General features: G+C 50.9%; 2 protein-coding genes and 1 long non-coding RNA gene across 4 annotated transcripts; 1 reads left to right on the top strand and 2 right to left on the bottom strand.

The window, feature by feature from the left end:
- Positions 1–6594: 6594 nt before the first annotated feature.
- SRXN1 (sulfiredoxin 1) lies at positions 6595–13536 on the bottom strand. The gene is made up of 2 exons (XM_004014459.6): positions 13295–13536; positions 6595–8894 (listed from the first exon to the last, which is right to left on the bottom strand). The coding sequence occupies exons 1-2, from the start codon at positions 13505–13507 to the stop codon at positions 8691–8693; spliced, it is 417 nt and encodes a 138-aa protein (XP_004014508.1). The 5' UTR covers positions 13508–13536; the 3' UTR covers positions 6595–8690.
- Positions 13537–21202: 7666 nt separating this feature from the next.
- Positions 21203–69562, top strand: LOC114117514 (uncharacterized). Of its 2 annotated transcripts, XR_009595959.1 has the most exons (4): positions 21203–21869; positions 48556–48745; positions 55477–57965; positions 69068–69562. It is a non-coding gene; the product is annotated as an uncharacterized LOC114117514 (long non-coding RNA). The 2 variants fall into 2 exon arrangements; XR_003591146.3 differs by lacking the exon at positions 69068–69562 and having other exon boundaries at positions 21345–21869; positions 55477–58247.
- On the bottom strand, positions 23908–38523 carry SCRT2 (scratch family transcriptional repressor 2). Its single transcript, XM_015099486.3, has 2 exons — positions 37456–38523; positions 23908–26584 (listed from the first exon to the last, which is right to left on the bottom strand). Exons 1-2 carry the CDS (start codon positions 37586–37588, stop codon positions 25800–25802), a joined length of 918 nt encoding a protein of 305 aa, XP_014954972.2. The 5' UTR covers positions 37589–38523; the 3' UTR covers positions 23908–25799.
- Positions 69563–70229: the final 667 nt, after the last annotated feature.

The raw sequence follows: 70229 nt of genomic DNA, 5'->3' as shown, positions 1-70229 counted from the left end.
CATAGTGATAATAATATGCCTTCACGGGAGAAGGAGTGGCCTTCAGAATGGGCCTGACTAGGTTTGCCTCTTGGGTCTACCTCAGCCCTGCTGTGTGACTGTGGGCAAGGGGCCTCATGCCTCTGAGCCTCAGCTTCCTCATCTGCAAAGCGGGGATCATAAGTGTGTCCGCTGCACGTGGGTGTTGTGAGGATTAAATGCCTTTAGACTCGGGAAGCTTTTAAATAACCTAAGAAGTGCTTTCGTCTGTTAAATAAAACAACAAGGGTGAGGACACAGAGAGCAAGATGACTCATCTTTTTACAGTCTCTTGAGTCCAGGAGAAACTCCTGAACTGGTGGGGGTGGGAGAGAGAGGGAAGGAAAGAGAGGAAGGGGGTGGAGTGGAAGGGGGGAGGGGGAGAGAGAAGTTGGACAAAGTAACAGTGTTACGTTTACACTGTTTACATTGATCATCACATAGTTTTATGTCACCTGCTACTAATTTTCCATTTAGTCCAACTATCTCGTTTCTTAAAAAAAATTTTTTGTTGTTTAAGTAAAACAAAAGCAAATAGATTTAACAATTCAAAAACAGTGGTTCCTATAGGTGATACTGAGCCCTCCTGTCCCAAGTGGCCCAAATTGTGAAGGAGGGAGGCTCTTGACGGGATTTTAGGAAACATGTTTCTAACTTCACCTCCTCTTTGCACTCTTGAGGAACTGGAAGCCCTAATGTGTGGCTCATGCTTGGCTGAGTCCTCCAGGGCACTGGGGACAGAGTGGTTTCACCCTGGGGACTCTGCCTACATTCTGGCCTGCAGTGAAGTTTCTGAAAAGGGCTGGTGGTCTCTTAAATCTGGGGGTCAGAAGAGTCCTTTCTCCTACCCTCATCCCTCAGATCCAGTTCCATCCATTGGAAAATTATTGGGCTCTATCTTCAAATTACATCCGGATTCTGGTCACTTCTCTCCACGCTGATCCAACCCACTGACCAGAACCTGGGGCCCTGGTGACAGCAACAGGCTCCCCTTTACCCCCTTTCCAACCCTGCTTCACTCAGCAGCCAGAGACACTAGGTCCTTCCTCTGCTCCAAGCCTCACATGGCTCCCAGTCAAAGTGCCAGGCTGACGGTGACCACCTCTCCCACCACATCAGCTGCCCGGCCCAGCCTTGTCCCATCCAGGCTGCCCCTCCCACACCGGCCGCCCTGCTGTTTCCTGGACATTCCAAGGGGCTCTCACCTCAGGGCTTTTGCAGTGCTGTTCCTTCTGACAGCCATAGGGCTTCTCTCCTCTCTGTTCAGGTTGATGCCCCCTCCTTGGAGAAGCCTAACACCTTAATGAAACTGATATTTCCCATCTCCTTCTTTCTTCTTCCCCTGCTTTTCCCTCGCAGCGCTCAACACTATCAGATACTGCAGTTTACATTTCATACATGTTCCACGTGTGTTTCTTGCTCATCTCCCGCAAGTGGACTTCAAGAGGATGAGAGTTTCCATCTGTTTTGTACTCTGATATTCTCAGCACCTGGAGCAGTGTCTGGTGCCCCATAGGTCCCCAGGAGAAGGAACATCCAGGGAGTACGTGAGGGTTGGGGCAGCCACTCCCAGCCCCCTCCTGGCTCCTTGGTCCCCTCTCTGCACATGGCATCCCCACCTCCCTGCCCTCACCTCCTCAGCCCTCAAGGGCAGCATAAGATGTGGAAGCTTATCTCTCAGGGGAAAGGTTCCCAGCTGCAGGCAGCCACTCCTCCAACTCCTCCCTCCCCCACGAGCCCAAAAGAAACCAGCAAGAGCATCACCCTCTAGGGAGAGTCCTCAAAAGACAGGGTTTGGGGGCAGACCCATGTGGGGTGCTCCTGAGCAAGCCAGGGAGCAAGCATTCCCAGCCCTGCGTCCTCAACTGGAAGGAGGTAAGACCAATAAGAGTGAATAGCCCTTGGGGAGCTGTTTTGCAGACAAAGAAACTGAGGCACAGGAGTTGAATGTGTCTTCAGGAAAGCTGGGGCCAGGGTTCCTTTCTCTGTGAAAGAGGAATGATAACCATCCCTCCTAAATTTGTGGTGAGGATTAAATGAGTTCATTGGCTCAGACAGTGAAGAATCCGCTTGCAATGTGGTAGACCTGGGTTCCATCCCCTCAAGAAGGAAATGACAACCCACTTCAGTATTCTTGCCTGGACAATCCCAAGGACAGAGGAGTCTCGAGGGTTACAGTCCATGAGGTGGCACAGAGTCGGACACGACTGAGTGACTAAGCACAGCACAAAGCCTTTGCACTTAGGGTCTGGCACAAAGTATGTGCTCAAGAAATGCTGGCTACTATCGCTGCTGTTCTGAGAGGTGGACGCGCTCACGAAGGTTCCATGGCCAGCAGGTGGCAAAGCCAAGATGCAAACCTATGTCTGTGAAAGCGACTCCCCTCACAATCACAAAATACTTAACAATAGTAATGGCAACAATAACAATAATAGTAACGCAGTCTCCTACACTTTCCACCCAGTGTGGCAGCACTCAGCTTGTCAGCGGGCAGCACCTGCCTGGCGTCCACAGCCGGGACCGCTGGGGCTGATGCCTCGCGCCCTCCCGCTCCCTCCCCGGGGACAGGTGGGCGGCCCTCGCGACCTCCCGCTGGGGGCGCCCCCCGCCCATCCCGCCGCCCGGGGAGCCCCATCGGGCGGGCGGGGGAGGCGAGCGCGGCTCCGGGGGCTCTGCAAGGAGCCGCGCGGGCCTGGAAGACATTACACGGCTGTCGGCCGGGGGGCGTCGCGCGGAGTTCCGGAGGGGGTCCCGGCGGCGGCGCGCCGGGGGAGGGGACGGCCCCACCACAAAGCGCGCTTTGTTCTGCGCTCCCCCCGGGAGCTGGAACCAATGGATTGGCGGCAGCTGAGGTCATCTGTCAGGCAGCGCCGGGGGTCAGGCCCGGGGAAGGGGCCGGCGGGGAGGGCGGGGCGGATGGGCCGGCGGGGACAGGGCGGGGGTCCCTGTGTGCGGTCGACTAACCCGGCTCCCCCGCTTCGGGCCTCAGTTTACCCCTCTGTCCAACAAGGAAGATCATTTCCTCTCTGTCCAGCTCTTGGGACGGCTGCATCAAGTATGGAGGTGCTGACGGTGGAGCCTTTCTGTAATGAGCACCCGCTACGTTCCTGCTCTGAGGAAGAGCTAGAGGTGGGATTCGAACTCCAAAGGCTGCCTGCGAACACTGGAGCAAATATGGTTTGGGTAGGAGGCAGCGGGGAACGCCTTGCGGTGTCCTTATCTGGCCCAAGGAACTCAAGGCCTCTCTCTGGTTCCCAGCTTTGACCCTGGATGCCAGATTTGGCCTACCTCTTGCTGGGGCTGACAAGTGGGGCCACCCAGACCTAGTCTAGAGAGCCTTTGGATCTGGTTCTCAGCGTCCAAGATAGAGCAGGCCTGGACCCCCCCACGCCTCCCACATAGCTGTTTTTTTCTGACCGGAGACAGATCAGAGTCTGAGCACTTTTATCTACCCTCACAAAACTAGAGCCCATTTATTCATTTGTTCACACCCCTGTCTGTGTGTGCCTCATTCATTCCTGGCCATGCAATGAAACAACACTGGATCCAGAGCCTGGGGGATAAGACCTTTAAATCCAGGCATCCTCAGAAATCCTCAGATTTGTGTGTGTTTCTGGAGAAGGAGCTTATGGCTGTCTTTCAGATTCTCAACTGTGTTCACCATCCAAAACAGGTTAAGAAATACCGGCTGGAGTGCAGGGACAGAAAGCTCACCCCCCTCCCCCCCACCCCTGCCACCCCTACCCCAAACTCAGGGAAAGGCACTTGGAACAGCCACTCTGGAGAGCAATTAGCCAACACTCATGCACAGGCCAGGCTGTGCCACTCCTGTGTACAAAGCTGATTGAGCGCAGAGCATGATGGCAGAAAGCGTTTATAGCAGCAAATAACAGTAACCCCTCAAAGTCATTAACAGAATGACTAATACATGGTTATATGCAGACCCTGGAACACCATGCAGCAATGAAAACAATGAGCTAGCCTATATGGACTTTACTCATTTAGCATTTTTATTGAACATTTATGTGTCAGGCAGCTTTAAAAAAATATTTATTTTTGGCTCTGTCAGTTCTTGGTTGTGGCATCTCTAGTCGTGGTGAGGGGGCTTAGTTGCCCTGTGGCATAGGGATTATAGTTCCATGACCAGGAATTGAACTTGAGTCCTCCACTTTGGACTCCCAGCCAGTGGACCACCAGGGAAGCCTCTGTCGGGCAGTTCTTGGCACTGGGCCTACAGTCAAAGGACAGATCGAGTCCTGCCTCGAGAACTTACATTCTAGTGGATGAGACAGTCTTAAACAGATACAAAAGATAATTTCGGGAAGTGTGATAAATGCCGTGAAGAAAATAAAACCTAGTGCGGTGATAGAATGATGGGAGAGGGGACACCTTAAACAGTGATAAGAAAGGCCCCTCTGAGAATCAATCAGGGGGTTTCCCTGGTGGCTCAGATGGTAAAGAATCTGCCCTCAATATGAGAGACCCAGGTTCGAACCCTGGATGGGGAAGATCCCTCTTAGAAGGGAATAGCTACCCACTCCAGTATTCTTGCCTGGAGAATTCCATGGACAGAGAAGCCTGGTGGGCTTCAGTCCATGAGGTTGCAAAGAGTCAGACAAGACTGAGCAACTAACATTTTCACTTTGCTTTTTTCACTTTCAAGAAGCAACTAGAATGAGGGAGACTCTGGGAGAAGAACAAAGGCACTCATGGGGTGGAGGACTAAGGCACATCACTAGCAAAGAAATATGACCTGCAAAATTAAGTAAAAAAGAAAAATGTTGTATACTCACACACACACACACTGACTAAATTAGAAAAAGGTCTGGAAGGGAATATGCCAAATTCATGAAGGTGTTTAACTCTACAAACAGAGAGGGCAAAGAGATAACCAGGACTAGGAGTCATGGTGGATATCAGCTTGCCTCTCATATTTTACTCTGTTAATATTAATTATTTAGCATTTTGCTATCTTCATGTTTAAAAGGTAAATATACACACATTTATCTTGTGAAAATAAAACATTTAAAAAGTCTACCATGGTGAAAGGGGTTTGTTCCAGGGCAGTACAGGAAATAAGAGGTCCCTACATGTTTGCTGACTACCCTGGTAGCTCAGACGATAAAGCATCTACCTATAATGTGGGAGACTCAGGTTCGATTCTTGAGTCAGGAAAATCCTCTGGAGAAGGAAATGACAACCTACTCCAGTACTCTTGTCTGAAAAAGCCCATGGACAGAGGAGAGTGGTAAGCTACAGTCCATGGGGTCATAAAGAGTCAGACACAACTGAGCGACTTCACTTTATACACTGCCTTTCACTGGACCCAAGTTCCCTGGTGGAGAAGGAAATGGCAACCCACTCCAGTGTTCTTGCCTACAGAATCCCAGGGACGGCGGAGCCTGGTGGGCTTCCGTCTATGGGGTCGCACAGAGTCGGACACAACTGAAGTGACTTAGTAGCAGTAGTAGTAAGTTCCCTGGGGCAGTAGTTTGTTTGGGGAGGGGACACATTTTTGGATCAGGGGGAGCCCAGAAGAGGCATGGAGCTCAGCCTGGAGGATCTGGAAGCTTCTTGCAGTAGGTGAGTTTGAGAGAAGTTGGCCCAGCACACCCCGTGTAGAGACCCTAATCTCCTATGACAGGCCTGGAGACGCCATGATGTGTTCAGGGCCAGAGAGCAAAATCCGACAAGGGTAAGTAAACCTGAAACTCCAAACTCCCAGCCAGGCCTCCTTCTCCTGCCTGAAGCCCTGGCTTCTCTGGGCAATCTATGGGCATCCCTCACAGTCAGACCCCTCCATCTTTCCCTCTTCTCACAGCAGTTATTCTGTAGAGAAGGCCCCGCGCCGCTCGGGCAGCCAGAAAGCAGCGCCATCTGCTGGTCAAAGCGGGAAATGCAGCTCTTAGTCTCCACTGAGAGCGACCAGGTTTCAGTCTTCGAAACCCAGCACCTCTTCTTAAGAACCAGAAGTCCCTCCCGCTCCAAGTCTGCTCTGCAGCTTCCTTTCAGTGCCCAGTAGTACCCCTAGCGCTGCCTGCTTGGGCCTTATCTGTAGGAAGGGAAATCGTTCCAAGAAGGGGTAACCACCCTGCTACTCAGTGGATTCAGGTGGGTGTCTCACATGAGAAGCAGCAAGTCCTGACTGCAGCCTATAAATATGTCCTTAGCTACCCTCCGCCCCGCCCCCAACCGCCACTACAAATCTCAGGGTAGACAGTCCATTATACAACTTGGAACAAGCCCCAGGAACGGGCTTGTCCAATGTCATATGGAGTGGGTACACAAGCTAGTTCCAAAACATGGATCTCCTGGGACCCAATTCCTTCTTCTCCATTGGAGGTGAAGGGCTGTCACCATACTTGAAAAAAAGCAACACAGTTTAGATCAGTGGTTCTCAGTTTGTGGTCCCTGATCAGCAGCATCAACATCACCTGGGAACTTGTTGGAAAAGCATCTTAGGCTCCACCCTAGACCATCTGAATCAGCAACTCTGGGGGTGCAGTCTGATCATCTGTGATTCAGCAAACCTATTTTGTGAACCAGAACCATTGGTTTAAGGTAATTACCCCTCTCTTTTTATTAAATAAACTTTTATTGGGAAGTGATTTTTGATTAAGAGAAAAGCTGTAAATACAGTACAGAGTTCCCATATACTCCGCACCCAGCCTATCCCAATATCAACATTTGTGTAAATTAACTAAAATCCAGACCCTTCTTCAGATTCCCAGTTTTTCCATCAATGTCCTTTTGTTGCTGTTGTTCCAAGTTCCAATCCAGGATATCACACTGCATTTAAGACTACATCCCTTTTAAATTCCATTGGTCACCTCAGTCATCAATCCCTGGGACAGAGAATGGGTGGGAAAGCTGTTGTCTTCCTTACTGAGCTGGAGAAAATGAAGTTTGAAAATGCCACGTGATGGAGTTACCTCAGCAGTGCAGTAAGAGTAAGGTCCACCTCACTCTGCACCCTTCCTCTGCCTCTTCCCTTCCCCGCAGGACTATAGGATTTCAGAAGCTCCTTTGGAGTTTCCTACCTGGCCTACCCGCCCTAACCTACCAGAGTACAGATGTTGAGGGCCCTCCCAGAGTGGGCCCAGCCCTAGGAGAGACCCATCCACCGCCCCTCACTTCTTTCCCTCTGCAGGGCCAGGACAATGTCTTAGTGACTTCAGCCTGGACAGAGCCAGGCCCCATGCAAGAAAGAAACAAAGAAACACTGTTATTTGCTATCCAAAGTCATTTATGATAGATAGAAAAAATGCCACAAATCATTTGTAGTTTCTCCATGAGGTATAGTCTGTTTCCCCAGCCCTTGAATATGAGCCAAACTTTTGATGTGCTGTGACCAAAAGGACTTAGCAGAAGTGATGTTACACCAGTTCTGGCCTAGAACTCAAAAAACCCTTGCAGCTTCTCCTCTCTCTCCATCTTTCTCACTCTTCCTCCCCCCCATGCATGTCCCACTTCTCTCTCTCTCTCTCTTCCTCTCAGCCCTGATGCCATCGTGAGAGTAAGCCTGAACTAACTGGTGGAGTGGCCACCTGGAGGAGAACCACGTCACTCAGCCAACAGCCCATCTATGGCCCAGACAAGGGAGTCAGGCTATTTGAGATCATGCAGGCCATTTTGGGTGACAGTTGATTTGCATACAACCCCATGAGTGACCTCAGGCAAGATCAGTAGAACTGCCCAGATGAGTCCAGCCCAAATTGCTAACCCACAGAATTGTAGACAAATAAACAACTTGTTTTTAGCTGCCAAGTTTGGGAATTGTTTGTTTCTCAGCAAAGGCTGATACACAATTTCTCATTTCTCTCTTGGCAATGGGATTCCAATATTTTTTAGGAGGCTGTGTGAGTTCTAGGAGATGGGATATGATTGATCTACTCAACTGTGATAACTGTGTTCCTGCTGTCTTAGCTTTCTTTGAGTTGGGGTGGCTACTGTACCTGGTTTGCGCCAAGGAGATCTATAGAAATATACAGGGGAAGAGAGCAGGAAACAGGCCTCTGGAAAAGTCCTGAATTTTTGATAGAAGCTGATGGATCCAGCTGGCTGGGCCCTTTCTCCTCCCTGACTCCCTTCTTCCTTGGACATAGCCATGATTGCTGGAGGTACAGCAGCCATCTTGTGACTGTGAAGTGACAAGCAATGAGGGAAAGGCTGAAAGGACCAGAGACGTGTGCCCTAACATTGCTGAGTGGTTTAACCAGTACCATTAGCCAGCTGTCTTCAGAATTCACGCTATGTGGAAAAGCAAACTTCACTTTGTTTAAGTCACTGTAACCTAGGTTTTCCTTCACTTGCAGATGAATGAATTCACATGATATAATACAAGGACTGAAATGCAGAAGGATCTTTGTCCTTGGGAATCTGGAGCCAGTAGCAAATGACTCTCCAAATCCATCTCCTTTCTTATTTCAGCTCTCTATAATCCCTCAAGAGCAAACACAGGACCCCATTTTCCCCAAGGTGGGAAGTGGAGCTCCCACACTGTTCAGTCATGAGTCCAAGGTCTTGCAGCTAGCTAAGAGGGTGTTTCAAGCCAGACCCACCTGCCACGCACAAACAGAATGCACTCCTGCTACACCTTTGTGTGGGCTAGTCCACTGGAGGCCAGGCGTCTTCCAGGTTCCTGCTAGTGGTGGCAAGTGTCAAAGAGGCTGCTACTGCAAGTCTGGTGTGGAAGCGCCCAGGTACACCCTTAGGTCTGAGAGGGTGGACTGGACAAGCTTGGCGGGGATGGTCTCTCGCTGCAGCTGCTGGTAGGCTGCATACCGGTGGCAGCCCCCAAAGGAGTAGAAGTAGTCACCGCCCTGGGCCCCTTTGATCCAGAGGACGTCGATCGGGGGAACGCTGTCTGGATTCTCCTGGAGACAAGAGGACACAGGGTGAATGAGCGTGGCACCGTGTTGGACAGTTTGCAAAGCAGACTTTGTTAACCTGGGCTGAACTCCTCCGGGTGCTCACGCTGGTTTGTGAAAGGCAACAGTTATAGGGTCAGTTTTGTGAGCTCGTTGACCTTGGTAGCATGAAAATCAGTCATGGTAAGAGTATTTACACCAATTGGCAGATACTACAAATCAGGGCTTCTTCCCACCCCCAGGTTGTTAACCGTTTATCACACCACGTATATATTACCTGGCACTGTTCTAGACTCTGGGAATAAGGTACAGACACAGCCCCTGCCATCATGGGGCACATGGCTGCTAGAGTGATAAATGCTATGAAGACAATAACACAGGTTGTCATGACAACGATGGGGGTGACAATGAAGCAGAGACCTGAACACAGAGAACTTCCCTGGGGAAGACAGAGAGGTGGAATCTTTAGAGAAAGAGCCTGACTGCCAAGTTCAAATCTCAGCTCCACTACTTAATTGCTCTGTGACCTTTGGCAATTCATATTTGTGCCTCAGTTGCCCCAGATGGGGATGAAGATGACACAACCACCTCATAGAACTGTTGGGTTTAATAAGTTAACAGATATACAGTGCTTCAAACAACACTTAGCACATGGAATCAGCTCAGTAATACACAGTGTGTATTACCCGTGGGAAGGGCGTTCCAGGCAGAGGGAATAGCAAATGCAAAATGCCTGAGGCCAGAACAAGCTCACTATATTGCAGGCATGGCAAAGAGGCCAGCATAACCAGAAGAGACAGGGCTCTGTGGAACAGAAGAGGCCAGAAAGGTTTTATTGAGATACAATTGATGTACAGCACTGTATAAGCTAAATGTATAAATAAAATGATTTGACTTAAAGCGTCATGAAATGATGACTATAATAAGTTCAGTGAACATCCATCATCTCATATACGTACAAAATTAAGGAAATAAACTTTTTTCCCTTGTGACTAAAGTGTTAGTCTCTCAGTTGTATTAGTCTCTCTCTTTGCAACTCCATGGACTGCAGCCCGCCAGGCTCCTCTGTCCATGGAATTCTCCAGGCAAGAATACTGGGTTACCATTCCCTTCTCCAGGGGATCTTCCCAACCAAGGGATTGAACTCAGGCCTCCTGCATTGCAGGCAGATTCTTTACCATCTGAGCCACCAGGGAAGCCTCCTTGTGATGAAAGCTCTTAGGACTTACTCTCTAAACAACTTTCATATATAATGCACAACAGTGTTTATTATATTTATCACATTGTACTTTACATCCCTGGTACTTACTTATCTTATAATAGAAGTTAGTGCCTTATGACCAACTGCATACAATTTTCCTTCTCTTTACCCTCCCCCTCCCACCCCTACCTCTGCTAATCACAAATCTGGCCTCTTTTTCTATGAGTTTGTTTGTTTTTGAAGTATGATTGATGTACACCACTATGTTAGTTTCTGGTTGGAAGGAATGATGCTAAAGCTGAAACTCTAGTACTTTGGCCACCTCATGCGAAGAGCTGGCTCATTGGAAAAGACTCTGATGCTGGGAGGGATTGGGGGCAGGAGGAGAAGAGGATGACAGAGGATGAGATGGCTGGATGGCATGACTAACTCGATGGAAATGAGTCTGAGTGAACTCCGGGAGTTGGTGATGGACAGGGAGGCCTGGCGTGCTGCGATTCATGGGGTCGCAAAGAGTTGGACACGACTGAGCAACTGAACTGAACTGATACATTTCAAAATGATCACCATGACTGAGTCCAGTTACCATTCGTCAACATACAAAGATATTACGTAGTTTTTGACTATCTTCCCCACACTGCACATATCATACACGACTCATTTATTTTATAAATGGAAGTTTATACCTCTTAGGTCCTAGAGTGTTTGTTATAAACAGGAGAGGGTGACATGATATGAGGGACACTCTAGAAAGGTGTGATGAGAAAGCAGCCTTGGTGAGGTGGACAAAGACAAAAGCAGGGAGGACAGAGGCGAGGCCCCAGCAGGCATGCAGCAGAAGAGGCTTTCCTAGGTGAGGGCGTTGAGAGGACAGGGAGAGGTGGTCAGGTCTGCGACATGTTCAGGGGGCAGATCCCAGGGGAGGGGTGAATGTGAGAAGAGGAAGAAGAGAATCTAAGCTAACTTCCTGTTCAGGGCCTGAGTAGCCAGATGGACAGTGGGTGGACCTCTACAGACGGAAAGGCAAACCTGAATTTAAATCCCAGCTCCTCCACAGAGCAGCTGGAGGGCAGAGGGAGGTGATTGGGTAGGGAGGGAGGTGTAAGCAAGGGGCCTTGCCAGTGGGCATTGCTCCTTATCTGTAAGATGGGAATAGATACCCTATAGGCTGTTGATGAAGTTGGGAAGCTGATATAAGTTAGGTGTGGAGCACAGCCTGCCTGACAGTTCAGCAGCAAAAAGAGGCAGTTGTGCCAGGCAAGCCTTGTGCTGGGTGTCAGGGCTCTGATGATGGGTGGGCAGGATAACAGCCCCCAAAGATGTCCACATCCTAATCTCCGGAACCTGTGAATATGTTACTCCCAAGGGATAGGAACTTTCCAGATGGAATCAAGTTAAAGATCTTGAGATGGGGATATTATCCTGGGTTGTTCAGATGGGCCAAAAGTAATCACCAGAGACCTTAAATGTGGAACAGAGAGGAGCAAGAGGAGATCTAATGTTGCTGGCTTCCGAGGTGGAGGAAAGAGGTCATGAGCCTAAAATGTGGGTGGCCTCTAGAAGCTGGGAAAGACAAGGATATGAATTCTCCCCCAGAGACCCCAGAAAAGAATGCAGCCCTGCTGATACCTTGATTTTAGCCCATGAGACCCATGCTGGACTTCTGAACTATAGAACTATAAAGTAATAAAATGTTGGTTTTAAGTCACTAAGTTTCTGGAATTTGTTACAGTAGCCCTAGAAAACTAATACATGCCATAAACAAAGCCAGGCCTGGTTTTTGCTTCCCAGAATGTATGGTGCTGGTGCGGAAGACAGGTGTCTGAGGCCATTACACCCTGGTTATACGGGATCAGAGATGTGCTGACAGGTATGGAGGTGGCTGGGGGCCCACAGGAGGCCCCTAACCCTACAAGGGCTGTCAAGGAAGACACTAACACTGACAGAAGACCAAGAAGGAGTTAGAAACAGTAAAGAAGAGATGAAAGAGTGTCTCTGGCAGCGGGGAAAAGCTTGTGCAAAGGCCCAGGGGTAGGAGAGAGTATCCCTGGACAGATCTATCACAAACAGCCAGGCACCGTGCTCGTGCTATGACCAGACAAAATCCCAGCTCCTTGGAGTTCAAATGAGATGGGGAGGGGAGACAATAAAACACAAACAAACACACGGATAACATAACTCAGGCATTATCCTGAATTATGCTTCCAAGGCGAACTACTCAGGTTAATGGGAGACCTAGAGAAGCCAGGGCTGCCAGGAGGCAGGCACCTGACCCAAGTGAGGGACCAGTCCCTGCAGCTCTCTGGGAAGCAGTTCCAGACAGTGGAAGCAGCAGTGTAAACTCTAGGACTGAAAGACAACAGGCAAGCAGTAGAGAGGTTTGGTGGGGCCTCGGGGTCTCCTGGGGCCATTTCTGAGGGTCTGGGGGCTGCGGACACGATGCTGCGCAGGCCTAACCTGACACTCATGTCCCCTCCCTCCAGGATCACCCCGACCTTCCTGAGCTCTCTCTCTGAGATGTGGCTGACCCCATTCTCTCCCATTTCCAGTTCAAACAAGGTCCTCCCAGCAGACAGGACACCCCCAGTCCCACTGCCACAGGCAGAAGTGACCACACAGGTTATGTGCTGGCCATGCAGCTGGGCACTGGGGCCAGGCTGTGCCACTTTCTAAAATGCCTGACCTTGGACAAGCTGCTTGGATCCTCTTGGGCCTCATTTCCTTGTCTGTAAGAGGAACAATAGTAGTATCTACCTTACAGGGTTGGTATGAAAAAGCTGCTGCTGCTTAGTTGCTTCAGTCATGTCGGACTCTGAGTGACCCTATGGGGTGCAGCCTGCCAGGCTCCCCTGTCCATGAGATTCTCCAGGCAAGAATACTGGAATGGGTTGCCATGCTCCAGGGGGTCTTCCCGGCCCAGGGATGGAACCCAGGTCTCCTGCACTGAAGGTAGATTCTTTACCAGGAGCCACCAGGGAAGCCCATATCAAGTGCTGCCTTTATAGGAGTCAGAGACAGTTATTTTAAGGACCTTCTCCAGTCTCCTTGCTCCATGACGAAATAGAGGCCCAGAGAGGCCCAAATTTGCTCAAGGTCACAGAGCAAAGGCTGAATTCCGATTGAAACTGAACTAGTCCCTTCTCGCGTCCAGCACGACCTCCCTCCTCCGAAGCCTTCCCAGCAGCCGGCTTCCCCGGGGCCTCACCCGGATCGTGTCCACGAGGCTTTGCACCTTGGCCTGGTCCAGCACAGACGGCAGAGGCCGGATGAGCACGCTCAGCGGCACGTTGTGCACGGCGGTGATGCAGCCCGAGTGGATGCTGCCGCCCTGCGCGCCGCCGCTCGGCCCAGGTCCCTCGGGCGCCCCCCGGCCCGCCCCGGCTCTTCCCAGCGCTCCTCCCGCTCGGAGACCCATCATTCCGCCGTCGCCGCTGCCTGGGCCGTCGCGGGACGCGCCACCTCCACCCCCACGCTTTAACCTCGGGCGGGCCGTACCATTCCGCGCGGGCGGAGGGGGGCGCAGGCGGGCAGCGCGGAAAGTCTCCCTCCCCTGGCCCCAGGGTGGTCCCGCCCACCAGCGGGCGCCCCTACGGGAGCTCTGCTCCTGCCGCCCCCGGCTGCCCGACGCGCGCGGGGCTTCGGCCCTCCGCTGGGGGGCGCCTCGCCGCCTGCCCTCCGCCGCGCGGCGTCCCGGGAGTGGAAGTGGCCGGGCAGGCTGAGTCAGGGTGAGTCTGCAGGTCGTGGAGTGGGAGGGGCGCGGGTGACGCACATTCCGGGGTGACTCAGGCCCATGGCGGGGGCACAGGGTAGAGGGGGCCGGACGTGCCCAGCGAGGGTGAGTCGGCAAAACTCGGAGCTTGGCCGCCCAGCCCTTGGAGCGCTCGTGGTGATAGCCGCGGAGGTGATTAGTACTAGGAATCTGCTGAATGTGGTGCTGTGTCAGGCACTGTTCTAAACACTTTGCATGTACATTACCTTATTTAAACCTCAAACAACCCTACCAGCTAGGTATGATTATTATTCCCATTTTACAGATGAGGAAACTGAGGCACATCGAGGTTTAAGTGGTTTTCCCCCAAGGTCATGGGCCTAGTAAGTGGCTGAACCAGGGTTCCAGGGAACATTTTGTATACATTTATTTGACTGCTTTGGGTGTTAGTTGCAGCATGCGGAATTTAGTTCCTCAACCAGAGATGGGCCAACCAGGCCCCTTGCATTGTGCCCGTGGAGTCCTAGCCACTGAACCACCAGGGAAGTCCCAGGGAGCCTTTTGGAAGGGTGCTGACAGTGTGTGGGCACTGCCCTGAACCTCCACAGTAACTGTCTGCTTTCATCCCCACAGTGCCTTGAGAAAGTTGACATGGTTGTTGAAGCACTTGTCCAAGGTAGGGCCCTGGAAATGAAATGCTGAGCTCAGAGTGTCAGGCCACTGAACACCTGCTTACAGATCACGACACCCGGGCTGCAAGGGGCGGTGGTGATGTGAAGTGAAGTGAAAGTCGCCCAGTCATGTCCGACTCTTTGCGAACCCCTGGACTATAGAGTCCATGGAATTCTCCAGGCCAGAATACTAGAGTGGGTAGCTGTTCCCTTCTCCAGGGGATCTTCCCAACCCAGGGATAGAACCCAAGTCTCCTGCATTGCAGGTGGATTTTTTACCAGCTGAGCTATCAGAGAAGCCCATGACTTAGGTCCAAATATGCCGACTGCTATCCCCGCTCTCTTCTGTTTAAAGCTCTCTATTCCCTTGATCCCAGGTTCAGCACCCAGTGTGCTCTGGAGCCAGAGGGAGGCAGGCAGAGGCTCCTGGTTTTAATCTCTGGTGTTTTAGCATCTGTGGCAACATTAAGACTTTGGCACAGACTGGCCTGGGTTAAGATCCCAAATGGCCACTCTCTGGCTGTGTGGTCTCAAGCAAGAGGCAAAAGCATCAGCCTTCTCTTTTGTAAAATGATAGTGAGGGAATTGTGAAAACATTTGGAGATAATGGCTGTTAGAGGGCAATGTGTGTGCTAAGTCGCTACAGTCGTGGTCGACTCTTTGTGACCCTGTGGACTGTAGCCTGCCAGGCTCTCTGTCCATGAGATTCTCCAGGCAAGAATAATGGAGTGGGTTGCCATCTCCTCCTCCAGGGGATCTTCCTGACCCAGGGTTCGAACCCGCATCTCCTGCATTACAAGGAGATTCTTTACCACTGAGCCACTGCTGCTGCTGCTGCTGCTGCTAAGTCACTTCAGTCGTGTCCGACTCTGTGCGACCCCATAGACGGCCTCCTACCAGGCTCCTCTGTCCCTGGGATTCTCCAGGCAAGAACACTGGAGTGGGTTGCCATTTCCTTCTCCAATTCATGAAAGTGAAAAGTGAAAGTGAAGTCTCTAGGGAAGCCCAAATCAGTGCTTACATAGTGATAATCAAGGAAGATGACAGGTTTCATCCCGACACCCAGAGTGCTGAAGGAGAACCAGGAAAGACTTCCTGGAGGAGGGGTTATTCATACTGGAAAGTGGCTTGGTTCTGGAGAGGGGAAACAGGGAAGAAGCAGGTGATGGTTTAAGGTATAGGATCTGGAGTCACTTGAATGGGATGGATTTAAGTCCTGGCTCCACCACCGACTAGCCAGTGTGATGTGTGTGTGTGTGTGTGTCTGTGGTGGGATACTCAACTTCTCTGTGTCTTGGTTTCCTTACTCACTTGCCAGGGAGAGTAAATGAAAATAACACACAGTGTTTAGGAAGGAATCCGGCACATGTGCGTGTGTTCAGTCACTCAGTCATGTCTGACTCTGTGTGACCCCCATGGACTGTAGCCCATTGCCATTTCCTTCTCCAGGGTGTCTTCCCAACCCAGGGATCAAACCCGAGTCTCTTGTGTCTCCTACACTGGCAAGTGGATTCTTTGCTGCTGAGCCACCTGGGCTTTCCCTCAGCCCCCAAATTACTGGTAATTAGAGAATTTCATCAAGAGGGAAGTTGTTCCCTTAGAACCACTTCCTCCTTTCAGAAAGTAAGAAGAAAGAGGGAACAGCTCCTGGGATGGAAAAATGGAGAGTTGTCCTGAATCTTTCATCATAGTTTGCCCAGTGAGAACCCCCCACTCCTGGCAACAAATTCTGTATGTTGTGATACCTATGGTTCAACTCAAAATTGAATTTTAAGCCTTAAGAAGACTTGTATTTCCACATAATTAAGATTTCTAGAGGCAGGTATATCCATGATTGGTGAAGAGGTAATTGAACAATGTCAGGTTCTTTCCAGCTTTTTGTACCATCCTCCTCCTTCTTGTTTTTATCCTCATGCTTGCCCCTCATGGTCCCAAGATGTTTTGCTGTAGCTTCAAGCATCGTATACAACGGCTTTCAAAGGTGGAAGTTAGGACATTGACATCCCTTTGCCCCTCTTTTTAAGACTGAAGAAGCCTTTGGTAACCATCCTTTGCCTCCCCACCCTTCCGCCCAGGAGTGTTTGCCTCATGTCTCATCATATTTCCATGCCTAAACCAGTCCCTGGAAAGGAGAGTGGAATTACCCTGATTGTGTGCATGCATGCTCAGTTGCTCAGTTGTGTCCAACCCTTTGCAGTCCTGTGGATTGTAGCCCACCAGGCTCCTCTGTCCATGGGATTTCCCAAGCAAGAATACTGGAGTGGGTTGCCATTTCCTCCTACAGGGGATGGCAGAAGGTATCTTCCTGACCCAGGGATTGAACTTGAGTCTCCTGCATTGGATTCTTTACACCTTGGAAGCCTTACACTGATTGGTTTAGCTTAATTGGTGTTCACCTCTGGGCTCAAGAAGGTTTACCCTCCTCTGAAATTCATGGCCTCTGATCCCTGAACAGAACTGGCAAGGCCTGGTACTTCAACCTTGTTTTCCTGTGTGGTTTTGGGGAAGATTCCATGAGAAAGGAGGACTGATGGGGGAAGAGGACCTGGCCAATCAGCAGTTCCATTATTTTGGCCCATCTGTCCCTAAACTATCCATGGCATCACCAATGCAACGGACATGAACTTGGGCAAACTTTGGGAGATGGTGAGGGACAGGGAAGCCTGGCGTGCTGCAGTCCTTGGGGTCGCAAAGAGTCAGACACGACTGAGTGACTGAACACCACCACCCATAAATGAATGACATGAAGACCTGACCCTTGTGTTGGGATTAAGATGTGGTACCTTCCACTGTGGCCAAGGTAAGCGTGCAACTGGAAGCTGGAGAAATTCTGGGATCTAACGATATTCTTCTGTTTTAGCTTGGGTTCTCCCAAAAGTAGACACTGAGACTGGGACTTGTGTGCAGGTACTTTCTTGGGGAGCTGCTCTAGTTATTGTATCACTGTAACACAAACCACTGCAAAATGCAGTGGCATAAAAACGACCATTTTTATTATCCTCACAGATTCTGTGAGTCAAGAATTCAGGCAGGGCACCGTGGGCACTGGTTGTCTTTTCTCTGCAATGTCTGGGCCATCAGCTGAGAGGTGATTCAGTGGCTGGGGGTGACTCGATGGCTGAGGCTAGAATCATCTCGAGGTGTCTTCACTCACACATGCACTGGCCCATCCTGCTTGTCAGCCGGAACACCTCCACGGGGCCTTTCCATGTGGCCTGGGCTTCCTCATAGCATGGCAGCTAGCTTTCAAGAATGAGTGTCCCAAGAGAACTTGGCAGAAGCTTCATGGCCTTTCCAGTCTAGTCCTGGAAGTCCCGTGGCATCATTTCTGTGGTGTTCTATTTGTAAGAGCTCTCACACTACCACCCTGACCCCAACCAGGCTCAAGGGAAGGTACAGAGATTCCATGTCTTGATGGAAAGAGAAGCAAGGTCCTAAAAGAGCTTGTTCCCGCAAACGAGATATTGTTGGGACCATCTTTGGAAGACAGTCTGCTGTAGGAAGTGAGCCCAGGATGGACTGGGGAAGGGAGAAATGCCAGTATAGAGGACACTGATGAGCAGTTTCCATGAGGGTTAACTGGGGTCCCTTCTGCTGGAGACCCTGTGAAGAAACATCGTGCATCAGAATCATCCCACCCTCAGGACCAAGTCACCTCCCCAAAGTCCTACCATCAGCTACCAGCACACTAGGGATCAGGCTTCAACATATGGACTTTGGGGCAATATAAACATTCAGTCAGGAAGCAACAGTTAGAACTGGACATAGAACGACAGAATGGTTCCTAATTGGGAAAGGCTTATGTCAAGGCTGAATATTGTCACCCTGCTTATCTAACTTATATGCAGAGTACATCATGAGAAATGCTGGGCTGGATGAAGCACAAGCTGATATCAAGATTGCCGGGAGAAATATCAATAACTTCAGCTATGCAGATGACACCACCCTAATGGTAGGAAGCGAAGAGGAACTAAAGAGCCTCTTGATGAAAGTGAAAGAGGAGAGTGAAAAAAAAAAAAAAAAAAACGGGCTTAAAACTCAACGTTCAAAAAACTAAGATTTTGGCATCCGGTCACATCACTTCATGGCAAATAGATGGGGAAACAATGGAAACAGTGAGAGATTTTATTTTGCGGGGGGCTCCAAAATCTCTGCAGATGGTGACTGCAGCCATGAAATTAAAAGACACTCCTTGGAAGAAAAGCTAATGCCAACCTAGACAGAATATTAAAAAGCAGAGACATTACTTTACCAACAAAGGTCCATCTAGTCAAAGCTATGGTTTTTCCAGTAGTCATGTATGGATGTGAGAGTTGAGCTATAAAGAAAGCTGAGCGCCCCAAGAATTGATGCTTTTGAACTGTAGTGTTGGAGAAGACTCTTGAGAGTCCCTTGGACAGTAAGGAGATCAAAGCAGTCAATCCTAAAGGAAATCAACCCTGAATATTCATTGGAAGGACTGATGCTGAAGCTCTAGTACTTTGGCCATCTGATGCAAAGAGCTGACTGATTGGAAAACACCCTGATGCTGGGAAAGACTGAGGGCAAAAGGAGAAGAGGATGAGATGGTTGGATGGCATCACCGACTCAGTGGGCATGAGTTTGAGCAAACTCTAGGAGATAGTGAAGGACGAGAAAGCCTGGCATGGTGTAGCCCATGGGGTCACAAAGAGTCAGACACAACTGAACAACTGAACAACCACCACCAGGGACGTTACCATGTGCTGAGTTGCTTAAGTATGGGTGCTGGAACCTGTCACCCACTGGGATGACTCTGATTGGATTGGAGGAGACCAATCAGCCACACCCCTGGGGTCAGCCCCCTTTGAGCCCCCTGGATGGGTGGAGTAATGAATACATGTCTGAACAAATGTGAGCTTTGTGGACCAAAGACCTGGATATCAGTGGCACGTCCCCTTGGCCTACCTTTGATCTCAGCTAAAATTGTGGTGGGAAGTATTGTGCAAATCCAGACTCACCTAGCACGGCTGGCTTCCCAGCCAAGGCTTCCAATGTCTTCCATATTTTCCATCCCTGCGGGAGTCTCCTAGTGATGTTGAGGTGTTCACCAGTGGCAACCAGAGCTGGTGAGTAAAAGTGCCTTACGTTGTCACAGGTGGAGAATTGTGAGAAACATTCCAGACCGTTTGGACCTTTTTTGGATCCTTCTCAGAAAATAGCAGTACCAGACCCATTGCTACAGCAACAGCCCCACTAACACACCCTCTGTCTTATTCTTCTTGCCCCTGCACTCCTGCTTCCTGAAATCACCTCCCAAATAAACTACCTGCACTCAAGACTTTGCTACTGGGAAGTCAAAACTAAGGCAAAGGGGGAATTTCATGGATCATCCTCAATAGTTCTGAACCTTGCCTGTGTTAAAATTATACTTGTCTTGTTAGACGACCGTGGACCAGGCACCTCTCTGTGCCTTAGTTTCCTAACTTTCAAAATGGCCTTCATAATGGTGCCTAACCTGTAGAGTTGTTGAGAGAATAAAGAGATGATATAAGTAAGGTCCTTAGAACAGTGCCCAACGCACTGTAAGTGCTCAATAAATATGATAATATGTCAGTATCATATTGTCAAATATCAAATCAAATATGTTTGATAACATTTTAAATTTATAATAGATCTCAAAGGTCTCTCTGTGTTGGCACTTCTAGACTAGTCCCAACGTATTAGCCCAGGCTCTTGTTTGCAGGTATAGAAAGCCAGTGTGAATCAGCTTAATGAACTGGAACACTTGGCTACTCCCTTGACTGTAAGGTGAAACTAGGCCTCAGAGAAAAGTGGGTTCAGAGACTTTTTTCTGTCTCTCCCTTGGCAGAGGGATTACCTCCATGTGATAGGAACGCGGCTACCAGCAGGGGTTATCTTTGGCTTTTAGTAATAGAAGCTTGACAAGAGAGGCTTAAAATGCCCCAACATGTTTCCTCTCAGGAAAGAATCTGGAAGCAGGAAGCCCAGGACTGGGGTGGCTCCACTGTCACTAGGGGCACAGGCCCTTCTGTCAACTCCATGATTTTAGAGTAGGGTCACCTCCTAGTCCAAGGGTGTTCCTGAAGTGCCAGCCTGGAAGAAGGTGGATAAATGGAAAGGCAAAGGATATGACCCCCTCCTTTTTCGGGTGTTGTGTGAGAAGTTCCATAAAACGCTCTCCCTTGTGTGTCATTGACCAGAATTTGATCACATGGCCACTGCTGGTGGCAAGGGCAGCTGGGATATGTAATCTTCATTCAGTGTGGCAATGTGCTCAGCTAACAGTGGAGTTCTCTTACTAAGGAAGGAGAGGATGGATATTGATAAGTAGTTAGCAATCTGAGCCACAGCTCTCAAGTTACAGGTCTTATGATTTGGAGAGAAGGAGAGAGGAAATTTCCAAGTTCTAGTCAGATGCCCAAATCTGAACCAATCATCTATGGCCATGAGGGAACAAGACTCTTGTTTTTAAAAAAAGCATGCTGCTGCTGCTGCCAAGTCGCTTCAGTCGTGTCTGACTCTGTGCGACCCCATAGATGGCAGCCCACCAGGCTCCCCCGTCCCTGGGATTCTCCAGGCAAGAACACTGGAGTGGGTTGCCATTTCCTTCTCCAATGCATGAAAGTGAAAAGTCAAAGTGAAGTTGCTCCGTTGTGTCCGACTCTTAGAGACCCCATGGATTGCAGCCTACCAGGCTCCTCCATCCATGAGATTTTCCAGGCAAGAGTAGTGGAGTGGGGTGCCATTTATTGATTATGACTTAAATGTGTGTAGTTCATTTAAAAAAATTACTGGTTATGTGCTATTGGCTAGGTACTGTGGTAGACCCAGGAAATTTAATGACAAGCAAAAAGACCGTCAGTCCCTTTCCCATGAAGCTTCTAATCTAATGGGGGATACAGAGAATAACCAGACACCACAGTAATTAATGGAAAAGTGTACATTATTGGTACGTGCTGTGAACCAAGATGATGTGGTTCTTGAGGAAGAAGAAATCCCATCAAGCTGGGAGATGAAGACTGAAAAGAAATAACTAGTCAACAGTGGTGGTATTGGCATTGCAAATGAAGTATGTTACTGGTGGTCAGAACAGCTTATGCAAAGGCCCTGTGGCAGTGGGGAAAGCAAAACTGCTAAACAGAGGTGGCTGTAACTCAGACAGCAAAGGGGCTTATGTCTGGAGATTCAGGCTAGAGTGATGGAAAGAGTCAGACTGGGTAGGTCTTTGAAAACAGGTTCTTCTCACCACCCCCCACAGTGAGAAATCACTGCAGCATTCAAACATAAAAGAGGAACAGGAGTGACATAATCGATCTGCATTTAAAAAAAGATCCCCGTGGTCACTATGGAGAGAGGAAGAGAGGTACAGAGAGGAAGAGAGTTGGAGGCAGAATGGATCCAGGGTCACCAGTAAGAAGGTAAGAGATGATGGTAGCTATGGCCTAGGGCGGAGACTGAAAAGACAAAGAGGAAAAAATAAACAGAACCTGATGGATTAGAGGGAAGGGAAAAGGAGACAGATGCAGGAGAGAACCACCTCATGGCTTCAGACTTGGGCTGGTCTGTGGTACTTTTGGGATATCCATGTGGAGGTGGTTTGCAGGGAGATGTGGATTTGCAGCTCAGAGAGGAGGTCAGAATTGAAAATGCAAATTTGCAAGTCATCTGCATGTGGGTGAAAATTGAAGCCGTGGGTGTGATGAGATTGCTTCATGAGAATACACACTGAGAAGAGGAGTCTAGGAGAGACCTTGAGGAGCACAGACGAGGACAGAAGAGGGAACAGGAAGTGGGTTCCTTACTTAGGCACGGGAAGATGAGTCTGCAGTGTCACTAAGTGGAGCAGCCAGACAGGGCAGAGGAGAGCCAGAGCTGCATTCCAGAGGCCTTCTTTTGAGAGGACTGTGAAAAGCAGACTGGACATATGTTAATTGAGGTGCTCTGGGCTGCAGGTGGAGTAGGCAATGGCACCCCACTCTAGTACTCTTGCCTGGAAAATCCCATGGGTGGAGGAGCCTGGCAGGCTGCAGTCCATGGGGTCACGAAGAGTTGGATACGACTGAGCGACTTCACTTTCACTTTTCACTTTCATGCATTGGAGAAGGAAATGGCAACCCACTCCAGTGTTCTTGCCTGGAAAATCCCAGAGACGGGGAGTCTGGTGGGCTACCGTCTATGGGATCGCACAGAGTTGGACACGACTGAAGCGACTTAGCAGCAGCAGCAGGGCTGCAGGTAATAGGGACATGGGCTTTCCCATGTCTGTTCTGCTATCCAGGCTGTGGGCTTCATGTAAGGCTGGTTCCCTTTAAGGTCCCTTAAAGGTTCCCTTTAAGATGATACATTAGATGTTTATTAATATAAGATGATATCTAGAGTGGGTTCTGGTCCCTGGACCTGAAACAAATGTAACGAATGCAGTGACCAGTCAGGAGCAGTGTGGATGGCCAGGGAAGGCGGCAGGGGCCTGGGCCAGTCAGACTCCCTTTGGAAACTTTGTGGGGGATTTCCACACTGCTGTCATTGCTGAAGACACCTAGCACATAGCTCAGGATGCAGTCAGCCTGTCCAGAGGTGTTTGAAAGGAAAGGTGGACAGGCACCAGGTTAAGGGTATAAAATTTGAGCGCCCTGTCTATATAAGGAAGAAAACTGAAAGGTGACTCAAAGGGAGATGTAGTTCCAGCCTACACTCCCAAGCCCCCAGCCTGGCATTGGGCCCTCAGAGCACACCCCCACCCTGTGAGTCTGTGCTGGGGGTTGGAGTTAAATGGCACGATGCTAGTGGTCCCCAGTGAAGTTGTTGAGTAAAGTGAGGAGAGGTTTGCATTTTGAAAACTCACCAATCCAGCTGGCAAGTGGAATGGACTGGTGTTCCACTGGCTTACTCAACACTTTTGGTGACACGTAGCCCACAGGCTCTAGGGGCAGCTCCTAGCTTTGGGACAACATTGCTGAGCCAAAATCAACCTTTTTGCATGCCTGCATTTGCCACTTGTATGACCAATAGGACTGGCCAGAACCCCTCCTCCCCACCCTCCCAGAGAGAAGGGTGAAAGTGGGGAAGAGTATAGGGGTTGTAAACTGGCTGTCAAGGGACAAATCTGGCCCACAGTTGTATTTGTTTGAATTGCAGTGCTTTAAGGTGAAACATGCTGTTTTCAGGTGCTAGCATCCCCCAATGTCTTAGGGCAGCCTGCCTCATTCACTTATGTTATTAATCTGGGTCTTGAACCCTTTCAGTTTGCAACCCCAGTAGATGAGGACCATTTAGGACTGAGGATGCCTGGAACCTTGTGGATGTCAAGAGAATCCTTGAGCTGTGTGACTGCTGGGGACAGCTACAGGCTGGTCAGGCTGGTGGGGCCGGGGAGGGATTGAGTGGGACAAAAATCTGGCTGCTTCTTAGATGTCCCTCCACCCCACCTGTTCCCATCACAAGGTCTAGAGGCACTGATGAGTGGCCAAAGTCCCTTTAATATCCCTGAATTGCCTTACAAGTAATACTGCTGAAGGTGAGGAAGGGATGGGAGTCTGGGGTGGGAGATGGGGGAGGAGAAGGGAGGGAGAGCGCCAAGCGCTCATACAAAATATGGCCAAAAGGCTTAGCATGCATGGAAAATTATTGCTGTTGGAAGTTCCTATTTACAGGATCAACACCCTCCGTAGTTGCTTCTGCACCCCCTCTCCCTCCCCTCATCCCTGCCGCCTCCCTTCCCAGGTGGGCCTGGAGCTGGGAAGCCCTAGAGATGTGCACCTGCTCCCGGTTGGGGGGCCCCCTCCAGGCTCCACCCTCATTTGCGGCGTAGGGAAGAGGGCGGAGGGTCAGAGATTCTGTGACTCCTGCCCCCGAGCTGGGCGCCTAGAGATGGGGCAGAGGCGTGTGCTTAAAGCAGACCGGGCCAGGGCCCGTGAGCATGGAGGTGTGTGCTTCGGTCCTCGCCCGGGCATGCAAAAGCGCGGCGGGGGAGGTAGTGGCGGCCAATGGGGGCGCTGCTGGGAGCCCCGGCCCCTCTGCCCGGGAGAGTTGCATAGACATGGCGGGAGGGAGCGCTCCTCCCGGGGAGCAGAGCGGAGCGGGCCGGAAGCCCCAGCGGGTCCGGGGCTCAGTCGGTCCCTGGAACTTGGGGTTCCTCAAGAAGAGGAATGAATAGGAAACATATCGGGGAGGCTCCTCTCTCTGGTCTCCCTGCAGTGGGAATAGAAGGCTCAGGAGGGCGGGGACCTGCCCCAAGAGTGACCTCCTGATGTCCCCCCCTCCCCAGTTGAGGGTCAGCAGGCTATCCCTCCCATTCTCACGCCCCCTTCCCCAGCAAGTTCAGGCTCTGATGAGGGTAGGGCTTCTTCCCATGCCCCGAAATGGGGTGTGTTGGGGTGGGGGCAGCCCTCTATGGCCTTTGCTGTCCCTTTCCTTGCCTGGCTCCCTGACCTCCCAGTCCAGCTGGGGAAGCCAGACCATTACTGGGTGAGGGCAAGAGATTAATTAGAATAATAAATAGATAAATAAATACACAAATAAATACACTGGAGAGGCCCAGCCGGATGGGGAGAAGGGCATTCGTGAGGTGCCCCAGACCTTCCCCCAATAAAGAGGGTACCTGTAGTCCTGTGGGTAGGGAAAGTGCTCAGAGAATCTGCGGGAGAGGCTGGAAGCCCAAGGAGGGGCTGTCCCAGGGTGAGAGAGGGGCTACATTAGGTGGCCGAGCCCTGAACTGGCCCTCATGTCTGCCCCAGGTCAGGTGAACTCAGAGGGTTGAGAGCTGCTAGTGGGATGAGGGGTCTCGAGAGAGTAGGGGTTGGGAATGAATGAGGTCCCCCAGAGGATGAGGAAGGTGGTGGGTAAATGGCTAGACTAAGGCCAAGGTATGGGCAGGGGGATCTGGGACAGGCTGGGATCTCCGAGAGTGAAGATTAGATTCCTAAGGCCTGCGTCCTGGTGTGGATGGGGAATCCATGGCAGGCGTGAGAGTCAAGGGGAGGTTTAAGCCTTAAGAGTTGGGGGCTCCAGTAGAGAACCGGCCTGAAACGCAGTTGGGAAGTGAGAGGAAAGGTCTGCAAGTTAGGGAGACTGCAGGGTATGGATGGGAGAAAATTCCGGCCAGGGGGCCCGGCAAACGTGCGGACCTGGTGCCTGAGTTGGGAGCCTTGAGGGCGCGGACAGCGGGTCAAGGTCCGAATCTTGGTAGCCGGTAAGGACGAGGAGGGTCGGATGTACTTGGGGAAGACAGTGGCGAAAGCGAGTTCTGGGTTTGGGGGTCGGAGAGAAAAGTTCCGGTCTGGGAGCAGGGTCCCCAGGAGGGCCGTGGGCAGGGGGACGCAGCTGGGGGACCCGGGAGCGCGATGGGAGGCTCAGCTGGTGGGGCCGGCGGGCGGCGGCGGCGGGGGTGGCTCGGCCCCCTTGACGCAGGCGGCCTCGCAGTGCTTGTGGAGGTAGGACTTGAGCGCGAAGCTCTTGTCGCACTGGCGGCAGCGGTAGTGCTTGAAGGCCGAGTGCGTCTGCATGTGCGCGCGCAGGTTGGAGCGGTCGGCGAAGGCCTTGCCGCAGTGCGCGCAGCCGAACGGCTTCTCGCCGGTGTGCGAGCGCATGTGGCCCTGCAGCAGCCAGGGCCGCGAGAAGGCCTTGCCGCACACGCCGCACTTGTGGCGCAGGTTGTGCGTGAGCACATGCATGGCCAGCGCGGGCATGGACACGTACGCCTTGCCGCACGTCGGGCACTTGCGCGCCAGCTGGCTGTCCAGGCTACGGTGCGTCTGCTTGTGGCGGCTCAGGTTCGACGACGTGGCGTACGTCTTGCCGCACTCGGCGCACGCGTGCCGGTGCCCGCCGCCCGCCGGCGTCCCCGCGCGCCCCGCGCGCCCCCCGCCGCTCCCGGCGTCCCCCGCGCCGCCCGCGTCCCCGCCGCGCCGCCGCCGCGAGCGCCCGTCCGAGATGAAGAAGGCGTCCATGGAATAGCTGTCGGTCACGGCCGCCTCCCCGCGGAAGTAGCGCGCCGACAGGCTGGACTGAGGGCTCTCGGGGTCGCTGTACTCTTCCGGGGCCGCCGGCGGGTACGCGGGCTCGGCCGGCGCCAGCTCCAGGCCTGGCTTCTGGTCCGCATCGTAGCTGCTGGGGGGCAGGCAGTGCGGCGCGTAACCTGGAGGGGATGAGACAAGGGCGGGGAAGGTGAGGCGCCCAGGAGGCGTCCCCGTGGCCTCTCTTGGGGAACTGAAGTCTGCTTGTATAGCAGCAGTCGCTGTCCTGCTTCTGTGCTTCTGAGGTCAGGATGCCCGGGTTCAGATCCTAACTCCGTGGGCCGCAATAAAAACCACCCAACTCCATCCTTGTGGAGCACGGTGAGGTCAAATTCTACTGATTTGGTGTTGGCTATCTTCTTAAGTGCGCAAGGCCACGCAGGGAAGGTATTGTTGTATGATCTGTACAGAGAGAGAAACTGAGGTATATAGTCCAAGCCCACAAGTATTTGGTGGAGCCGGGATCCAAACCTTGGCAGCCTGATGCCAAAACCCAGACTTCCTTTCTTCCAGCAGCATTCTGCCATTCCAGTCCTTTGACTCATCTGAATCTCAGCTTCCTCATTTGCAAAATGGAACTTATGATCGGACACTCCTTCCCAGGGTCTTTGGAAGGACTAAGTGATGAAAAGAGCCATGCATTAATTGCTCCTGTGCACCAGGTTCCGCCTCCGTGCTTTACTCTTGTTAACTCATTTAGTCATCACTGACCCTATGAAGTAGATCCTGTTTTAATTCCCATTTTACATATAAGGAAGTAAAAAAAGAGCACACAGCAATTGCTATAGAAATGTTAGCTGTTACAATTATGCTTTTTACTTGCTTGAAAAAGCGACTTCGCTGAAGATTGTTCAATTGCCCCCACCCCCCAGGGTGAGATCTGTGTGCCCAGCACGTGCCTGGTTCAAAGGAGGTGTACAAAGAATAGACATTGCATGAACGAATCACAGTCGTGTTAAATCCACTTCCCAGGGTTGCTGGGGGATTTAAAAGAGGTCAAGTATGTGGCATGTAATAAATGCTCTAAGAAGGGCATGTCCTTGTATCTTGCTCCCAAGCCCATTTTGCTCCCTGCTCCACTGGAAGACTTCTGGAATCCCCTTGTGAGATTCATCCCCGCTCTGAGCCCCTCCTTCCTCTCTAGAGTTGGACCAGAAATCCTGTCCATTTCGGGATCTAGTGACTGTTGGGTGGGTGGACTGGCACCCTCCCAGGACATTCCACAAGGGCTTTCCAAGGGCAGGCACCACTCTGATTTGATTCTGCCTCCCTGGGCCTTGCCTGGTCCCAGCACCTTCCCTGAGGGCCCTGGGGCCTGGGCTCCCAGAAGAGTTTCTGGCAGATACTGTACAAACTTACCAACCTGGCTCTGAAATACCAGGTATTTCCCTTGTCCTTTGATTGCAAAAAACAGTGGGGGTTAGGCTTCTTTACCCAGAGTGGCAAAGCTGGAAATATGACCCTCCACCACCCCCAGCATCCTTGATTCAAATGAGCAGGTGGAAGAGGGCTTTGTAAGCAGGGAACTGGATTCAGAGCTTTCATCCCCTGAAACAACCTGACTGATTCAGCCTTTGTGCTTTTGCCTCTCATCTGGCCTTTGGGATGGTCACAGGGTGAAGTCTGTGCAGAAGGCACCCTGGCCCAGAAGGTGTACCTTTATTTTTTAACCCTGTCCCTTCAGCTGCCCAACAGGGACCTCTACACACAATGACTCGGGGTTGTGGAGGTGGAAGACTCGGTAGAGAGGGCACTGGTCAGATGCAGAGAGGGCAGTGGTGGTGGCAGTTTTATAATGGGACAGGTGTGCAGCCTCTCAGCACCCCATTTTCCCCTCTTGTCTGCCTTTGATCAGGAGGTTCCCCTTCCTCCCACTCCAGGAATCAGGCCTGGTACTAAAGCCCCGAAAACTTTCAAGGAGTGTTGTTTCAGACTGAGTTAAATACCCGTTAGGCATGCCTAGACTCCCTCTTTCTTCTGTGTTTCTTCCTATTGTGATTATTGATGATAATGATAATACTAGCCGATATTTACTGAGCACTTACTAAGTACCAAGCTCTGTGCTGAGTGCTTCACTCCCATCACCTTGCTGAATCACCACAAAAATACCTGTGTTACAGATAAAGAAACTGAGGTGCAGAGTGGCGGTGGTGCTTGCTCAAGGGTGGGACAAGAGTTGAACCCACTGCACTGCTCCTCTTCCACACACTGGGAGGAAGGGGCATGGCTGGGTTGTTCATGTACTGGCGGAGCCCCAGCTAGTGAGCACTGGATAAGTATTTGTGAAATGGGTGGTGAATGGGTGATAAAGATTTGCTAGGCCAGCCTCAATCCCTAGTGCAGCAGGGTCTGCCAGGACCATTCTGTCTACCAGATCTTGGGACAGCTTGATTTCCTGACACTGATTCTAGCTGGGTGACCTAGAGCAAGTTGTATGTCTTCTTGCATCTCTGCTCTGTTCTCTGGGTATGGGGATAGTATAGAATCCGTTTGGACGGGGTCACTGATCATGTGACCTTGGATGTGCTATTATTAAGGAATGATGGCATATTGGTTAAGAGCACAATTTTGGTACCAGACTACCAGGATTGAGTTCCAGCTTTACTATTCCTGGCTATGTGATCTTAGACAAAGTGTTTGACCTCTCTATGCCTCTGTTTCCCCAGCTGTGAAATAGGGGAAAATAAAAGCACCTAACTTACACAGTTTGTAGTACAGAGTCCATGAATAAGCAAACAATAAGTGAAAAGTGAACAAATAATAACCAACATTCCCAGAGGACTTTTGTGTCTGATACAGTTTAAAGGTTTTAAACACAAATGCATCCCACCTTCATGGCTCTGAGGTTGGTACCATCTTACAGATGAGGAAACTGAGGCATAAAGTAGTTGTTAAGCAACATGCCCAGGGTTGTGCAGCTAATAACTTACAGCAAGAATTCCAACCCAGTGCCTGGCATGATACATGTTGGCCGTTACTCTGAACAATAACAATCTCCCCAAGTGGGTTTCTGTGCTGGAAACCCACAGTTTTCTTGGCATCCGCACAGACACATCTTGCACCTCCAGCCTGGGCCACTGTTTCCTCACCCAAGATGTGTAGGTTCTGGCTCACACTCTGGTGAGAAAACTGGTGATACAGAAGATTGGTAGCAGCTCAATGGTCTGGGCAGTCCTCGCCCTGGTGGGCCTCTCTTTCTGTGGTGCCCTCTGGTGGTGACTTGCAGTACTGCAGCACTCCGGTTGCTGGGTGTCTCTATATAGAAATATTGGCACCTCAAAGGCTGAGCCTCTGCTTAGGGACAGATGTGGAATTGCCTTCTGGTCAGGAATTGTGGGGCCAGACATGGTGGCCAGCAGCTGCAGAGTTTTGCATGAGTTGTGGGGTGAGGGTGGAGGGTTGTATGAGAGTTTATGTGATCATCTTGGTGGAGGTGGTTCTAACTTGCTTTGTGATCGTGATCAGGTTGCCTAACCTCTCTGGACTCTGTCTCTACCTGTAGAAGGTTGACTGAGATGCTCGAAAGACCCTTGTTGCATCATGGCTGAACCAACCCCTCAATGATGCCCATTGTCCTGCCCCCTACCCCCCAGTCCTTATCAGTTCTATCTCATTCTCCTCAGACTCACAGACCTCTCCCTAGCTATGGGACTTTGAAAGTGAAAGTTGCTCAGTCATGTCCGACTCTTTGTGACCCCATGGACTATACAGTCCATGGAATTCTCCAGGCCAGAATACTGGAGTGGGTAGCTATTCCTTCTCCAGGGGATCTTCCCAACCCAGGGATCCAACCCAGGTCTCCCGCATTGCAGGCAGATTCTTTACCAGCTGAGCCACCAGGGAAGCCCATCTGACCTTGGGCAAGTTACTAAACCTTTTTGTGCTGTATCTGGATAAAGGAACTTATGAAAGGACTGACTGAATTAATGGTGTATAATGCTTAGTACAATGCCTGGCACACAGTAGCCTCTCAAGCTGTTATTTAATTGTCATTATTATTGTTCCTACATTTTCTAGTGATACCCTCTAATCTGCTAAAGAGTGAAGGGGACACACGTGGGTCATCTCAGGCTGCTGTGTTACCTTGGGCAAACCACCTCACTTCTCTGGACCTCAAGCCTGGAGAATCCTTTAGGACACTGTAGGCAGCGCTTTTCTGATTCTGTGCATGGAACTCACACAGGTTTTAGATGCCTTCCTCTGTCCTACAGGTGGCTATAGAAGGATGAGTTACCTGTCTCCCTGCTGACAGGGTGAGATAGGCCTCTCTTGTTTGGAAACAGAGGCAGGGAGGGCCAGGGACCCAGGGAGAAAAGACTGACTCTTTTACTCATTCCAGCTGTGTGACCATGGGTAAGGCACAAAGCCTCTCTGGGCTCCAGTGCCCCGTTTGAGGGATAGAACAGAGCCCCTCCAGTCGCATGGGGGTATAAGGAAGGCTCAGAAACACTTAGGAGAAGTGGAGATGTTATGTACATCACCCAAGAATGACTTGATTTTCCCTGCTCAAGAGTTTTGATATTTTAGACTGAAGGTCCAGAATACATTTTTAAAAATTTTGCAAGGGAATTTTATGAGAAATCAGGTGCTGGGCATTTCACAAACATTGTCTCTTCCAATTGTCTGACCCCCTGGGATGAGGGTGGGGGATTCTCTGAGAAGCACTACTGCTTCCAGCTGCTGTTGTGCCCACTCCCTGTGCCAGGCACTGCACTAAGTCCAGAGGCCTGGAGAGGGCAGAGGACTTGTTCAAGGTCACTGGAGGAGGAGTAAGGCTTGAACGCCTCCAGAATCTGTGTTTTTTTCCCCCAAACCCCTGAGCAGGCATGGAGACCTGTTGAGGGAGGGAAGCTTTTCAACTGGTGGGAGGCAGGGGCAGTGAGTTTCTTCAAATACCACCACCTAGTTGGCCTGTGTCTGATGTAATGATGGGGTATTGGGGGTGGGGAGAAGCTATTCTTCTAGAAAATGCACCAGCCCTTTGTAAACCTTTGTAAATAATTAATAAAAGTAATGACTAACCCTGCTTGAGCACTTACTGTGTACAAGACACCCTGCTCAGTATTTTATGTCTGTTAGCTCGCGTCTAAGGGAACGTAGTGGTCACTTGCTCCAGTGCCGTACTTCTGAGGAAGCTGAAGCCCAGAGAGGGGCCTTTACCAGGCCACAAAGCAAGTTCCCACCAGAGCTAGGCTGGCCTTCTGCCTCCTAGGCCAGTGCTCTTTTTCCCAGTCTCCCTCAGGTTCCCAGTGTCCCAGACTTCCTCCAGGGAATCTCCAATCCAAATCCCACTTCCCTGTCTCTAGTTGGGTAGAAGAGAGAGGCCTAGTGATGGGCCAGTTTCCCAGGTAGCCCACTTTGCCGAGGAGGGCTGGGCCCTGCAAGGTGGGGGGCTGGAGGGGCTGCTGCATGAATATATTTAGAGCTGCGTCTTGCTGTGCCAGGGCCTCGGGCCTTGAGAATCAGCTCCAGCCAGCTGAGCAGAAAGCCAGGTCTGTCAGCAGCAAAGCGGGATAAAAATAGTTTCTCCTGTCTGCTCACAGAGCTGGGCAAAGGGGCTGGTGCCTCCCCCTCCCCTTATTATAGCATCTTTGTTCGCAGTTCCCCGGGCACTGGACCAGAAATGACACCCACCTCCTCCAAGGGCCTGGCAGCTGGTACACCTGCCCACTGGGGAGGGAGCCCCTGAGTCCAGATGAGTGGGAGACAGAGTGGGGTCTGGCCCAACATGACCAGGGCTGTAGGGTGTGGGGCTCGTGCCCACTGACTCAAACCCAGGGAATGTTGACAGCACTCCAGAGCCTCTCCCCACTGTCCCTGCCTCCTGGAACCCCCCATATTCTGGTTTCTCCTGACTGTGACCCAATTCCTGTGGCCCACAGGGAGGTCCACAGCTCTGCAGGAATCAATAGGAAAGATTTTTCAAGGGGTTGTGGAAATAGGCCTGGTGGCTGAGGGTCTGGAGTTACCCAGCACTGGTTGTTGGAGCAGCCTCCCGCCCCCTCCTGGGCATCTCTGGGGCCCTTCCTGGGCCTCCTTCTGGAGACCTGGTGTCTTGTATAATGTACGTTGTCTCTCTGGGCCCCCTGTTTCCTGCCCTACCCTCTCTGTGCCCCAGAAGAGGCAGAGGGCCCATTCCAACCTCCCTTCTTAGCCAAAGGCTGGCGGCGGCTACTCCATCCCAGAGGAGACCACAGCTGGAAGGAAGCCAAGAGTTCCGGGGCCTCATCTCTCCCAGCAGCATCTCACAGCGACCCCCCCACCCCCACCGCCCTGGCCCGAGAGCGCCTCTAGGCTGAGGGGGTCCCGGGAACGTGTATGAAGCACCCACCTGGGAGGGGTGATGCAGTGCACCACTTATGCCCTTGTCATCGCAGGCAAGTCACCTCTCCAGTCTCAGCTGTGCCTCTGGAGGTTGAAGCTAACCTTCGCCTGCACTCTGCGCTTGCTGCCCTGCGCCCACTCTGTGTGTGTATGTGTGTGTGTTTGGGATGTATAAATTGCTATGCTGCCGTAGGGACTTGATATACTCTCCTGACCCCTATCAGGAGCCAAAAACAGGCTGTCTGAAGAGTGGACATTCAGCCTGGGTCCTTCATGTCCCCCTTGTGACTCCAGGCTTAAGGCGGGGCATGGACCCTAGATTCAGTATCCCATATTCAGTATCCCATCCCTTTTATTGCACATTCCCGCTGACAGGTTTTGGGTCCCTGAAAGGCCAGAGCTGAAAGAGATCAAGTTTGGCTGCTTATTCTTGTAAGAGGGAAACTGAGGTTCAGGTAGGGGAAGATTAGTTCAGAGCTTCAGAGGAAGCTGGCTTTAAGACTTGAACTGGCCAGCCTTGAGAATGGACCTGGACATGACCTTGGACTAGAAATTGGATCTGGATCTGGATCCAGTTCCTGGAGCATGAATGTCGACTTGGACATGGATTTGTTCTGAATTTTGAAGTGAGCCTGTAACCTGGGACACTGACCTTGGAACTAGACTTGTCCTAGAATGAAGGTTGGACATGGACTTTGAACCTGAACCTCTGCCATGTCTCTAATCTTGACCTTGGACCTGGACCAAGACCAAGATGCCAGGGGCAGAGGTAGTTAAAACACTCAGGTGGGTCTGCCCTGTGTCCTTTGACCCCTCCACAGCCCTCTCTGAGCTCCCTCTGCCAAGGGACCGGGGCTACCCTTTTGCATCCCTGCACCCCAAATAGTCTTTCTAAAGTGTGGGGTAGACGTGTGCCAATTGGGGACTTTGAGCAGATTCCCAGGCCTGGCCTGGGGCGACTCCTCGGCGCCATCAGAGGGAGTGAGCGGAAGCGGGTGTTGGTATAATGTGGTCAACTAGAGAAGCCCATGGGCAGAAGTAGGAGCACTTCCTCAGCTGCTGGGGAGGCTTAATGTAGCTGTGGAGGGCAGACAACTGCGTTATTGGATTGGCATTGATCCCTCATCTGCCTGGGTCAGATGCACTCTGAAGGAGTATGAGGGCAGGACGTGGTGGGGGTTAAGAGGATGGAGGACCTGGCATCCAGCTGGAGTTCAGAGTTAGGGTGTGTGGAGAGGTCGATACTCCAGGGCCAGTGAGGATGTCCACAGGTCCATGGAGACCACTGGTGTGCAGCTGGGTAGGCAGCTTCCTTCTCTGAGATGAATGAGTCCCTAGCATTCCCCAGGATGGGGCCCAGGCCTGGGAAGGGGTTTGATGGAGTTGGAGGATGAGGTTCTGAGAGGGTTGTGAGGATGTGAATTGCCATCTCACTGAGGGACTGAATCTGTGCTCAGAATCACCCAGGGGAAAGGAGGGGAAGGGAGGGCTGCACGGAGGCAGAAAGCAGTGGAGAAGCAAGAGGGGGAGAAAAGAGGCATTACATTGGAGAGGATGGTGAAATTAGATCTGCTCTCCCTTCTTTGGAGAGCGCTGCAGAGAAGCCTGGAACTTGCCCTGTTGTGGGGCTTCTTCCCTATTTAGGTGCATTCAGGGGGAGCCTGGAGCCCAGATGTACCTGCCACACCCTCTGCCGGGCCCACGGAGGCTGCTGTTGTGTGTGTGTGTGTGTGGAGGGAGGAGGAGTCCTCCAGGAATTCTCCAGCACTCCCAAGCTTTCCCTGGGCTGGGGGTACTCTTTAATTTGGAGTCTTGCATCTTCATCAATCAGGAGCCTGTGGTTCCCCTGACCTCCACATTCACAGGCTCCCCTCCTACCCGCCGCCGCCACCCCAGATTCCCCTCCCATTGGTCTCACCCTGACCCTGCAGCCGTTGTTGCTGCAGGAATGGCTTGTAAGAGGATCTTTCCAATAACTGGAACTATCTCCAGCCCCAGGCTCTCCCCCTTTCCCTCCCTCCTTTCTCCTCCCCCCTCCTCCTCTCCCTCACTCTCCTCACCTCCCCCCCTCCTCTCTTTCTCCTTGTTTACCCAGCACACTTACACACGCTGGGAGAGAAAAACGTCGGCTCAGCAATTTTTCACACTTGCCTCAAATGCTCAGCAAGGTTATTTCCGGCAGAGCGGAGACAACGGACCACTAGATGCCGGCAGGCTCTCTGAGGACCCCCAGCACCCCTCCCCACCCGTGGGATGAGGGAGCCTTCATTTCCCAGTCTGGCCACACCCCAGGGATGGAAGAGCCCCTCTGCCCCATGACAGAATAAGGCAGACTCTGTGTTTCCCAGCCGTACTCAGCCTTGAAGGGTCACCCCTTGGTCTCTGGCACTAACCACTTACTGCAGACACTGCCAGGGCAGCCAGGGTAGAGTACCTGTCCTCAGCCCGGGGCTGCCTGCAGAGACTGAAGCCAAGAGAAGTGCTTGGCCTCAGAAACTCTGCCACCCTCAGCCAGACGTCGAATGGTAAACGGAGCCCTACAGAAGAAACCCTGACAATGGCCCCACGCATTCTGTTAGACCCTCATCCAGTCGTCTCCAGTGCCTCCCACCCCACACTTGACCTTCACAGAAACTGAGCTTATAAAGTTGGAAGGATGCTTAGATCATGCCATCCAAATTCTTTCACTGTTGAGATGGAGGATCAGAGAAGGAAAGGCACTTGCCCAAGGTCACATAGTAAGTCAGAGACCTAGAGCCCAGGCCTCCCAGAGTTCCAGGCCAGATATCAAACTGTCAGGACAGCCTCACGATTCCCCAAAAGGAGCTGGTCTGGAGCCCTTTAGGGAAAGGGCCAAGGACAGGGTGGTTCTAGGGGGTTAAAGCTGGTAGAACATCCCTGCTGATGGCTTGGCCCATACCTTGCTTCCCACTATTTGCTCAGAGGCTCCTTTCAAAGCTTTTCTGGACTGAATTCAAGGCAAGGCATTCCTGCCTCCCTCCCGAGGAACAGTCTGCAGTTTTGGCTGTGCATGAGAAATTCTCTGGGCTTCTCTGGGTTTCCTCAGCTGGCCTGGGACAGGACCAAGGGGCCCTCAGTGGGCAGGAACCCAGGGCTTTGTGTCCATCCTCCAAGGGATCCCCATTTCAGGCTTGCAGGCGTTTCCATTTCTACTGAGGTCCCTAGCCCTGGCATGGACCCAGGTCCACCCTCTGTCCTGCCTGCACTCAGATAAGCCCAGCCATATCCCTAGGATTCAGTCCTCAACCCCAAGAGGCCCTGGGGTCAAGAAAGAGGACAGTAGAATAAGGAACGTGGGGCAAAGAAAAGGGGGTTGGTTCTCTTGGGGATCTGGGGGAGGTCAGGGGGTGAGGGGCTGGAGCTGTATCCCTGTTCGCTCCCTAATTTCTTTGACCTTGATGAGGTCACAGAGCATTTTACCCAGCACCCTCTTGCTACCTGGCTTAGTGGAGTGATGGAATGTAGGTGAAGTGCTTGGAAATCCCTGAGGCAGAAGCTCCCACCCTCCTGCCTTTGCCATCTCAGCTACCCCCTCATCTTCAATCCTTTCTTTTCTCCTTTTTCTCTCCTCTCCTCTTTCCTTCCCACTTACACACACACACACAACACACACACACACACACACACACACCACACACACATGCACACCCCAAAGGTGATGCCACATGTAATGTCAGATTTCTTACTGCCAAAGGGATGCCTCCTCTTCAGACACCTGTCCTGGTGGGGACCATCAGAGGAGAACCCTTTTGTGATCCCCTTGATGGGGGATGGGGTCCACAGAACCAGTCTCTAATTTTCCCCCACAACCTCCAGAGATCACCCCTTTTGGGGCCTGACTGACCTCTCTTGTCCCCCAAACACTTGTCACTATAGGAACTTGCTCTGAAAAGAAACAGAGTGCGTTGGGGGTGGGGGACTGACAAGAAACAGCAGGGTTGTCTCTAGAGGAGTGTGAGAAGCTGGAGGGGGGAAGAGGGTGCGACCTAGGAGACCAAGAGCCACCTTGGGGGAACCCCTCCTAGAAATTCCCTCTTCCTCTCAGTCTCCAGGACAGGCCCAGCCTTTGGCAGGCATGTGGCTGAGGGTAACAAAAGAGTTGCTGAGAGAGGGGGCTGAGAAGACTTGTCTGGCATCACCAGGGGGAGCAGACTCGAAGGGAAAGAGGGTGCCCCCAGCTACCCCTGGGGAGCCAACCCTCTCTCCCCAGGGATTGGTGGTCCAGGCCAGTTTACCTTCCTCATCAAGGGAGTACTCTCGGACAACCAACCTCCTTCCTGCAACCAGGAAGAGGGGACCCTTAGAACGCCTTGTGCGTTAGCCCCCCAACACTAACCCTTAATGGACACCACTCTCTCTCTCTCCATTCTCTCACCATCCCTCACTCCAGTTCCAATCTAGGGCCACAACTTTCAAAGTCCAGGCTGACGCTCGCTCAGCGGCGGGATGGGCCGACCCTGCGACTTTCCCTTTGTACAGACCTGGCCCATGCCCCGCCTGCCTGGCCCTCAGGAAGCCCGGGAGGCGCACACAGCCAAGGAAATCTCCTCCCGGGGTTCCCTGCCGCGCGCACCCCTCCTCGGGGCCCGAGTTGGGGAGGGCCCGAACTCCCCTCCCCTTTTCTTCCCCCCCGCCGGGTCCCACTCACCGTTGTCCCCGGAAGGCCCCCGGGCTCCAGGCAGCACGTAGGCGGTCTCCAAGGGGTGATAGGTGGGGGCCGGCACCCCGCTGCACTGGAAGCCGTCGCCTTTGATCTTCTTTACCAGGAAGGAGCGGGGCATGGTGCGACTGGCGTGGGACTCGGCGGGGGCACTTGCGAGGGGCCCTGGTCGGGGGGAGGAGGCCAGCCGGGCGCGATTGGCTGTCTGCGCGGGGTTTCAGCACTGGACAGCTCCCAGCGGGCGACGGGCGGGCGGCAGCGCGGAGCCGGCACCGGTGGCGGCGGCCCCGGCTGTAGCTCTGGCTCCCGCTCGGGCTTGGCGGCGGCGGTGGCGGCGGCGGCTCTCAGACAGGCGATCGCTGGAGCTGTGCTCAGCACTCCGGCTGCCGGCTTTATATGGGACGCAGGCTGGAGGAGATCAGGTGGTCCCCTAGCAATGGAACTGTTCAGCGCTCTAATCCATCAAATGTCCCCCAGGACAATCGCTCCGCACACGTTCCCCTGAACCGGCGGCGGTGGGGGCAGGCCAGGCGCAGGGAGCAGCGGGCAGGCAGGAGGGGAGAAAGTGAGGGCGAGAAAAGCAGAGATATAGAGACGGAGAAAGGGGGGGGGCGGGGGGGGGAACAAGGGGGAGAGAGAGAGAAAGAGAGAGCGGAGATGAGATACACAGAGAAAGACAGAAAGAGACATACAGAAAAAGAGAGACTCATACACAGTGAAAGAGATAGAAATAGGAGCAGAGACCAAGATAAGGACAAAAAGACGAGAGAGAGAGAGAGAGAGAGAGAGAGAGAGAGAGAGAGAGAGAGAGAGAGAGAGAAAGAGAGAAGAGAAGAAAGGCAGAGACGGAGAGAAGTAACAACACACACCCACGGGAGAAAAAGAGACCTCCAGATACACAAAAAGAAAGCACCCCAGGGATGCAAAGAAAGGGGAAGAGAAATGCAAGACAGAAGGAAAGAGGACAGGAGGTTAGGTCTGAGCAGGCGGGGTTCAGGCACATGGGGACACGAGGAAGGGAATGCAGAGAAGAGTATGAGCTCGCCAGCGGCGGCCCCCCCCCCCCCCGCACCTGCCTCCAGCCCCCTCCCTGTCCCCTAGGTTTGAAGGGGTCAGTTTGGACACTCAGCTTTAACTAGGGGAAGTCATCCCCCCTCCCCAGCTTGTCTTCCCACTGAAGCTCCCTGTTGGGTTTGGGGTTCAACTTTCTTCTTCCAGAACTGATGAGGGGAGCAAGTCCCCCATGCTGATGCCCAGCCTAGCTCAGCCAGTCCTGTTCCGGTGCCTAGCTCAGGCGGGCGCTGCAAGAGGAAGTGAAAATCGTCCAGTAATTAATTTCCCTGCTGCCGGGGGGTGGTGGTTTTGACACATCCGAGGCTGTGTCTTTCCCTGAAGCGGGGAGCAGACAATAGAGACACGTGGACTGGGAAGGGAGACGGGGGAAGGGAGGGGGAGCGGGGCTCCCGCTGGAACTCTTTGCAGGTCAGCTCCTTTGTCTCCAGGAGGATCTCAGCAGACCCCCCCTTCCAACCTCCAATCCAGCCAAAACCTAGGGGAGCTTCATATCTGGGTAGGACCAAGGAGCAGGAGAATGCAAACCCCTGCCCAGAGAGCTGCTTGGCAAAGTGCCATGGTGGTGGGCTGGCCTTAGCAAGTATGTGATGTCCAGAGCACAAGAGTCCTGGAATCAGTCTCTAGGAATGTCAAGATCTCATTGGTTAACAGCATTCTGTTTATGGTATGCTAGACTGATGGAGTGGGGTTGTGCTTTTGGGACTGGGTCACCTAATACCAGTTGGGAGACTAAGACCCTTGAAGACTAAGAGAGGCCACAGAGGTGCCTAGGGTCCCAACAGGAAGTCAGAAATTTCCAGAGACTCCTGTGGTCCTTTGGAACCTCACGCAAATTTTGAGGTGTTGCTTAGAAATCTTAGAATAAAATTTGGACCCATGATCTTGCCAAGGTCCTGAATGATATGGAGGGTACTGCCCATCTTCTCAGAGATATTGTCCCACATTTTGCCCTCTGGGACTTTATTTAACCTCAGTCACAGAGGGTTGAGGTGACCACACCCCTGGACTCATGACGCACTCAGTATTCCCTACTTCAGCCACACAAGCCAACTTCTCGTCTTGCAGACTTATTACTCTCTCCTTGGCCTCTGCTCTGGTTCTTCTGTTCAGAGGAACCCTGCATTGGCATAGCTGAGGCATCACTTCTTCTGGGAAGTGTCCCTGACTTCCTGCATGGTAGACTGGGCCAGCTTGCCTGTTGGCCCCTGAGCTGTGTGACTCTGTCCTGTGTTTGGCTCAGCATACTCTTGCAACGTGCAGTAGGATATCCCAGGTCCTCTACTTACTAGCCATGAGATCTTAAGCAAGTTATTCAACTTCTCTGTGCCGTAGTTTCCCATCTTATAAAATGGGCTTGCACATAGAAGGTGAAGGTGAAGTCGCTCAGTCGTGTCTGACTCTTTGTGACCCCATGGACTGTAACCTACTAGGCTTCTCCGTCCAGGCAAGAATTGCCAAGGAGGAATTGCCATTTCCTTCTCCAAGGGATCTTCCCGACCCAGGGATCAAACTCGGGTCTCCCGCATTGGAGGCAGATGCTTTAACCTCTGAGTCACCAGAGGTATGTAAACCTGCTGATGAGCACTTATGTATAGTAGGTGCGTATTCTGTGTGAACCCAGGCTTCATCTAACACGTTTGTGGGGTTCTACATAATAGGTGGTAACCTCAACAGTCCTAGTCCCTGGTCTCCTTGGAGGTGACATTCAAGGGACATAAAATTGGGTGAGCAATGGAGGGTGCTGGTTCCTAGACAGGGTGGCCAGCAAGGGTCTCCTGTAAGAGGGGACAGCTAAGCAGAGACTTGAGTGATGAGATGGAGCCAGCCATGGAAGGAGCCAGAGAAAGAGAGCTCCAGGCAGAGACTTCACAAGTTCAAAGACTCTGAGACAAAAATGAGCTTGGGCCAGTTCAGGAACAGTAAGGAGTGGGAGGATATGAGGTCAGAAAGTTGGCAGGGCCAGAACCCAGAAGGTGTTCAATAAATCATGAGTGAATGACTATGGGGTAGGTTGTTGTTGTTCAGTTGCTAAGTCATGTCTGACTCTTTTTGACCCCATGGATTGCAGCATGCTAGGCTCCCCTGTCCTTCACTATCTCCCAGAGTTTGCTCAAAGTCATGTCTATTGGTCGATTATGCTATGCAACCATCTCATCCTCTGTCTCCTATCCTTTTGCCCTCAATCTTTCCCAGCATCAGAGTCTTTCCCAATGAGTCTGCTTTTTGCATCAAATGGCCAAAACATGGAGCTTCAGCTTTAGCATCGGTCCTTCCAATGAATATTCAGGCTTGATTTCCTTTAGGATTGACTGGTTTGATATCTTTGGAATCCAAGGGACTTTCAAGAGTCTTCTCCAGCACTATGATTCAAAGACAGCAATTCTTTGGCACTCAGCCTTCTTTATGGTCCAACTCTCACATCCATACATGACTCCTGGAAAAAACCATAACACTGACTATACAGACCTTTGTTGGCAAAGTGATGTCTCTGCTTTTTAATGTGCTGTTTAGTTTTGTCATAGTTTCCCTTCCAAGGAGCGAGTGTCTTTAATTTCATGGCTGCAGTCACCATCAGCAGTGATTTTGGAACCCAAGAAAATAAAGACGGTCACTGTTTCTACTTTTTCCCCTTCTATTTGTCATGAAGTGATGGGACCAGATGCCATGATCTTAGTTTTTTGAATGTTGAGTTTTAAGCCAGTTTTTTCACTTTCCTCTTTTACCCTCATCAAGAGGCTCTTTATTTCCTCTTCACTCTCTGTCATTAAGAGTGGTATCATTTGCATATCTAAGGTTTTTGATATTTCTCCCGGCAATCTTGATTCCAGCTTGTGATTCATCCAGCCTGGCATTTCACATGGTGTACTCTGCATATAAATTAAATAAGCAGGGTGACAATATACAGCCTTTAGAAACTCTTTTCTCAATTTTTCATTGTTCCATGTCTGATTCCAACTGTTGCTTCTTGACCTGCATACAGGTTTCTCAGGAGGCAGCTTAGGTTGTCTGGTATTCCCATCTCTAAAAATTTTCTACAGTTTATTGTGATCCACACAGTGGAAGGCTTTAGCGTAGTCAATGAAGCAGAAGTAGATGTTTTTCTAAAATTCCTATGCTTTCTCTATGATCCAAAAATTGTTGGCAATTTGATTTCTGGTTCTTGGGTGAGATTCAGCCTTAAAAGGTGGACCTATTCAAAGGTAGATCTTTAAAATTGGGGAACAATGTTTCACTGCTCACATAGAAGTTGTTAATAGTTATTGGTGGGGTAGCCATATTTCCTTGAGTTTGTACTAGGTACTGGGATCTCTGTCCCTTCAGTTCAGTTCAGTTCAGTTGCTCAGTCATGTCCATTGGTTGATTATGCTATGCAAGCATCTCATCCTTTGCGACCCCATGAATTGCAGAATGCCAGGCCTCCCTGTCCATCACCAACTCCTGGAGTTCACTCAGACTCACGTCCTTAGTGGTGCTTAATACAACGGAGTAAATAAGGCACATGGGCACCCTTGAGTTCACTTCTACCTGCCTAACAATCCTACCATTCCAACCTTTTACATAAGAGATGGTAAAACTGATCCCAGAGAGCTTCCCAGGACAGTGAGGGTCCAACAGTGAATTAGGCATAGAACTGGACTGAGACTGGACTCTCCCTCATCAGATCTTCTCAGGGGGCAGGGTGGAGAGGTAATCCCCCCTTGAACTGACAGAGAGAGGCCCACAGAGTGATGTATCCAAGGTCCATAGTTCACTATTGTCGGGTTGAAGATCAGATCCCAAGTCTGTGACCTCTGGCTAGTAGGTGGTGTGGGCGGGCAGGCACCTTTAGCAGATGGAAGAAACCCTCAGCCCAGAAGTTGAAGTTCAAAAATACCCACGGGGTCGGGTGTCCTTGAGCAAGGATGAAATACACAACCTCTGGCGTGGTTTCAGCACTAGGACATCATGGAGGGCCTTCTGTCTCCCAAACTTCCCCCCAATACTGGCTCACTGGTTTCAGAAAAGCCATGTTTAGGAATTCATTTCTCCAAGTCATATCAAATAAGAAAAGAATTTTAATCCCAGGCATGCTTGCTACAGCATCAGAGACCAGAATAAAACCCTCAAGTTGGAGAAAATGGGGGAGAGCTGTGAAGAAAACATTCCCTTGATGGAATATTCTTCAGCCATTAAAAATTATCGTATGGAGAAAGACCTTGTCTTTCAATGAAAGATGCAAAATCTTGAAATCCCTTACAGCACATTTGCAACTATGGGTCAAAATAAAGATAAACTTGCACAGAAAAGTGAAAGAAGGATGGTGGAACTACAGGTGTTTCTCCACCTTCTTTTTTGTGTTTTCCAAAAAGACTATAAAATGTTTCGGTTCAAGAAACATTTATCTTGAGTACTTGCTAACTTCTCCCTTACTTCTGAAGAGAAGAAATGATAAAATTTCAAAAACCATGTCAGGAAACTCATTCTTCTGACTTTTGAGAAGACAGCATTGCCTATGGCAAATTTCTCCAATGACAACAATAATTATTACTATATCAACAGTGACTTCACGTGCCTGGCACTGTTCTAAACATCTACCCTTCACAGAAACTGGCCTTGCCAGAGGCTTTCTGTAGAGGGATTTGGAATCAGCCTGTTTTCAGTTCTAATCCATGCTCTGTCATTTCCCAGCTTTGCTTCTCCATACCTCCATTTCCTCATCTGGAAAATGGAGATTTTAAAAGGGATTATCCCCAGTGTTGTGTAGGTGCATGCTCAGTTGCTCAATCATGTCCGACTCTGTGATCCAAGGGACTTTAGCCCGCCAGGCTCCTCTGTCCATGAGATTCCCTAGGCAAGAATACTGGAGTGGGCTGCCATTTCCTTCTCCCAGGGATCGAACCTGCATCTTCTGTGTCTCCTGCATTGGCAAGTGGATTCTTTACCGCTGAGCCACCTGGGAAGCCCGTCTCCAGTGCTGCAGTGAGGATTAAATGATAATGTATCTGTAAAGGGTTTAGAGCAGTGCCTGGCACACAATCATTTGACTTGATAATTGTTGACTACTTTTGTTATCATTTCTCATCTAAGCTTCACCATGTCCTCATGGGAGAAGGCTCTGTTATTGACCTGTTGACAGATGAGGGTGAAATGACTGGCCCAAGGCCATATGGTTATTGTGGGGAAGAGCTGGGGAGGGTCTCAGATCCCTCTGGTCTACTGCCTGCCTCTCCAGGAGTCCCAGGCTTGGCGTAACTGGTTTAGCTGGTGAAGGCTGCAGGCTCTGCCCTTTCTGCCCTACCGATCTGCTCTGCTGTCCTTCAGATTTCAACCCTGTCTTGCCCATCACGAAGGAGGGGAGCTACTAGTGTCTGGGTGTGACTCACAGTGCTGTGTAACCCCAGGTAGCTGGCAGAGCCACCTGAACCTCACTCTGGACAACTGTAAAGGGGGACCAGGCGTTATATTCAGGCTTCACTCCATGGTATTAGAAAGGAGCACTGCTCTGGGAGTCGGGAGCCTGATTCTTCTCTCTCTGCTCCTCCTCTGGGCTCCAGCCTTCTGGTCTGTCAAATGGGCATGGGACAAGCTGGTCCCTGAGCTGCTGTCCAGTGCCAATAATGGGATTCTGTATGAATTCCAAGGAGGAGAGTGGCTACAAATGCATCCACTTGATGTTGATGGGGCTTTTTCTCTGGTAAGCTTCCTTAGTCTGCCTGTTTCTCCAGTATATTTCTCCAGGCCCTCCCTCTTCCGAGCCTAAGGAAAGAGGGTAGGAGAAGCCTGAAACTGACTTTTCACAGCTCTGTACTCCCTGACTCGGAGACAATGGCCCAAGGCCCTGCGGGGGCGGGACCTCTGGAATCTGATCCCTGCTATATTCTTTCTCCGGTCAATTTGGTCCCTGGAAGCAGATTTGAAAACCAAGATGGAAGTGCAACTTATGGGGATAACACCTGCAAGAAAAAGAGGTGCGCCTTCAGACTAGGGCGCAAGTCTGACGTCTGTGAAAGGAGAGGAGACTGGGTAAGAGGAGCCCCAGGCAGTGGTGCAGCTCGAAGGAAGTCTGGCCAGAGCCACAGGGAGCTCTGGGCCCAAGACTTCCTGCAGAGGAGTCTCATGCTGGGTGGAATACCAGGCCCTGGTTCCCCACGGTGCCCAGTCATCAGCCGAGCATCCCGGAAGGAGGGTGGCCTCAGCTCAGACACTGTGGCCGACTGAGAGGGCGCTGCAGTGGGAGGCTCTCAGGGACTGCAGTCCAGAGCGGCGGGCACCTCCCTTCGGCTGCTGCATGTTTTTCTTGATTCATTTAATAAACACAGCTCTGGGCTATGTGCCAGGTCCTCATCTACACACTTTACAAATATCACCTTAGTTAATCCTCACACTCGACTTCTGACTCGTCAGTGTCGTGAGCCCCATTTTCAGGGGAGGAGACTGAGCCCAGAGCGGTTAAGTAACTTGTCCAGGGCTTTACAGCCAGTAGGTTGTGAGCCATGGGTCCAGTCCAGACAGCCTGCCCCAGAGGCTGTGGTCTCACCACTCTGCCATGCCGCCTCCTCTCCTGGGAACCTTTCCATTCTCATTCCTCATTGGTTTTGGAGCTCAGAGCCTCAACAGACTTCAGGAAGGGGCCTGACTAGTGTAGCTGAGTGTGTGGCAGGGTCCCACATGCTCCTGGAGCTTCTACCCTGTTCCTCAAAGCCTCCCACCTCAGGCCTTTGCAGATACTGTTTCTGCTGCCCAGAGAATGCTTTCCCTCCCTCTTTGCCTAGTTAACCCCTCCTCCACTGCTGCCCCGCTTGACTCTAAGATCTAGCCCAGGACAGAGATGATACGCAGTGCGAAGGAGCGTGTTTTAAAGACACAGATGATAATAATGCTAGCTGACATTTATTGAGCACTTCTTCTGTGCCAGGAGCCAAATCCAACCCTTTCTGTGGATTACCTCATTTAATCATCAGAACGGTCTTTGAAGTGGGGACCCACAGCTATCCCCATTTTACAGATGAAGAAACCAAGGCTCAGAGAGGCAAAGTGTCTTGCCGATGGAGACCCAGCTAGGTGTCAGGATTCAAACCCTGATCTTAAATATACAATCCCTCTTTCTAACAGGGCCAGAGGTGCCAAAGGGAGTCTCCCTCCCCCACACCCCCCAGGGCTGACTTCTCCTTAATGGGGGTGGGGGCCCATATCTCTTCCATTCACTGCCACACTCTTATCACCTACATAGTGGTGGGCAAATAATAAGTGCTCAATAAGTATGTATCTTAAATGAATGAATAAACTGACTGGAAAAAACTCCTTGTGATCCATCTCCCCCAATTCACCTTGATCCTTTTTGGCCTGAGCTTGGGTTAGTTCATCAACACTCAAGGTTTTCCTCTCCTTTGGGGGATAATTGAGTCCTTATCCTGACTACCACAGTCCTTGACCTTCCCCCATTAAAGTATCTTTCCTTCCAAATTTGAGATGTTCCTGACTATGGCAAGGTCACCCTTTAAGCAACTCCCTGAAGCCTCTGAAAAGGACTGGTTGCAAGAATCTGATCACTGGGCTCCCTGCCAGGTCAGGGGGCCTTGGGACAAGCCCTCAGCATGTGTCAGGGATGGAGAGGCTAAACAGCTCCTCACAAGAGCCTCACACTGAAGCAAGTGACATAGCTCAGAGTTTGGGCCCGGGTCACCCTGAGCCAAGTGTTGATCCCAGCTGTGCCTCTTCAGGCTGCGTAATTTCAGGCAAGCCACTTTGCCTCTACGTGCCTCTGTGTCAGCTTTGTAAACTGAGGCTAAATAGGGCTCTATGAGGCCTGGAGCATAATCAGTACTTGATAAATAGAAGCTCTACTTGAATAGCCTTCAGGATATCAGCATTGTTCCCTGCCTATCCCTGTTTGGCAGTTGGGGAAACTGAGGCACGGAACAAGCAAGTGCCTTCTTTGGGACTTTCAGGCTGCTCCCTGCCAGATCAAGGCTGGCTCCTTCACCCCACGGTGGCCTCTCCTGCCTCCATCTCTTCCCTACCAGCTGAGCTGAGAACCATCCCTGGCAGATGCTAAGGCGGCCGCCGAAGCTGCAGAGTTGGCATTTCCGGGCTCCCAGGGCTCCTGGCACAGAGGATTCAACCCTTCTCTGCACCCTCTAGCTCTGCCTCCTGCTTTTGCCTCTGCTTATATACCAGCTGGGACCCATCAGCTTCCGGAGAAAGTCAGGCGGTGGCCCAGGTGTATGGAGGCAGGGGGCTGTCAATATTGACCTGTGCCTGACCCCAGACTAGTGGACAGACTCCTAAGAAGTCAGAACACCCACAGGCTCCAAGTGCACACCTTCACAGCCTCCCCTCTCTCTCACTCTGGCTGTAGAGGGCCAGGGGAGCAGAGAGGTTAAAAGCATGGATGGCCTGGGTTCAGCTCCCTCTTCTGCTGCTTACAGATGACTTATCTACCCTGGGCAACTTACCTATCCTCCTTGTACCTCCGTCTCTTCAGCTGTCAAAGGAGGATGCTAATGGTACCTCCTTCACAGAGCAGGTGGGAATCCAGTGAGATGTTTAGGATGCTCGTTCACACACAGTTGGTACTCAGTAACACCAGCCATTTTGAATGTGGCGTTCACTCTCTCTGTTGACCTCTTAAACCTTTCAGCCTCAAGGAGTATCTCCTGTCGACTCCTGAGGCTCTACTGGTCAAGGCCCTGCAGTGAAATCCCACTGACCTGGCACATGGTAGGGGCTCATTAAAAGGTCTTCTTGGCTGTGACACAGGAGCTTCCCTGGTGGCTCAGAGGGTAAAGAATCTGCCTGCAATGCAGGAGACCTGGTTCTATCCCTGGGGCAGCAAGATCCCCTGGAGAAGAAAATGGCAACCCGCTCCAGTATTCTTGCCTGGACAGTTTAGAGGATCCTGGTGGGCTACAGTCCATGGGGTCGCAAAGAGCTGGACACGACTGAGCAACTTCTCTTCCTCCTTGGCTGTGATACAGCATGAACTCATGGAATTTTCTTGACTGCTTTTGGAGGTCATATGATGACACTCATGTTATAAAAGACCACATAGGCACAGAGAAGTTAAGAAATGGCCCAAGAGCTCACAGCTCATAAGTCTGCAGATGTTTACTGAGCATCTACTCTGTGCCAGGCACTGTGCTCAGAACTAGGGTGCAGCAGTGGACAGAACAAAGACCTGCTCTCAGGCAGCTCATGTCCACCCTACTGTGCTGACAGATAATAATAAACAGGTAGATACGCCAGCTTCCTATTTACAAAGTGTCAGGAAGACAGGCGATGTGGGGCAGAGATAGAATGGGGCTGTTGTAGATGGGGTGGGTAAGGAACCTCTCTGGAGAGATGACTTCTGCATAGAGTCCAGAAGGCAGCAGGTGCTTGGTTGGGACACAGGGAATCCACACTTGCGCTGGCCATGGCAGATCCAGTCTGCAGTCCTAGAGATGCCAGGTCTGGGGGCACCTAGAACTCACCTGTTTGGGTTGGCTTCAAAGTGGATAGTGATTCCCTCTGCTTCAGCTGGCCCACCTCTGTGGAGGAGTGAAAAGAACAGGGCAAATGACTTAATTTCTCTGGTCTCACTTTTCTTACCTGTCAAATGTGCATTGATAAGCACATCACACACTGGGCAGAGAGGAGATGCTTAACAGAGACAATCCAAGGAAAGTGCTGAGCACAGAGTCGGGCACAGCAGAGGAACCCAACCCTTGGTGACTGGAGTGGACAGGTGACCTTCCTTTCAATTGCCCAGAACCTTCCAACTACCTGGTCTGATGAGTCCCCTCCTCCCACTAGCAGAGTTGGTACTGGCCTCCCCCATGTCCTCTGTAGCCAGGGGCAGTCATGTCGTCAGCCCTAGGCCCATGACACACTGGCTAGAGTATGTCAGCCTCTACACTGAGTGTCCAAAAGCACCAGGGACAAAGATCAGGGACTCAGCCTCCAGCACTGGCCTTGGGGCCCATTTAGCAGGGACATTTCCCTCAGGCCAGGCCTTTGACCTATTTTTTTCTTCTTTTTTATTTTGGACACAAGAAGCCTCCTATCCTGGTGTCTGACCCTCTTGGAGATTCTTCAAGCTTGTTTGCTATCATGGATCCTTGATGACTCAGCAGCCATTGTCTGGAAACTCCAATGTGCATGCTGAGTTGCTTCAACTGTGTCCAACTCTTTGCGACCCTGTGGACTGTAGCCTGCCAGGCTCCTCTGTCCATGGGATCTTCAGGTAAGAATGCTGGGTGGATTTCTGTTCCCTCCTCCAGGGGATCTTCCCAACCCAGGGATCGAACCCTGAGTGTCTAATGTCTCCTGCGTTGGCAGGTGGGTTACCTCTAGTGCCAGCTGGGAAGCCAGAAACTCCAGTAGTATTTTTCCCAGATTGAGTGGAATACCACAAGTTCCAGCCTTCTGGTCCAGATGGCTCCTCAGGGATAGGAAGACACCTGGTTCTTTCCCAGTTTACTCCTAGGGTAGTGGCCTGGGGCTGCTCCTATTGGTGTTCCCAACTCCCAGCACAAGGTGACTCAGAGGAGTCTTAGTACCTGTTCATGGTGAGTAAATTAGTGGTACAGGATATGCTTTCCACATATCTGCCCATCCTGGTTGCTTCCCTCAACCATGTTCCAGTTTTTCGATGTTTTTTCTGAGAGTGTGGGGCCCAGAATGGAACACAGAACTCCCCAAAGTATCTAGGCAGAGCTGAGCAGAAAGGGGCCTGTCCCCTTCCTCACTCTAGATATTGGACTCCTAATGACTTGTCCAGTATTTCATACGCTTTTTGGTGCCTGTTTGCCCTGCTGACGTACATTAGGCTGCTCTGCTTTTATGCCTGCTCCTTGTATTGTTGTTGCTGTTGTTCACTCAGTCATGTCCAACTCTTTGGGACCCCATGGACTGCAGCACACTAGGTTCCCCCGTCCTTCACTGTCTCCTGGAGTTTGCTCGAACTCATGTCCATTGAGTCGATGTTGCTGTCCAACCATTTCATCCTCTGTTGCCCCTTCTCCTCCTGCCCTCAGCCTTTCCCAGCATCAGGGTTCTTTTCCAATGAGTCGGCTCTTCGCATCAGGTGGCCAAAGTACTGGAGCTTCAGCTTCAGCACCAGTCTTTCCAGTGAATATTCAGGGTTGATTTCCTTTAGGATGGACTGGTTTGATCTCCTTGCTGTTGATCTCCTGTACAATGGACTCTTGAGAGTCTTCTCCACTACTACAGTGTGAAAGCATCAGTTGTTTGGTGCTCAGCCTTCTTTATGGTCCAACTTTCACATCCATATGTGACTGTTGGAAAAACCATAGCTTCAGAAGGACCTTTGTTGGCAAAGTAATGTCTCTGCTTTTTAATGCGCTATTGCTCTTTAATACGCTGTTGCTGTGCTGTCCTGCACGGTTGCTCGGCCTCATTTTACTGCCTCTTTGCCCTTAATCTCATTCTGACAATGGCATTGCCCCCTCCCCTCCCCAAGGAATGGCAAATTGACTTCAGCTTAAGAACCCATGTTGATTGGTTGGTAGCTGTACCCCAAAGCATAGTGTTGAGATAGATTTTGGAACTGAGTTTGGGCTCAGTGTGGGAGACTGCTCTAATTGATTAATGATGTCTGCCAAGATACAGGAATGGACATGTTAGTTTACTTGAGATACACTTGTCATTCCCCATCACAGATGCTGCTAACCTGGGGTCCATAGAAATAATACAGGAGGTCCACCATTAACTGAGATAGAAAAAGGATTGCGCCTTCAATTTCACTCGCTTCTTTCTGAAATATATCATTCCTTCTATAATGAATGCAGGCCACAGATCATAGTGGCATTAACAGGGCCTGTAACATTGTCACTAATAGAAATCACAGATATTTTCTTGTCACATTACAGATGTTCCAGACAACTTGAAATACCATTTACACTCATCATGACTTGGAAATTGCAACAGTTTTTTGCTAAATCCTTGTGCTATAATGCATAATCAAGAAACATATGTATTACCGTAATGTAGATTTATTTTTAATATTTTGATAGCTTTCAATATAATTGGTTTCCTTTGTAATGCTATATATGTTATGAATGTAAAGACATTATTCTGAGAGAGATCCATAGGCTTCACCAGATGAAAAAGGGTTTCATGAATTTGGACCTTCAGGTTTTAAGAGCTCCGTGCCTTTCCAGGGGAACCTTTCTGAGTTCCCTCCGGTATCCTGGGTCTATGAGGGGAGCAGGAGGGTGAGATGAAGTTCTTCAGGCCAGGAGAAGCTGACCACACAGTCAGCTCCTGGGTCAGCCTCCCTGAGGTGCTGTGAGAGGTGATGGACCAGCAGAGGTGGTGGGAGGTGATGTAGGCAGTGAAAGAGAAGAGGTTGTGCAGGTGACTTCCCAGCCAAGAATGGGCTGTCTTGTCTCAGGGAGGAGAAGCTTGTCTTTGCCAAGGTGATGCGAGGGAAAGAGCCTGAGCCTGACCTTCTAGAGAGGGAGGGAAGTTTTAGCCTTAGGGAAGTCTTAGATCATCCTCCCTTATGAGCTCAGAGGCCCTGGACTGCAGGAACCTGTAGCCTGGGAGGGGGTAGGCCCTTGTCACAGGGGAAAGGGGGTTCAAATCCCTTCATGCAGCGCAGACAGCTTACCAGTCATCAACCTCATTCATTCACTTATTCATTCATTCACTCACTCATGTAAGTGACCTGGTAACGTGCCAGGACCTAGGCTGGGCACTAGGCAAAGGGACATGTATGTGGCTCAGTCCTCCCTTCATAAGACGCAAGCAAAGCCAGTGACAACATAGAGGCTTGATGCTTTGATGGGTCCATGAGGTTCCCTCATGCAGCCTGGAGGGATTAGGGAAGGGTCTCTGGAGGAGGTGGTCTCTTAAGTGAGTAGACATGAACAGGGTCTGTGCATGCTCAGGAAAGGTTCTCAGGAAACGGGGGCAGCAGCATGTGCAGAGGAGGTGAGGAAGAAAGAGGAAGAGGACACACGGGCATTCTGTGTGGGGGTTGGAGGTGGTGAGAGATGGCTCGAGAGGTCACGCAGGGAGCCTGGAAGCCACGCAGACAGCTCCCTGGCTATGGTAAGGAAGGTGTGTGGGCCCCTGCTGCCCCATCTGTCAGTGGCAATGAGCTGTGACTTCAGTGGCCTGGGGAAGTTCAAGGTCACCGTCTGGGGTAGCAGAGGTGGGGGAGCTAGGGGCCGTCATCTCACCAGGGCTGGCAAAGGCCAACTGGGATGCTGGGGCCCATGCCTGCCCCACACTGCAGCCTCAGTGAAGGTCCTTCTGCTCCGAAGGCCTGAGTGGGCCCTGTTCCTTTATTTATGGGCTGCATGAGCAATTTGCTCCTTGCTGGCCGGCTGGCTGGGTGTATGATGTGGGGATTACTCACGCCCCAGTTGTGGTCCGGCCTCTGCAGGCTGCGGGGTAATGAGTGAGGTAATTAAGTGTAAAAGACAGGAGCAAGCAGGGGAGGGCTGAGGGGGGCGAGCAGTCACTGGTTCTTTTCAGGAGCAGGGGAGTGAGATAATGTAGGATAATAGCTCAGCCAGGCCCTGCCCAGGCAGCCCGGCCTGTGCCGAGAGGTGCCCCCCAAACAGCCAAGACAATTCAGCTTTTTCAGGGGAAATGGGGGGGCTTGGGTAGGGCCTGGCTCTCGGGGACAGCTGTATGGAAATGACAGCGCCTCTCCTTGGATCTGTCCTGTGTTGGCTGAGGGTGCAGAGCCGGTGCCTTTGCCTGGGGTTGAGGCTAAGAAGAAGTGGCTAGGACCAGGAAAGTAGATGAGTCAAGATGAAGGGGCCACATGGGGCTGGGAGACTGCGCTGTGTGTGGGGAGAGAAGAGATGTGCTGAGAGGTGAGGTTGTGGGTGACTCCAGAGTCTGACTCACTGGATGGGAACTGTGCCTTTATCATTGATTAGCTGTGTGACATCAGCCTCTTGTGTTTCCTCTCTGGGCCTCAGGGCTCTCATCTGTAAAGTGGGGGCGTCCAAACAGTCCTTACCTCACCGGCGTTTGGAGGATTAGCAAGATGATGCATAGCACTTAGCACACAGTGAATGGTCCCTTCGTGCTTGAGACTCAAGTCCACAACCAGAGGACGTTGGTCATTCTTTTAGTGAGTACATATGTACTAAGTGCCTGACATAGTCTGATGGTTCTGGATGCTGGGAAAACAGTGATGAATAGAACAGAGTCCCTGGACTTCTTTGCTGGTCCAGTGGTTAAGAATCCACCTGCCGATTCAGGTGACATGGGTTCAATCCCTGGTCTGGGAAGATACCACATACTAAGTGGAGCAACTAAGCCTGCAAACCACAGATACTGAGCCCATGCTCTAGGGCCCATGTTCTGCGGCAAGAGAAGCCGCCGTATTGAGAAGCCCATGCATCACAATGAAGAGCCTGCATGCCCCAACTGGAGGACGCCCGCGGCTGCAATGAAGACCCAGCTCAGCCAGGGGGAAAATCAAGAACAGAGTCCCTTTCTTCTTGGAGCGGACGTTCTAAGAGGGGAGACCTTTCATCATTAAACACATAAATATATAAGGTCACACCAATGATCCCACTTCTGAAAATGTATTCTGTGGATGTGTATGGACACATGTGAAATGAATACTTTCAAGGTTATTCACTGCAGTCTTGTTTAGCTCAGTTTAGTCTTGTTTCACCTCAGATGCAGTCTAAATGTCTGTCATTTAAATAAAGTTAAATGAGGTTAAATGAAGTGTGGACTAGCCAGAGGAAGACTATACAGCTACAAAAAGGGTGAGGTCACTTTTTATGTACTGATATAGCAGGATCTCCAAGATATATTGACAAATAAAAGGGATATCAGGAATACTTTGGATAAAAGAGGGGGGAAATAAAAAAATATTTGAATACCAGCTTGTGTATATAACAAACTAATAATAATGTTAGCTGTGGACAGGACCAGGATTGGAATGAGATGGGTGGGAGGGAGATTTTTCACTATGTTCTTTTCTATAGTTTTAATTTTTGTACTAGTTCAAAAAAAATTTTTTTTTATTTCAGCTTCCTCTTTCCTCCTTCCCTTTTCCAATATTTGTTTGCAGGTGGTGGGCGGGACATGGGACCAGTCATGGAAAAGCAGCTGAGTGAGGATGGGTCAGAGAAGGGAATCCCAGATATGGAAATGGGAAAGGCCAGTGTGAACCCCGTGGTGCTGGGGGAAATCAGTGTGAGCTAATGGCATTAGATAAGTGTAGACAGATACGCATAGATGTAAATGTGTGTGTCTGTGCTCCAGACGTGTGTTTCTCAGCTCTATCCACAGAGAGAGCCTAGGAGCACTAATACCCACATAGCAATGTGTACTCATAACACCAAATCTTGGTTGCTAAATGTAGCATTGTCCCCTGAAAGGAACCAGGAATCCTTGGGAAAATGACTGACTTGAGAGCTGGGCCAAGGAAAGTACACAGTAAGCCTGGAACATCTACTTTGTGCTATAAAAGTAGAAGCGCTCAAGAAATGCTCGGGACATGTCAACAGAGCCTAGGAGCTGCTGGGATGATTTGAGCATCAGAAAAAATGATGACAGTAAATAAATGATTACAACACACTGGATAAAAATAGGGTTCTATGGAGATTTCCCTGGTGGTCCAGTGGCTAAGACTCCAAGCTCCTAAAGCAGGGGCGCTGGTTCAATCCTTGGTCAGGGAACTAGATCCTGCATGCCACAACTGGGGATCCTACAGGCTGCAACTAAGACCTGGCGTGCGTGCTTGCTAAGTTGCTCAGTCGTGTCCGACTCTTTGCGACCGTGTGGACGGTAGCCTACTAGGCTGTGCTGTGCATGGGATTTCCCAGGCGAAAATACTGGAGTGAGTTACCATTTCCTTTTCCCGGGGATCTTCCTGACCCAGGAATTGATTTAGTGGCTGAAAACAAGATCCATTTAGCTCTCACCTCTGTGAGTCCCAAGTCTGGCACAGTTAGTTCCGTTCAGTCGCTAAGTCATGTCTGACTCTTTGCGACCCCATGGACTGCAGCATGCCAGGCCTCCCTGTCCATCATCAACTCTCAGAGTTTACGCAAACTCATGTCCATTGAGTCAGTGATGCCATCCAGCCATCTCATCACACAGTCAACTATGCCGTATAACCTAACCTAATCATGGGAGTGAACTCCATCATAGTCACAGTCCAGGGGATTATGCTGGACAGGCACACCTAGGGGGTTGGAAATCTTGGGTACCATCTTAGAATGCTCCGTGCCATGGTGGGAGTTGAGGAACAAGGAAACCAGTGGGGCTATACAAGAGTGAGCAAGGAGAGGAGGAGTGGGAGACAGCCGAGTATCTCAGGTGGGAAGACACACCAGTACCATAGAGACCACTGGGAGACTGAGGTCTAGAAAGTGACCTTGGGTATTTTTGCTCCTGAGTAAGGCGAGGGCCATGCCAGTTCCGCATGGACCCACTTGAGATACAGAGCAACCCTGAGGGACAACCCAAAAGATGATTTAAATCAAAAGGATACAAGCCTAAAGTAGCCATTAGGGAATCAGTGCGCTGCATAGGTGATGAAGGGGTCTGCTCTATGCCTTTGACCTGGAAGGGGTAATGCAAGAAGCCACAGGGTCCTGAAACCTATAAAAGTTGACTGGAAACATATTTTCAAAACTTCCCAGGGACTTCCTTGTTGGTTCAGCAGTTAAGACTCTGAGCTTCCAAAGCAGGAGCCCAGGTTTGATCCCTGATCAGGGAACTAGACCCTGCGTGCCACAGCTGAGATACCACATGCCACAGTTAAGACCCAGCACAGCCAAATAAAAAATAATGAAAACTTTCTAAAATTCAAAGCAATAAAGTTTAATCATGTGTCTACAAAGCAGCATTATGTCAACGGTGATCAACAACAAATTGGAATCACCTAATAGTTACATTGGTGTTATATTTAATATGATTGCATTTTGTTTCCATTTTTTAATTACTGTATTTATTTCCCCATAGGATCATATACAGCATACAAAATAAAAAGGTACAGAAGGGGATGGAATGAAAGGAAATCTCTCCTGTTGACGGCTAACCACTCCTCCTCCTCCCTGGATGCCAGTTTTCTGGGCTCAGAGAAATTTTCTGCACGCAAGTGAATGCACGTCTACACACTTTACAAGGGTAGCTGCTCTGCCTGCTTTCTTCCCCTTGGCAGTGTATCTTAGAGATGCTTCTGATGACTTCATATCGAGCTGTCTTTTGTACAGCAGCAGAGTGATCTGTGAGCCAGCTCTGCCTGCAAACCTACCGCTTCTCCCAACACCCTAAGCACTCTTGGCCTCTCCCTGGCCCCTGGGAGAGTCACGGAAGCTCCCGCTCATCTCACTACTTCCACTCAATTGATGAGTCTGAGATCTGCTTGCCCATCCATGGCTGCCCAGCAAGGCTGAAGGCTGAATCACACCACCCAGAATTGTGCAGGAGTTAGGGCCCAGTCCCAGGGCAAATGAAACAAAAGAAAGCCAGAAGGCAGGGTGGAAGGGAGATGAATTCATCAGGTGCTTTAGGCATCTTTGGCTCAGATGGTAAACAATCTGCCTGCAATGTGGGAAATAGGGGTTCAACCCCTGGGTCAGGAAGACGCCCTGGAGAAAGGAATGGCAATCTGCTCCAGTAGTATTGCCTGGAGAATCCCATGGACAGAGGAGCCTGGTGGGCTATAGTCCATGGGGTCACAAAGAGTCAGACACAACTAAGCAACTGATGCTTTCACTTTGAAGGGCAGGAGGCTGAGGGCTCAGTCCTGCCAACCTGAACATCATTGCCCACCTTTCCTGTGCACAGATATGTTTCTCTAGAATGTATCCAGGAATGGGATTGCTGGGTTATAGAGTAAGTGCAGAATAATGACAAGTTGTTTTCCAAAGTTGTACAGATTGACCCCCCTAAAACCAGTGTCAAGGAGCTTTCCTTATTCCATGCAAGTGATCACATTTGGATTTGTTCAGCCTTTTAGGTTTTGCCGATCTAGTGGACATGAAATGAGCTTTTAATTTGGATTTCCTGAATCACTAAGAGGTTGAGCATCTTTTCATATGCTCACTGGCTGTTCATGTTTTCTATTTTCTGCGTTTGTTCAAATTTTCAGCTTATTTTTCTTTTTGATTGTCTTTGTCTTGTTGATTTGTAGGAACTCTTTATCTAATCTTTGTCAGATTGTTACAAACATTTTCCAGTTTGTGGCTTATTTTTTCAGTTTTTTATGGTGAACTTTGAACAGTCTTAATTCTAATGAAGATTAGTTGATTAATATTTGCCTTTTATGGTTTGGAATTTTTGCTTCTTGTTTGAGAACTTTTCTCTAACACAAATCCATCCTAATCTTTCTACAGTACATTTGTACATATATTAAAAATAAGACATATTGTATGTCCTATTTTATAGCTACTTTTCTACTTATGGGGCCTTCCCTGGTGGCTCAGATGGTAAAGAGTATCTCCTTCTTGCAATGCAGGAGATATGGGTTCTATCCCTGGGTCGGGAAGATCCCATGGAGAAGGAATTGGCAACCCACTCCAGTATTCTTGCCTGGAAAATCCCATGGAAGGAGGAGCTTTGCGGGCTATGGTCCGTGGAGTTGCAAAGAGTCAAATACGACTGAGTGATTAATACTTTCCACTTAAGAATATAACCTGAACATTTTTCTATGTCTAAAATTCTACAGCATTATTGGTAAATGGTTGCATAGTTTTATTGCATGAAACATACTATTTACTGAATCCCCTATGCATGTTTTCATCTCCTATGTTGTTTTCAGCTTTTCATTATTATCAACAGATTTGCCAACAACATCCTGCAGCTATTTGGTCTACATTTATGGTGATTTCTCGTAGATAAAGTCCTAGGAGAGAAATTGCCCCTCCAATGAAAGATTTCTGATCCATTGTACCAAATTTGCCAGAGGTCTTATTTGATTCCCTTCCCAGAACAACATGACATTGTATTAAATTGCCCTTCCCAAGAGTCTAGAATCAGCAAAGTGGATGGATGGCACCTGGTAGGGGGTCCTGGAGACTGTGTTTTGAGCTGAGAGTAGTTAGGAGGTGGGTTTGGTTGCAGATATGGAGATGGTCCCTCTAAGGGAAGAAGACTTTACCCCTCTCCTTCCCACTCCCCTCAAGGTAAGATGCCTTTATTAGGCGGTGTTGAACAAAAAGAGCCAAGGAATACCTGTTGAGACTGGCCTGGGTGTTAACTTCTCTACTAACTAATTGTATTTCTTTCTTTCTTTAACCACGTTGCATGCCTTGTGGGATCTTAACTCCCTGATCAGGGATCAAACCTATACCCTCTGCAGTGGAAGCTTGGCATCCTAATCACTGGACTGCCAAAGAAGTCTCTAACTAATTGTATTTTGAACGGTGTGAGTGGCTGCCCCAACTAGTCTTTCTGTGTGCTGAGAACTGGTAATAGTGTCACTTACAGCTGCTGCCAACTGCGACTGGGTAAGCAAGTTTCTCATGAAATATTTTTCCAGTGAACTGAAAAATAAAAAATATCCCCCAGAGAATGCTCAGCTTGAGAACTTGAAAACCTTAGACTAGGACCCTCATCTTGCTAGGAGTATCACACTTTTAATAGATAAGTATTTATGTTAGCAAATATCAACATATATTTAAAATTATTAATTGATACTAACTTTTGTTTAGGGCAGTGGTGTAAAGTTTTCTACTAGTGCGAACTGGTTTTATTTATTAAAATTTTTAATGAGACAATTTAAAGAAAAATACTGAGTAAATTATATGAAATACAAACAGAAAGAAAGTAAGAGTTGGTGGGGGGAGGTGGTATAGTTGTGTCGAAACTTTGAGAAACTCTACCTTAATGGAAACCCCCTTCTTCGAAGAACTCTAAGACATGGCTGGGTTGGGCCAGGGAACAGCAAAGCCTCAGGACTCTAGGGAGGACTCTGGGCAGCTCCAGAAGATGGAGACATCCTATTCAGAGGAGGGGCAAGTCATTCTTTATGTCACTGAAAACATATGTAGGGACTAACAAGTGTCTTTCGCTCTTCATTGTCACTTAATACTTGCAGCAACTTTGTGCAGTTTCAGGCTAGGGGGGAGGTTACCCCATTCTTTTACAGAGAGGAATGGAGACCTGGAGGGAAGAAGCAATTTGCCTGTGAAAATCACATGGATGGAGGAGCCTGGTGGGCTGCAGTCCATGAGGCTGCTAAGAGTCGGACACGACTGAGCGACTTCACTTTCACTGTTCACTTTCATGCATTGGAGAAGGAAATGGCAACCCACTCCAGTGTTCTTGCCTGGAGAATCCCAGGGATGGGGGAGCCTGGTGGGCTGCCATCTATGGGGTCGCGTAGAGTCGGACACGACTGAAGTAACTTAGCAGCAGCAGCTCATGGGGTGAGCAGGCTTCCCTGCTGGCTCAGATGGTAAGAATCTGCCTGCAATGTGGGAGACCCAGGTTTAATCCCTGGGTTGGGAAGCTAGGGAAGATCCCCTGGAGAAGGGAACGGCAACCCACTCCAGTATTCTTGCCTGGAGAATCCCATGGGCAGAGGGGCCTGGCAGACTACAGTCCAAGGGGTCACAAAGAGTTGAACATGACTGAGTAACTAACACACACGCACACACACACGCACACATACATGTGCACACACACGCACACACACAGGCGCACACACATGCTCATGGGCTGAATACATGGGAGAGGAGGACTTGGCTCTAGTGGTAGCTTTGGAATTTGTGAAGAAGTATATCAGGACTTGGACCTCTGGGGCCAGGACACCCACAACCCTTTGATGACAACAGCAACAATGATAACCATTAGCATTTATTGAGTGCCTGCTGTGTGCTGGCTCTCTGCTAAGCAACCTTGGCTGTCTCCATGAACACTTTACACTCACCCTCTGGCGTCGGATCCATCACTTCCCAGAAAGTGTCGAGGGAGAAGTTATCAATTCATGGTGCCTGCTCCTGTAGAAACTTGAATTCCAGTAAGGCAAAAGTAAGGCAGAAAGCAGTAAGGCAAAAAACAACCACAGAAAGACATACACGAATGAGGCAATTTCACATAACTGCTATGGAGAAAACCAACAGGGCAAAAAGATATGCTTTCTGGAGGTAAGGAAAGAACTGTGCCATGTGAGGTCATCAGGAGAGGCTTCTCCAAGGAGGTGACATTGAAGCTGGCACCATGAATGAACTGGGTTTGTACCCAGCCCTACTCGTGACGTCAGACCTATGCCACTTCAGTCTCAGCTGGCTCACAGGCGCCTCTGCCAGAGTCACCTGGCTCCCTTGTTAAGTGTCCTAGAGTTGTGGCTTATGGGCAGGAATGTCTGGGAACTAGGAATGGAAGGATGATAAAGACACTTGAGCCGGAAGAGCTCGTACCCATGGGACTGCCCTGTCTAGTTCTAGGGCCTCTGTGTTCGAGGAGTTGTACAATACCCAGAGGTCTCTCCAGGTGATCCCTCTGGCCAGAAAAGTGACCGAGTCCCAAAGGGGAGATGGGCCATGCTTACAGTTGTGTGAGTGCTGGGCTCAAGGGTACCCAGTTAAGAGGGTAAGCTAAGAGGCCACCTAGCACCAGGAAGAGGGAGTGGCTGTTTCTAGTTCACACAAAGGGATGCTGTGGACTAGTGGTGACCCTGAGCTTGGTGGGTTATGAGGGTAGAGATTGGCCCATGTTGCTTGCCCTTCTCTCTGCTTTGAGGCTTTGCCCCTGCCAGCCCAGGAGGCTAGAATAGGAGGCTCAGGAGGTAGAATATCATCACTATTTGAGGATTGCAGTCCTTCTGAATGATTATAGTGAAGGGGGCTTCGCAAGCTCATCACAGGCATTCTGGGGCAGGGAAGGGGAAGGCCTGGGACTACCTGGGGTCTTTGTGGAGCTGACAGGCTGAGGAGTGGGCAGGGCCTGGGGCGGGGGTGGCCCAGAGATAAGCCCCTCTGGGCCAGTGTCAGCTCAGGTCCCCAGCCTGTGGTACAGGCTGGAGCTGCCAGCCTGAGACTAGGGACCACAGCGAATTTGCATTTATATTGGAGACTTCTGTTTCGAGGGCCTGCGGGGAGGAGGGTAGCCACCATGGTCCACTGAGCAAGAGGCAGAGAGGAGGGGCCTCCAGCCTTGTCCTGCCAGGGACACGGGAAGTGGCTGGTGGGCTGGGCCTGCCTGGCCGAGGAACAGTAGCGCAGAAGGTTCTCTGGGCACAGGGCCGGTCCTGACAGCCTGCCGGCCCACCCTCCTAGCCGCTTGCCAGTGTCAGCTGGGAGTTGGCTCTGCCCCATGGGCCTGGGGAAAAGGTCAGAGGCCTGTGCCAGCAAGGGACTGGTGGAGACAGAGTCCTCCTGGGACTGGGCACAATGGGCACAACTGTGTTGTTCTGTCCCACCCTCTTCTCAACCTGTGAAGTGGTTTCAGCCAAGAAAACCAGGGCTCAGAGGCACTGAGCAATTAGGCCAAGGCGATCCAGCTCATAATCCAGGGCCCCTGAAGCTGCCTTCTAGTAACACTCAGGGTACTCGTGTGCTCTGGGAGATGCCCTCTGACTCTGGGGTAGAGAAGACTTGGCAGATACAGTATCTGATCTGGGGAGAGTTGAAGGAGCTCATCACAGTCTCATGACACCCTTAGGACTGGCTTTGTGATGGCTCAGCAGACGTGCTTCATTTTATGAAGAAGTCCATGGTCATGACCAGGTTCGGACCAGATTGACCCTTGCCTTTGGGGAATGTAGCTTCTCCCTGTGAGATTTCATAAGGGGGAAGGAATGCCAGAAAGGCAAGAAGGAGGGAGAGAGGAAAAGAGGGAAGCATGGAAATAAGGCATGGAAGAAAGGATGGAAGGAAGCATGGAAGGAGGGCTGGCTGGAAATAAGAAAGGAAGGGAAAGAGAGCAGTTGAGAAGAGGAGCCAAGGCCAGCAGCACCCCACTGGCAGTGGGAGAGAACAACCCACCCCCTGGCAGTGTGCTGCCTCCCTTACGCACCTGGAGCTCTGGGGAGTCCCCTCCTGGCTGGGGTATGGAGTGGTGCTCCCTCCCCATCCTCCTGCTCCTCCCACTACACCGAGTCCTCCTGGCTTCCAGTGGCAGGCTGAGTCCTGCTCCAGGTGGGGGACCAGTGACCGCCTGGTGGATGCTCCAGGGAACAGCGATCAGAGACCCTCTGTGATCTTGAGGCTCAGTTCTGGTGACCCAGGCTTTATCTTCATCCCTTAGTGCTTTGCTGCCTCTGGATGGGGGTTCTGTCTTGTTCTTTGGGCTCTCTTCACTGCCCCCCTCCCCCATCCTTCCAGACGGAGGTCTTGGCCCCCTTCCCCAAGCCTGTGACTGTGGGCTTGCAGCTGACAAACCTCCTGGTCCTGGCTCTCCATCCAGTAGCACAAGCCCTCCCTGTCTGTCACCAAACAGTCAGGATGGCCTGTTCCACCTGGCAGGCTGGCTAGTGCCCAGCTTCGTCTTGGGAAACGAGGACCAGCTCTGACAACCTGCTGCTCAGCTCTGACAACCTGCTGCCTAGGTTCAAATCCTGACTGTGCCTCTTCCTAGCTGTGTGGGCTCGGGCAAGACCCTTCGCTTGTCTGGTATGAAGGTATTAGTCGCTCAGTTGTGTCCGACTCTTTGAGACGCCATGGACTATAGCCCGCCAGGCTCCTCTATCCCTGGCATTCTCCATGCAAGAATACTGGAGTGGGTTGCCATTCCCTTCTCCAGGGGATCTTCCTGAGTCAGGGATTGAACCTTCATCTCTCATGCTCCTGCATTGGCAGGCAGATTCTTTGCCACTATCACCACCGGGAAGCCCTCGCTTCTCTGAGCCCTGGCTATTCATCAGTAAATGGGTGGGAAGCTAAGACCTGCCTCTTAAGTTGCTATGTGGATTATGTAAGATCATGCATGGAAAGTACTTGGCTCTGTGCCTGCCATCTAGTAAGCACTCAATACCTATTAGCTCTTATTATTCAAACTCTTTCAGCCTAGTGGGGATGTTAGGTTCCAGGGACCTGTTTCTGTGCCTCCTCCATTAACTTTTTTATGCCTAGTGTCTTATGGCTATTTCAGTGTATACAGGATTGAACCCTGCCACTATTTCACTACTGCCACTTCTTCCAGCTAACATTTAATGTGTCCTCATGATGAGCTACACATTGTTCAAGCATTTTAAAAAATGGCTCCAAATTCCTTGACTCTCTTCCTGTCAAGGGGCGAGGTCTATGACCCCTCCTGTGATGGTTTCTAGAAATAAAATATGGCTGAAGTGACACTGTGTGACTTCTGAGGATAGGTTAGATGTAGCCATAATCACTTGTGCTTGGGTCTCAGGGGACACTCGCTCTTGGAACCCAGCTGCCATGCTATGAGGAAGCTCACGACCCAAGGAGAGGCCACATACGTCTGTTCCAGCTAATAGCCTCAGCTGAGCTAGGCTTGGCTGCCAGACATGTAAGGGCAGACTCCTTTTGATGATTCTGGTGCCTGGTCTTCAGTTCTTTCCAGCTGAGGCCCCAGGTACTGTAGAATGGTAGGAAGCCATCTCGCATGTGCTCTGTCTGAATTTTTGACCCATATGAATCTGTGAGCTTAAGAAACTGGTTAACAGCACTGTATTTGGGGTGGGTTGTTACTCAACAGTCAATAATTGGAAACCTTGCATCGACTCAGGAAGTAGTTGTTATAATCATCTCCATTTCACAGAGGAGGAAATTAAACCCAAGATGCTTCAGTGAATTCCTCAAAGTTACAGAGCATCTAAGAGAGGGGATTTGTCCTCATGAGTCTCATTCAAAGCTGCGCACCATCCTCAAGGACACGGTGGGCCAGAGAGGAGATTAGATGTCACACTGAAGGCCTTGGGGGGCTGCAGGAGGGTGCTGTGGTGGAATCTGAGAGTCTGGGAAAGGGCACTAAGAAGGGTGCCATGTGGAAAGGCTGAGAGGCTGAGAAGGGGCTTGAAGTGGCCACTGGGATGGACAGTGCCATCCTGCCATTGTCTTCTATCTTCTCTCTGCCCTGCCTCTCAGCGCTGTGAAGCTCTGAGAAGCCCTTCTCTATGAAGAACTCAGTAGGAGTCCTGATCTTAGTTCCTCATGAACTTGGCCCAGCCAGGGATGCCCACCAGTTGGGCTGACCTGGGCTGTGCCTTTGGACAGGCAGAGCTTGGCTGCAAAGGCCACAAGCTTCAGGGCCAATATGAGCAGAAAAAAGACCCAGGTGAGTTCTCTGCCCTGTGTACCTCAAGACAGGCCACAGTGCTCCAAGATCACCTGTGCCAGCTGCATCTGTTTTGGAGTTGGCTGTGAATGGAAGAGAACTCCAAAGAAGAGAGCCTTAAAGGAGACAAACACTGATTTCTCTTTCTCATAAACAGTCCAGAGGCCGGCAGTCCTAAGCTAGCAAGATGGCTCTTTGGTCCGCAGGGACCCAGATTCCTTCTATCTTTCTGTTCCACACTCCTTAACACCTCATGGCCCAAAATAGCTGCTCATTCTCCAGTCATATTTACATTCCGGCCAGAGGGAAGGGGGAAGAGGCAAAGAATGCTCTGCCTCTCTTTAAGGACCTCTCTCAGAAATTGCACGTGGTATTCTTCTTTCCTCCTCTTGGCCAGGATGGAGACACATGGCCATACCTAACTGTAAGAGGCTAGGAAGTGTGGTCTCTATTCTAGCATCCATGTGTTCAGCAATGTCTATAGGGCCCTAATACTAAGGGAAATGGAGACCATAGGCTTGGAAACCGCCAGTAATCCCAGCCATAACAGAGTGAGTGTTTTTAAACTCATGTCATCTTGTTTCCCTGCTTTAAAGCATCCTATAGCTCCTCCTGCTCCCACTATAAAGGCTAACTCCTTATCCAGCTCTCAGGACTGCCTGATCCTATCCTGACCTTGTACCTCTGCTGCCTCATCCTCCCCAGCCCGCCCCCAACACTGAACTCAAACCACACCCACACCCACTCTCACCCTCAGTCTCCTCTGTGCTCCGATGATTTGGGAAATCCATAATCAGGATCAGCCACAGAGGCAGTTAAAGACTTTAAGGGCTGAGGTTGTAAAAGTCTCTACCATTTGCCAGGTACATACATAACATTTTCCCATCTCAATCCAACCTCAATGCCCTGTTAGGCTGGTACCCTTAGGACTTCCTTCTATAGATAAGAAACAAACGTGCTGGGTAGAGGCGTGTCATGATCTCCTTGCTGCACTGCCTTGCTGATGAGAAATGACAACTGTGGGCATGGTACACAGTGCTCCCTTCTGTCATCTTGTGGCAGTCCTCACAGCTACTGTGTCCCTTTTGCAAATGAGGAAATGGAAGCTCAGAGAGGAACAGGGACTCTCCCAAGGCCATGCAGCCAGGTAATAGCCATGTCCTGATTGGAACCCAGGTTTCTCTGCCCCTTGCCTCCTGGGGCTTATCCTGGCCGATTTCAGGCTCTATTTCCTGGAGCTCCACCAGCTGCCCCGTTTGCTTCCCCAGGGAGGAATGAGGACAGACTGCACTCTCCCTTCTGTGGTCCCGATGAAGGTGGCAGGGATTCCAAAGTCCAAGCTTCAGATGAGGAGATGGAGACAGAGGTCCCCAGAAGGAAGGAACTTGCCCAGGATCCTACCCACCATCAAGGGCATTACTGGCAAGGAAGCCAGGTCTCCTGGCTTCCAGTACAGGGATCTTACACACTCAGCTCATTCATGCATAAATATTTATTGAACACCTACTATGTGCCAGGCACAGTGCTAGCCTCTGGGAATCACAGAGATGACAAAAACAGGCATAAATGCCTGTACCCGCCTCCCCCCCCCCCGCCCCCATCCCCCGCCCACCATGGAGCTAACATTCTAGGGCAGAGTTGGGGAGGGGGAGGTGATGGAAACTAACCAAATAAATCTTCAGCAGCTACTGTCTTCCCTCTTTATTTCTTTCCTTCAACAAATATTTATTGAGAACTATATTTCTATAAGACAGACATGGTCCTGACTCTCTTGGAGTGAGGGTCTAGTGGTGGAGACAGGCACTAAATGAGGAGACACATAAATAAACAAGATAAATTCAGATTGTAATAATGGCAGAGAAGACATCAAGGTTAAGTGCTAGGGAGTGAGGGGGAGGGGAAGCAGAGCTTTGGAGGGTGTGGTCAGGGAAGGTTTGAGGGCTGGAGCTGAGATCTGAAGGGCACGAAGCAGCCAAGCAGGGTGTTCCAGTTGGAGGAAACAGCAAGTGCAAAGGGGCCAGGTAGGACTGAGCTTGGAGGGGTGGGGGAGGAGCAGAGAGAATGCCAGGTGGCTGGAGCAGGGTTAGAGGTGGCAGGTCAGACAGGGATGCGAGAAGGGCCAGGGTGCCATCGAGGGGCACTGAATCGAGAGAGCGATGACTAGACCCACAGTGGGCACCGCTCGGGCAGGCCAGTTGTCCCTACATCTGGGGGTTTCCCAGCCAGACCCCCGAGGGGGAGTGCTGAGCACCTGCTGGCCTGGCACTGTCTGCCTCTGCAGAGATAAAGCCCCACGGCCCCCTGCAGTGGAGCCCCCCTGGGCAGTTGCTCCACCTGCACAGCCGGCCAGGGCATTGTGTGCTGGCTCTGACAGGCACACCTGGTGCTCTCACTAGCCTGCTGTCTGTCCTGATTTAGGGGCTCATCCTGGCTGGTTTCAGGGCCTGTTCCCCAAGGTCCACCAGCTGGGATGAGGCTGGCTGAGGAGGAGGAAGCAGGCTCTGATAGTAACCCGGGCAGAAAGCATGTCTCACCCTGGCAAGCCCATTGGACCCAGAGAGAAGTAGTCCTGGGCACCTAGGAAACTCCAGACTTCCCTTTTCTGTTCACCTTTCCCCAGATGGCAAAGAGCCTGGGGCTCATGCAGGAAGCAAGGTGCAAGTGTCAGTTTAGCTGTGATGCTCAGAAATTTTCAGTCTCCCTCTCTGGGCCTCAGTATCCTCATCTGTACAATGGAAGGGTTGACTTGACGAAATTCAATGTAGACTCTAGAGATAGACTGTCTGAATCTTCACTTTACCATGTAGTGGCTATTTGAACCTAGGTAAATTGTTTTCAGTGCCTCAGTTTACTCATCTATAAAATGGGAGTATAATAATAGCATCTATTTCAAGGGTTAACTGAAGACTGAGTTATGTGTGCTTAGAAGACTGTGCCTGGTGCTTAGAACACTGCTTGTCTCATGGTTAGTGCTATATTTAACTCTGATTGGTATTATTATTCAAATCTTTAGAGAACATTGAACTGGAAAGACTTAGAAAGACTCTAAGATAACCGAGTCTGTTTGTTTGCAAACTTTTTGGTCTTTGTTTTTAACAAGAGGCTCTGCATTGCTCAAGAGAAATTTTACTCAGAAGCCCAGCTGTTCAAGGGGATAAAGGGAGGGGGTGCCTGCCCCACCTGCTTCCCCGTCTCTGTGTCTGCAGCCCTCAAGGGGGATACTGGAGCATAATTTGAGAACTCCTGCTCAGTTTGTCTCCTTCAGGTCACAGTCAGGGAAACAGACTCAAGAGAAGGACAGGGACCAGCCCAGGTCCCACAGGGATTGAATGGCTCAGCCTAGCCTAGAACCAAGATACCCTGGTTTTCTCAAAGCAAGACAAGGGGCAGGAGCTGGGAGAAAAGCAAGGACCAGAAGCCACTTAGGGGACTGGGTGCATTGTGGCGTCAAGTTATTAGCATGTAAATCACATGCAAATAGATGCAAAACAGCATGTTTTATGCTAATTTGCAGAGTCGAGAGCTACGACATTTTTGGTAATAGGGCAGCAGCCCTGGTCCCTGGGCATTGCCGAACACGCGTCCCTTTTTTCTTTCTTTCTTTCATTATTATGATCGGGCCCATAAATCTTGGCTTGGCTGTAATCCCGCCCCTTCTCGCCTGCAAGCCTGGCTCTTGTCACCCTCAAGGGCTTCCTCTCCAGTCTCCTGGTCCTGCCTGGGCTCAGGGACAGGCCTGGGCAACGGATCAGAACACCAGGATTCGGGAGCCACTAGTCAGCTCCAGGGCGTGGAAGCTGCTTCTTGAGGAGGGGGTCTGGGTGGAAATCTGATGGGGCTCGGGTCATGGCTGCCACTCCTCTGTGCCAGTTGTCCCGGGCATCTGGGGCATGTCCACCATGCCTTCCCAAAGCCAGCCCTAAGCCCAGGTTTGGCACCTCTGCTGTCCTCCCATGGCCACTGTGGTATTCCTGCCATTGTCTGGGGTTGGCCAGCCTTGCAGGATGACCCACTCCAGGAGGGCAGGGCCTGCTCCTTTTCTTGTACACCCAGTACCTAGGACACAGGTTTTGGATGTATCTGATGTTGGAGAACTGAAGCAGTACACAGAGATCTGGCTGTGCACCTGGGTGAGCGTGCAGTTTCTGAAACCATGTTGCTTGAATTCAAATCCTGACACCTCTAGTTTCTGAGAAAATGCTAGCACTCATACTGACAGGAATGATGCACCTACCACGATCCAGGTGGTTTGCTTGGTGCTTACTGTTTAGGCTCTCACTGATAATAATACAGTAAGTCCCCCACATACAAACTTTAAGTTAGGAACTTTCAAAGACATGAACATGCCCTGTATGCCAGTTGCTGTACTGTACCACTGTATTTTTCAAGATACTGTACTGTAAGATTTAAAATGTTTTAATTTTTGTGTCTTTTAAATGTATTATTTGTGTGAAAAGTATTATAAACCTAGTACAGTATTATATAGCTAGGTCTGTTAGTTGGGTACCTAGGGTGACTGTGTTATACTTACGAACTGGACTTAACAACACACTCTTGGAAAGGAACTTGTTTATATGTGGGGGACTTACTATGACTTATAGGGTGGGTATTTTATTATGGCTCCCATTGTATGAGGAGAGGTCAGATGAGTTGCCCAAGGTCACAACCCCAGGGGAGCTGACTAAAGGTGCATTTATATTTACTGAGGACGAGTGCCTCACAAGGCAGTGGTTCTAAACCACTCAGCAAAGCTGCTGTCACAGGAGATCAGAGCTTCTACCTTACCATCTGCCAACCTTTTGACAATGTTAAACTTTATCTGTGCCCATAGGAAATATGGATGGTTAAGAAATCTCCTCAACCTTTTGTTTTTTGGCAGTCCCTCTACCCATTTTGTTCTGGTAAATGGCTTACTGCAAGCCACCACCAGAATACTCCACCACTCCATAATACTTAGGTAAGACTGTATCCATCTTTCTCATGGCTCCCCTAAGACTGGACTCCCCTTGTTTGTCTGTGACCTTTTCTCTTTTGCCTGAGCCTTCTAAGGCCAAACAAAGACCTTTCCATTCTTTGTCTCCTGGTTGATTAGCTGAGGTTAGAACTGTTTGTGCCATCTGAAACTAGACCCAGAGATAAACACTTCCTGTTCAGCTGATTGAGACGACTTCCCCTGATTGTAAAACATCCCCCACCTGTAACCTGTCTACTCCACCCTATAAAAGTCAGGCAAACCGGTCCAGCCCAGACACCGTGGTCTTGGGCTCGCGGGTGCTTCTCCATTGCAGGAGCTTGAAAAAAAAAAATCACCTCTCCCATTGTCTGATGTATTTTGTCTTTGACACTCTTCCACTGTGCCGTTTTTCAGCTAAGGCTCCCGAGCCTTTTTAGAGCCCCGCGTGTGACCTTGGATCACTTCCTAAGCATCTCTGGGCTCCGGGCTCCTCTGCTGCAAAAAGTGATGATCACCGGCCCTACCTCCTCAGGTTGAGAGTGGAGATCACGCCCGGAAACGCTTGGCGCAGAGCCGGGCCGGAGTGAACGCTCCAGAAATGTCAACCTTTGTGCTTGAAGGAAAGGCGAGCGGCGCTTGGGACACTTGGCCGGCGGAAGTGGAGGAGTGGAACGCGCGTCTCGAGACCTCTTCCCCTGCTCCGGCGCTGGGGGCTGTCCTGGGTCCCCTCCCCCGGCGCCCCCCGGGATCGCAGTCCGGGTCGAGGGTCGGGGGGGGGGGGGCATATTCCCCACTCCCGCCCTCCCCGCCGCCCGCCTTTGATTACGGCTAGCAGCGAATCGCCGAGCAAATTAACTTTTTGCACACTTCATTATGCGCCGCCCCGCGTCCCCCCGGGGCCGCGGCCCCGCCCCCGCCCCGCGCCGACAACTTGATTGGGCAATTAATCTTCGCGCTCCCCCCAGCCCCCCGCGCCCGGCCCGGGCCTTTGTGCGTCTGCACGCGGGCCGCCGGCGCCCGCCCGGACGGCCGGTCTGCTAGCGCTGATAAGGCGCGCGCGCCGCCCGGCCCCCGCCTTTGTCCGCGCGCGGGGAGGCGCGGCCGTCGCTGCCGTCTAGCACCCCGTCAGCGCGCCCCCGCCCCCTCGGCTCGGTCCATCTGTTTGAGCTGCGCAATCCTCCAGCGGCCTGGCGGGGGAGGGGTCTCGCTCTCGGGCCGGGAGCCAACACCCCCTCCACCCGGTCGCTCCATGTGTAGGAGTGACGCCCCCCAGCCCCAGAGAAACACACACACGCGCGCACACACACAGCGCCCAATTAAGCAGCGCGGTAGTAATTAAGAAGTGGGGGGCGTGAGGCACAGCAGCAGTCTAAGGAATGGAGGGGTTTTCGAGCTGTGTCGAAAAAAAGAAGGAGCTCTGCCACCCATTCTGTACCCGGGAGTGTAACCTCTGGTTACACGCTTGGGGCTCTGCAGACTCGGGTGGCTGCGGCTGGGGTAGGAGAAGAGAAGGAGAGGCCCTGGAAATTTGTCTGATAAGTCTAGCTTCTTTGTGCATTTTTTTTCTGGTGTTTTG

Source organism: Ovis aries, chromosome 13, assembly GCF_016772045.2.
Source record: "Ovis aries strain OAR_USU_Benz2616 breed Rambouillet chromosome 13, ARS-UI_Ramb_v3.0, whole genome shotgun sequence".
Lineage (NCBI taxonomy): Eukaryota > Metazoa > Chordata > Mammalia > Artiodactyla > Bovidae > Ovis > Ovis aries.
Note: the sequence above shows the minus strand (reverse complement) of the source record. Positions and strands in the feature narration are given on the sequence as shown.

Coding starts and splice junctions, on each gene's coding strand:
- SRXN1 (XM_004014459.6), bottom strand. CDS start 13,507: ATGATGGGTCTCCGAGCGGGAGGAGCGCTGGGAAGAGCCGGGGCGGGC. Junction 8,895..13,294: donor GCCTCGTGGACACGATCCGG/GTGAGGCCCCGG, acceptor TCTTGTCTCCAG/GAGAATCCAGACAGCGTTCC.
- SCRT2 (XM_015099486.3), bottom strand. CDS start 37,588: ATGCCCCGCTCCTTCCTGGTAAAGAAGATCAAAGGCGACGGCTTCCAG. Junction 26,585..37,455: donor GGGGCCTTCCGGGGACAACG/GTGAGTGGGACC, acceptor CATCCCCTCCAG/GTTACGCGCCGCACTGCCTG.